We start from the raw sequence: 72,089 nt of genomic DNA, 5'->3' as shown, positions 1-72,089 counted from the left end.
TCACAAGAAGATGGTGTGGTTGTGAAGCTAGACTCTCAGGCCATACAGAAGAGGGAGAGTTTCAAGTATCCGGGGTCTATAATTCAGGGTAATGGTGAGATTGACGAGGATGTCATGCATCGTATTGGGGCAGGGTGGTTGAAGTGGAGGCTCGCTTCGGGATTCCTTTGTGAGAAGAAGATGCCCCCAAAGCTTAAAGGTAAGTTCTACAGAGTGGTAGTCTGGACAGCTATGTTTTATGGAGCGAAGTGTTAGCCAGTTAAGAACTCCCACATCCAAAAAGTGAAGGTGGCGGAGATGTGAATGTTGCGATGGATGTGTGGATATACCAGGAAAGATAGGGTGAGGAATGAGATTATTCAGGAGAAGGTGAAAGTTATCTCGGTGGAGGTGGAAGTTGCCTCGGTAGAGGATAAGTTACAAGAAGTGAGTCTATGTTGGTTCGGACATGTGATGAGGAGGGTCCCTGATGCTCCAGTGCAAAGGTGTGAGACTCTGGCTAGGGATGATTTTAGGTGGGGTAGAGGTAAACCGAAGAAATATTGAAAGGAGGTAATTAGGCATGATATAGAGCAATTACAACTTACAGAGGACATGACCCTTGATAGGAAGGTGTGAAGGACGCGAATTAGGGTAGAGGGTTCGGGGGTGGCAGCGCGGAGGTTGTAATAGGGGAGTGCTCTTTTGGGTCTGGAGTTTCTGGTTCATAGTGTTGTGGCTGTAGTTTGAGGCTAGTGGTCTTGGCTTTTTTGCATCCCGTACTAGTTTATTATACACTTATTTTTTGTGTTTGTTATACTGTTAGTTTGTTTTGTGTACCATACTAGTTTATATGCTCTTACTTTTTGTATTTGTTATATTGTTATTGGTCCTAAGACGGAGTCTATCGGAAACAACCTCTCTACTTCTCTTGAGGTAGTGGTATGGTCTGCGTACACTCTACCCTCCCCAGACCCCACTAGGTGGGAATACACTGGGTATGTTTTTGTTGTTGTTGTTGTTGGATATTTCAAGATTACCAGTTTTATGTATTAAGTATTAAGTATTTTTGTGGTTAATGTCATGACATTTTAGCTTATGAAATTAAGTGTTCCCATGTTGTTTGACCATATTATTCTATATTTATGTTATGACTGTATTTGTCATTGTTTATTATGTGTTTGATACATATGTTTGATTCATATTGACTATACAATTTTGTGAATGGAACCTTAGTGAAATACATATATAGTTGATTAGTTCTTTTACAAATTAGTTAAGGAGTTTAAACCATATCACACTTATGAATCACTTTTTTCAACTATGAAAATGTATCACTGACATACCAGATGTGTTAAAATGTCTTAACATTGAATCAAGCATTACTAATATGAATCACATAACTTTTATGAATTCTTAATGTGAATCATATAACATTCATAAATATTTTAATATGTATCACTTGCAAATAATTTATTGAAAATACAAATAATTTGTTGAAAATGTATCACTAACATTCCAGATGTGTTAAAATTTCGTAACACTAAAACATGCATTATTAATATGAATCACATAAACTTTCATAAACGTTTTATATGAATCATATAATATTTATAAATGTTTTAATATATATCAATTGCAAAAAATTATTTGAAACGTATTTTTCATAAATTAACTCAAATTATTGAATTAAAAACATTGATCTTAATAAATATTTCTGCTTCGATTGTAAATAAAATATCTCATGAAATAAATTTTTGAGAATTTAACACTAATTATTGAATTCAAAACATTGAACTTAATAAATAATTCAGATTCCAGTTCAAAAAAAATATCACATCTCCTTTGGAAAGTAGTTGAAAGTGCGTTTGTTATGACCTTCATGCCCACACTTTCCACAACAATTTGAGGTTGATAAAAAAATTTCGCTACTTTTCTTTCATCTTCCTTTCTTAGGTCTTTCTAGTGGTATTTTATATTTTGGAGATAAAACCACATCTTCCATCACCTCCGTTGGTACATGCCAATCTCGTTTATCAGGCATTGGACAAAGTGACATTTCATACGTCTTAACTAGTGTCTCCTTTATGTAGTAATCAGAACAGTATGACTTCATTTCCTTTACATATTTGCTTTTCAAAACAACAATAGCATGCACGCATAGTATCTTGTCAAGCTGAAATCTACCACAGTTGCATGTTCTATTATCCAACCGAACTATGTATTTTCTTCCTTCTTCATACACACTGTATATGTAGTTCGTTGATTTCTTAACCTGAGAAATATTTTTTAATGTATAGTTACGTTAATCATCATAAAATAGGAATCATAAAGATTACAGAATAATTTTGTATAATGAATGAATTTTCAAGTTATGACATATTTTTCTAGATGTATCATAATGATACATTTGATTTTTAGATGTATCATCATGATACATCCGGTATCAGAGAAGATACAATTCACTACAAAGCAACTTTGTGACTGTAACATAAATAGTAAATAACTTACCATCATACGTGATGAATTTGCCTCGTTCAATTGAAGAATTTGTTGAAACTTACCTCACAATGAGCTTTTAGCGAGAAAGTTAGACTTGTCTTTATTTTTGCGGTTCTAAGTATCAAATAAGATTCTGACTTGTTCAAGAAAATCTAAAATCGGCAGTTCACATGCCTCAACAAGATGAGAGTTGATATATTCTGCAATCCTGGAAGTTATCATCCTTCACCTATTTATTGGAGCATGAACTCGTGACCACTTTTCGTATCCAGCATTTGTCAGATATTTCTTTACTCTATTTTTAATCTTTTCCACTTTACACATAAGCTCATCAAAATCATCTAACTTGTACGATTTAGCCATGGAAAAAAAATTGTTGGTCAGCTTGTCCTTACTCTTTATATTATTCGTGCAGACATTATTTCAAAGATGCCAAACACATGTAAAATATGGTATACATGGATAGACTAAACTAACAAACTTGATTATGCTTTTATGTCTATTAGAGACAACACACATATTATCGCTCTCACTGTAAGTACACTTAAATTGCTGGAAAAATCATGTCCACAAGGAATCATTCTCAAAATCTACAACCCCATATGCAAAAGGCAATATATGACCTGATACATAACATCAAACCATCATTATGTCAAATTTATATAACACTTAGCATCATTTTGAAGAAAAAATATACAAGAATGACTACATCTAATACCTGTTCCATCAAGTGTGCTAGCTGAATGAATGTTCCCTTATATGGTTCACTCATATGACTACCATCTACTACCATAACTGGCCTACAATACTCAAATCCCCTAATAAATGGATGTAGTGCTATGAATAGATACATGAACTCATTATCGGGAGAGTTATACTTCCTTATATGTGAATTGGGGTAAACATAATTCAACATGTATATGTAGGTAAGTATTTTCTTATATCCGTCTGCTAGTCACCCTCTTTTTTATTTAATTTGATCTTTTATTAATAATTAAATCATAATAATAGACCAACCCATTATACAATTAAACATTGTAGTCCAATTTATCTGATTCGGCCTAACCCGGATCTAATATTGGCAACAAATATAATCAGTGAATTCCCTAAATTAGATAACTTTCCTAATCCCTAAATCATTCACGCCGCCTTTTACTATTTTTCTCTCTTTCTTCGAATCTGGTTCAATTGTTACTCTGGAGCTTCTTTTCGACGCTTCTTCTTCAGATTCACCTTTCGCTAGTAAGTAATTCCTCTCTTATTTTGATGTCTCGGCTTAGTATAACTAGGAAATGATGTTGCTTCTTTTGTGTCTGCTTCCTCTTATGTATGAGACTCAAAACAATATTTTTAGCATCTCTGATGGCTCTATTCAACAAGGTTAAGCTATTACTTCCAGGTATGACTCTTTTCCTAGCTTTGTTGTTCGTTTGAAGTATTTTTCGCTTCTTGCCTTAACGCTTTCTGCTTGTGCTGCTCAGATCTGGATACTCTGACGATAAGGAAAGCTTGGATCTCGAAGAATGTATGTTCTGCTTTACAATCAGGTTTATGAAGTTGACATCTCCCTCTAAATCCTCCGATGACAGTGAAGTACTTTAGGGTATTTAAAGCATAGTTTGTTTTTTCTGTGTTCTTAACTTGTTCAACATGTGCTCCACCTAGCCTAACTTCCCTGATACCCTTTATCCCTTTAGAGGAGTGATTCTTAAATAGGGGTACTGCCATTTATCACTATAAAGAATAGTTTTTCCTTTCTTGTGAAGTTTTTAAAAACTGATGATTGTGATTGCTTCTGAATCTATTGCTAAATTAGCAAGATAATCAGCAAACTGATTTCCTTCCCTATGAATGTGTTGATATATGACTTGCTTATCTTCCAAACATTGCTCTATCTCCTTGACTATGCCTGTAATACTCTATGGACACTTTCACTTTCCTGTTAATACCTTATGCATAACTAGAGAATCCATCTGAATGATTATCTTATCAAATTGTGTCTGTTTACAATGCTTAGCTACATGTAAAATAGCATTTGCTTCTACCTGCATACTATCTGTATATTACTGAGGTCTTGCATTGGCATTTAGCACATCACCATTCTCATCCCTTAGGCAAAAAGCATATGAACTGCCACCCTCTTCTGTTCTCTTCTAACTGCCCCATTAGTATTAGTTTGCTAGTCACCCTCTCAATATCTTTAAAGTACATTCTTTAGCATGTCATGCCTTCATGTAATCTATGTCCAAACCAAATTCCCATTTTATATCTTCAATAATGTCACTTTGTGTGAATTATTTTATGGTTCAACAACTTTAGAGCCGTTATTTTAGCTACAAAAGCAATTGTTCCATGCCGATGATCAAAAACTCTGTCTTTTAATGGAAAGGTATATTTATCATTGAAATAGCTTACTATGAAAGTATCAGAACCAAGCCTACATGAGGCCTTGAATAACCAACTACAATTTAGAGATTTGTATATCAAAACATAACTGAAAGAAAATAAAATAAAATGTTTCCAAAATTTGAATCTCTATTAATCTGTTATTAAATGTATCACATAAGGTATATATGTATCTCTCTACTTTTACACTAAGTCGCACTCTTTAACTATTAATCAGAAATTTTAAAATTAATCATGTTTTCATGTATGCTACTGATTTCATATATATATATATATATTGAATATTTTGATATCGATATGAAATATAACCAAACATATTACATGGGAGTTACATATATAACATACTGTAACAAAATATATCACCCATTGATTGAAATAAATACTTTATCTACCATATGAATCACCATTATACACATATAATGATAAAATATGTATCATTCATATGAATCACCATTATTCTATAAAATCTCAAATTTTGTTATACTTTATCAAGAAAACACAATGCACAATAAGTAAATAAATATATGAATCACAAATTACAACACACAATATATAGATCTACGATGAAAAAAGTATCATAGAAATTAACTTACAAAAACTGAAAACAGTGATGTTGGATAATTTAGGAAAATGTATCAATAAAATATAATATCAAAAATTGACATTGAACAACTAAAACAAAATCAAAACTCTGTTTGTCAGATCTCTCATCTCTGAAATTGAACCTCTTCTTGATTGCATAGTTATGCATTACTGATACAAGAGTATCTTTGTTTTTATACTTTTGTTTCACCTTGACAACACTATTATTGCAATCCGTTATTAGTTCTTCACTACTCATATCAACAACAAACAAAGATTCAACATTATCAACTACAACTATTGCAAGTCCAGACTACTCAATAATATCATGACACTCAATTGCAATAGCATCTGCGTCGAAAGTATCACTATCAATTACAATATCAGTTGTTGTAATACACAGTGGAAGCATTCCAAATCCAGGTGCACGTATCAAAATCTCAAGAAAAAGTTTCACAGCCATATTATTATGAATCAACAATATTGATGAATTACGTTGAACAACGTATTTGGCATGAATTTTTTCAGAGATACATCAATTTTCAATTGTGTTGATATTACATTCATTAAATCGCAGTACGAAGGTTTTTCATGAAGGAAAATACCGTCAACCTGATAGTTATCATACCTAGTCTCTGAAAACCAAACACCAAAATAACGCAATAAGACAAACATGATCTCCATTAAAATTAATCAAAAAATTGGAGAAGGAAGAACGAATAATTTTTTTGATATAATTCAAAACGATACATATGGTTTGCTTCAAATTTGAAAGTTAATCAAGGGGAATTGATGATTTTGTGTTTATCAGTAATCCAGCTTATAACCAATTGAGCGTGATTTGCTCCGCAGAATAAAACATAATCCGTTACTTCCTAAAATAAATATCTATTCTGTTTTAAATGTATCACGTTATAACACATGAATCACAATTTTAAAAAGTCGGGATATGATGTAATTAAACAAATTGTTGAAAAAAATGTTATAATCCTTAAACATTTTGGGATTTATGTAAATTACCCAATTTACAATCATGGCATTAAAAAACCCAAAGATAAGCACTAGGGACCACCAAATATGAATTTGAAATTCTATAATTTGAACAAACAATTACATGATTAATTCAAAGAAGAAGAGAATTGAACTCATACATGAATAATCTTACCAAAAGATATTCAGGAGAGATCCAATGTAGAGACAAAGCGATTCAACCCATAAACTCACAAAGAGTATTCACCTCAAAATATAGTCTAGCTCAAATAATTCTCATTTTATTCTATTTATAGTGCTAGGATTCACTAAAATTAGAAAAGGCATAAATGCCCCTTAATCACATATACATTATATTATGATCAAAAGAAAATAGAATATAATATTAATTTTTCTTGTATTGATTCTTTGACTTCCACAATTTCTTGAAACACTCCAAGCTTTTGATGTCAAATTGAAGTTCTTTCATGCAATTAATCTTTCCGAACTTGTATCACGTTGTGAAACTCTGAATTCTCTTTAACTTGACCCTTTTACTACAAAAGCTAATCCTTCATTAATTTCAGTTTCAAGCATAACACTCCTTCGTTCTTTTTATGTCTGTGTAATGGCCATTATTTTGTTTAATGATGTAAGATCTTTTTTTTTTTAAGATTTACACTCGCACTATATTAAATTTTGTATTTAGCTCTCAAGAAAATCATAATTTTTTTCAGTGAATCTTTACAAAATCACAGCATCATCTTTACAACTCATTTAAATGCAATAACTAATAATGGTTCATATATTGCCATAACTCTTGTAAAAAGTTCGAATATTCATAATTGGCCGAGTCTTTATTTTGCTACAAAAAGTTTTTTTTTTATTTCATATATCTTGCCAGCATCATGTACTTTAGAATATGTCTCCTTCACTGCATTCAAAATTTTTTCAGCAATATTTAAAAATATAACTCTATCATTGATCTCCGAAGGTATGAAATTTCATAACCAAGACATCACCATTGCATTCTGTTCATTCCATACATCGAACATGGAGTCTTCTTTAAATGGTCCTGAACCATGAAATAATTTTTCTTTATCCTTTAAAAAGGTGCGAACTAGTTGAGCCTATTTTAGGTCAAATTTTTCATTCAATCATTAAAAATCTTAAATATTTTACAAACTTTCAGTTGAAATTGTAGAGTTATTCTCTACGATTGTAGAAACATTTTCTGAGGTTGGGATATTTGCATTAGTACTCTTTTCAGACATGATTTTTGAATGGTTTCAATCTTTGGGAAAATAAAGATTAAAAATGAACTTTTTAACAATAGGATAAATAAAATAAAATTGGTCAGGAATTAACCTAAAACTCTGATATCATGTGGAATAATATAATTGAATAATTTTATGAGAAAAAACATAAAATCTCCCCAAACTTGTCCATCAAATTCACTTTAACACTTTAACTTAATTAATATTTAAATACCACCTTATTTAGTTTGAAATGTATTAAACATCCTCCTAACACTCTGTTTGGATGGTGGTTTATCATGGTTTCATAATGTACGGTACAATATGGTATGATATGGTACTGTATAGTTTAGTACAATACCATGTTTGAATAAACTGTATCGTTCACTGCTGTTTAATGATAGTTTTTTTGTTTGGTTTGATGGTATGGTACTGTATCGTAACGGATAAATTTACTAAAATATCCTTAATTATTATAAATTTTAAATTTATCGATAATTATTAATAAAATAATTTTCTTTCTACAAATTTATCACAAATCATGTATTGTAAATATATTACATTGTGAAATTCATAAAACTTCTAACAAAATTAAAAATTTACATTCATGAGATAATCAAGAACTAGAACCGCAACAACTTATTTCAACCAGAAGCAAAGAGGACATACGAGGGAGAGGAGCTTCTGGTGGAGTTGATTATTTATTGTTGTTGGCATCTTGTTTTAGCTGAGGCCTCATGAATGATTTTCTTTTAGTTGAATTCTTATGAATCTCTTGCTCAATTTTGTGCATGTTCTGGTGATTAGTTCAGAACACATTTTTTCCATTCTCCCATGCATTGGTACTTTGTTTTCTCTCTCAAAAACACAAGTTTCCCTCTTACAAAGGAGAAATTGTGAGCAGAAAAGCGTTAAAAGAAAAATATATTAGGGTTATAAGTTATATAGGATAAAGGATAAAAAAGATTAGATAATATTATATAAGGGTATAATTGAAAAAAAAAATAACAGATCCATGGGATACCACCAAATTGGTGGTTCTGAAAATTGGAGGATTTCATAGTTATCAAACTATGAAAACATACCATACCTTTGAAAAAATAATCAAAACAAACATGGTTACCTTGCTAACCATACCATACCATACCATGAAAAATCATCATCCAAACAGGCACTAAAGGGTGAAATGACAAAGACATCCAATGGTGTTGAAAACTAAGGTTTTAGGTTCAAATCCCATCAGAGAAAAATATATTAGGTGATTCTTCCCATATGTCCTAACCTTGATGGATTGAGTTATCTAAGAGGGTGATATGACAAAGAGAGTGTACTCCCCTTCCTAAAAGCGCGTGAAAAGAGAGAAAAAATATGAATTGACAATATGTGTTGCACATGACATTTCTTAATGTCCAAACCCATCGATAGCCCCTCAAATTTGTTCCGAAAATTCACTTAAACCCGTCAATTAAAGTTTGTACCTATCAGGCCCCTAAACCCCCCAAATTTTGATCCTATCAGGCTTTTTTTGCCTAATCAGCAACAAATATAGAGTATGTGTAATACACTCGCCTGACATGGAAAAAATGACCAATAAAAAAGAGACACATGGCCAACGAATTTTAAAAAAAAATTATAAGTTAAAAATCCAATTAAATAATGACACTTGTGAGAATCAAAAAATTATTTTAAAACAAAAATAGAAAAAAGAAAATTATTTTATATTAAAAAAAAAATAACTTAACCCTCCCCACCCCCCACCCCCAGTAGACTAATTCTTCTTCACCCTCCTCTGTTTTCATTTTTCAAAATCTGCTCCTAATTTTTTTAATTCTTTGCTTCTATTTCATTTGATAAGGTTTCGTTGGATTTTGGGATGGGTGGAGATAATTGGTGCTTCCGGTGAAAGGGGGGTCGATTTTAGTTGATGAATCGCCGAAATAGAACTGGGTTCATTGTTTTTGTCTCGCCGGAGCTCTGATGAGCTTAGACAGTGATGAAAAATGGGGAAAAGCTAGTGGCAACAACGTCTTCGGTGAGAACTCGCCGAAAAAAAGGCTCTCTCGATCCTCTCTGAAGTCGCCATCCTTACCTCCTCGGTCAATTTGTTTCTCTGTTCACCCTCACTCTCTCGATTCTCTTTGTCACAGTGTGCGTGTGTCTATATGGAAAATGGAGTGTGTGTGCAGAGCTGCTGTATGAAGCTATGAACTACATGTTTTTTTCTCCTTTCACTTGTCGTCTATTAGTGCATTTTTCTTACTGTGAATGAGAATTAGAGAACATGAATGTGGGTGTGGTTGGGTGTGGGGTGAAGAAGATGATGCGGGGTAGGGGAGGGATGATGAAGACAATGAAACTGGGGGGGGGGGGGAAGGGGTTGGGTGGTTTTCTTTTTTATTTTTAAATTAAAACTTATGTTAATTAAAAATTATATTAATAAAATAATTGAAATATAAAATTTTTAATTAAAAAAAAGTAAAATATTATTTTTTTTCTCCAAGGAGGGTGTGTTACACTCTCCTTGCCAAATCAACATTTTGTGTCTGATAGGTACCAATTTTAGCATTTGAAGTGTCTGATAGGTACATGCCTTAGTTGAGAAGTCTAAGTGAATTTTCGAGATAAATTTAGATGACTGGCAATGACTTAAGCCTTTCTTAATTCGACAATATGTAATTAAATTCTTTATATTCTCTTTTATACATATACTAGTTATAAAAGCCCCGTATTAAGCCCGGGCTCAAATTCAAAAGATAAGTTCCCAATATTAATCAACTGGTTCATCTCATTGCATTGCTATCCTACGAGCAAAAAGTTACCATATTTTTCAATCATCATTTTTTGAGGTCATTAGTCAATAATTCACTTGATTAAAGTAATTTTAACCCCTTCTCCATTTTCACATTTTCACCACCTAATGTAACCGTAAAAAATAGGCTTTTTAAAGGTTCTACCGTTCTTGTCTACTTTTTCTCTGTTCAAAAGATATTACTCACTTGTTCTATTTGTTTGTTTTACTTTTTTTATAATTAATCTCTTTAAAAAAAACGCATTTTTTCTAATTAGTTTGACAACTCTTTAATTTTAACATTTTCATGTTCTATGTTTAAAATCACAAGCTACATTATGTATTTTTTTAATAGAAGGCCACAAATTTAAAAAGTTTTATCTGATTACTTAAACTCAGAGTATATTTTTCTTTTTCATTCTCATCACCATAAGTTATGATTCATAATTGGAAAAGGGTAAAAGTGACCTTAGACAAAAATGCTTCTGCCATCAATAATTTGATCAAAAGGCTCCCATATTATTATTTATTGGTCAAAATGCCCCTTTTCCAAATAAATATATTATTTCTTTCCTTTTAAACCAAAAAATTTATAATTTATTTTTTAGCAAATGCTTATCCTACTTGAATTTGAAAAAATTACGAAATAATAATATTTCTCACTTTATAAGGAACTTTTTTTATCATTAGCTAAATGAAAATTAATGATGAGATTTTAATTATCCATTAAAAATGTACATAAAGTTTGTAACGACCTAAACATTTGATGAAATATGTAAAATTTGTGATTTTGTGTGATTTGACTACTCTACCCCTTCCTATAGTTGCAGTATGGTATTTCTGGCGTGTGGGGGTGATTGACACGGTTTTCGATGCATTTTGGTATCATTTATGCGATATTGTGTTTTTTCATGGCTTCGAGAGCCTTATTTTGGACTTATGTGGATATCTTTTGATCCGTGTGATGGATGACTGAATGGACTATGCCAACAGCTCCGAAATATCGATTTTAAGCTAGGTATACCTTTGGTTCGGGTCCCAATGCACCCGAGCTCATTTCGACCTATTGGTCGAAAAGTTGGAAAATTATAAATATGAGTGTGGGACCGACACTTGATCGAAAAGACCTCAGATGGAAAATATGACTTTACCAGCAGATTCGGAATGTCGATTTTGGGGTGGTAACATGTTTGGTGTGAATTTACGGCTTTTAAATCTCATTTCGATCATCGGTTTGGAAAATCGCAATTTCGAGTTTCGGGGATCAACTTTGTGAAAACGATTTTTTTTTTTAAAATACGACTTCTCCAATGCGTTCAGAATATCAAATTTAGTATGGTTGCATAATTTGTTTGTGCATATCTAACTCTGAATGAATTCCGAACATCCCGTCGAATTTCGGGTTGGACTTTAGAAAAAACTGCACCAGTTTATTTTTTAAAAAAACTACTTTTTATGGTCCATTTTGTCCATTCTTTCACCTTACCTCTTGAGAGTTAAATCCTAAAATAGTGTGGGGGCTTAAAAGTGAAGCTTGTAGGAGTTTGGGAAGCTAGATTAACATCTATTTCGTGATTGTATTACGGATTTTATGGTAAAAATTCACCCTTTTCTCAGTATTTTTTGATTAATTTCTCAAAATTCCAAAAATCTTAGGTCTTGATTTTAAATCACGAATTTTACTCCTTTTCACTTGAATAATATTTTTATCTTATAATTACTAGTTTTTCATCATTTTTAGTAGGGGTGTTCATGGGTCAGTTTGGGTCGGTTATTGATCAAAACGATAACCAAACCAACTTAATCGATTTTTAAATTTATAAAATCAAACCAAGTCAAACAAAAAAATAATTGCCGGTTTGGTTCTTGTCAGTTTAGTTCGATTTGGTTCGATTTTTTCGATTTATAACTTTAGCTAATGATAAAAGTTGAAAATATAAAAAAACAAATCCAATCTAATATATGAGATGTCACCCGAGTGTTGTATCTCAACCTTGAAACTAAGATGTCAACTGAGTCACGAACAACACCGTATGAATGCTTCTAAAAAAGTATTTAAAAACTACATTTAAAGAATGATATGTTAAATCCCCCAAGAGGTGAACACATAAACGTCTTGCTCAACAAGGTTCAAAAAGAAAGTTAAAATTAGTGATTGTCTATAGTCTAATGAATCTTAGCTATAAATTTCAATATACAAAGATATTATTTTCACAATTAGTATCATTTGTCATTTAAAGAGCGAAATTCATTTAGAATCTCATAAGGTACTGCCAACTGGATGATGACATATGACTGAATGTGTTACGACTAAAGTTAAATCACGATTAAAATATAAAATGTAATAAATATTTATATTGTATTTATGAATAATATATAAATAATTATAATATGTATATGTATGTATGTATGTATATATATATATATATATATATATATATATATATGTATGTATGTATGTATGTATGTATATATGTAAATCGGTTTGGTTTAGTTCTTTTAGAGTAAAACCAAACAAAACCAAATTAGTATCATTTTTTTTAAAATTCAAAAACAAACCAAACCAAACCTAACCAAATATCATTTTTGTTAATCGGTTTGAGCTGAATAGTGGTTCGGTTTGGTTAAAAACCAAATCGTGAACACCCATAATTTTAAGCTTCAAAACAACTTCGATTCTTAATTTTAATTCGGTTTTCAAAGATTTTATCTGGTAAAGCTTAAAAATAGTTTTTCTTCGATTTGAACCTCACTTTTTTACTCGATTTGACTTGAGTTTTCAACTGTAGGTTCCTAAAAATATGAGAAATACATTGAAGTTACTACTTTGCCCTTCTTTTTTGAAAATCCATTTCGAAGCTTCATTTTGACCCCAAACCAAAATTAGTCAATATGAGTATCGTTGGTTTTATTTTGACTCATAGATTCCATATTTGATGTTTTTAGAGAAGTTCGAGATTAATCGTAGAAAGTAAGGTCATGGATTCGAAGTGTAGCGGGCCGGTTTCGGCTTTTGAGGTAGGTTATGGCTTAACTTTTTCAGACTGGGTTGGGTAGTAAATGATGGTACAAAAAGCATGTTAAGAGTGGGAACTAATCATGAAAAATGACTATCTATGTGTTATACCCGTGTGGGAGCCTATATGTGATGTAATTATCGAAATTAAGATATTATGTGATATGTGTAACCGTGTGGGATTCTATGTGATATTGATAGTCTTGAATACATGTGAATAATTGTATTGTATTGTTAAAATGATTAATGTGGTACCATTGTTGTATTGTGATTATATTCATACTTTATTGGCATATGAGATATGTGGAAATTCATGGATGAAACAAAAATAATGAGTGGATATTGGCTCATGTGGTTGTGGAAATATATCATTGTGATTGGTTGTTAAAATATACCATTCTGATTGGTTTTAAAAATATATCGTTGTGATTGGTTGTGAGCATTATATCCTTATATCATACCCATTCATAAAATTTGGTACCACCATGGCAACATCTGAAAAATACTGGCAACACTTTTTATAAAACCCTTCTCGAGGGAAGTGTCGGAGAGAATATATTGTAACACTTTATAAAATCCTCCTCGAGGGATATGTCGGGGAGGATATATGATATATGTGAATTGTATATGAGTTGACAAATCCCCCATGGGTCCTGCGTTGGAAGGCTTGCCTCCGTAGGTGTATGTGAGGATTGTGGGATGATCCCGGAGGTTATGCGACGACCTCGTGCATCATCATCATATACATTGCATTTACTTTATTATGTTTATATTGTGTTGTACTTGCCATATTGACTTGCAATTTATGTAATCCTCTTATTTTCTTTTACTTGTATTTGATGATCTTGTATATGCATATTCCCACTTGTGCTACTTATATGTGATATAATGCATATTTGTGTTCTATCTTGTTGTGATATTACAATATATGTGTGACGTTGTAATACGCAGGATTTTTGTTTAAGTCGAGTTTCATCTTTAAGAAGAGTAAGGCCTAACTTCTCAAGTGAGAAATATTTTAAACCATATAGAATTTTCCTAATATCAATTTTTTATCATATAGAGAATTGAATTAGCTTTACAACGATACCAATTTTGTTCAAATCCAGTATCGGGGTGAGAAGTTATGACCGTTTTACTGAGAGTTGTCGGAACCGCCCAAGTGCAACGGACAGGCTGATGGACCGTCTAGTTTGCGACGGACCCTCGCCCAGACCATCGCAACCAAGGCAGTGACTCTATCTTCTGGCCCAAGTGTGATGGCCAAGGCGACAGACCGTCAAGCTAGCGACGAACCGTCGCTAGGACCGTCGCAACTAAGGCTTTGTGGCCTTTTTCTGACCAACGTGCGACAGACGATTTGACGAACTGTCAGACTGGCGATGGACCGTTACTCCGACCATCGCAAATCCCGTTCATTATTTTAAGTCCTTTTAAAAGGACTTTTTGGCCTTTTTCCCCTTTTAACACTTAGATATATGCAAAACGAAGCATATGACTTCATTATCTCCCAAAACATCCAAAGGCTAGGGTTTCTTCCTCAAGAATACACCCAAAACCCTTCTTCAAGAAATTTAAGAATTCACCATAGATTCTACAAATTGAGTTGAGATTCGAATTCCCCAAGTCCAAGGCTTCAAGAACCCTCTCTCAAAGAGTAAGAAGAAGAGCTTCAAGCAAGCTTGTTCATCTAGCTTCACAATCTAAGGTATGTGGGGTTTGAACAAGGACAATTCTTTCGTCCTTGTTCCCAAAACTTGTTTTAAATTACAAAGATATATGACTTTATGAGTTCTCCTATGAATTTGAAGTGTGGGTTCATACCCAATATTACTATGCGTGAGATTTTGACATTTGCCAATGTTCTATAAATTGAAGTACATGAGCATGTTGAGATTTTAAGACAAATTGCTGAACATTCCAGATTTTTATATGATTTGTGTATCCTTATGACATCTACTATGCATTTTAATGAGTCTTAACTTGAGATTTGATTATGGGTCATTAAACCTTACTTGAGATTTCAGTTTTTATGAACTTTTGTGCTATAAGCAGCCATGATTTGAGTATTTTGAGATCATTGAGAAAGTTTTGACCTTAATGGTCATAGTAGCTTTGAAATCCACTTTACCAAATGAGATTACAGATTTTATAGTTGGGTTCTTATGAACCATGAGATTATTTTAAAGTTGATTTCCCTGAGATAAGCGTAGCTAACTAAAGGGAGCAGTATTTAGCACCGAGTTGGGTAAGTTACTACGGTTTTATACCCCAGAACTACGTGCCACCATAGGATTGAGATTTATGGGACCGAGGCCGAGATAAGTGATCACTGAGTTGAGGTTATACTCCCTGGCAAGAGTATGTCGCCTCTCCCCAACGTAAGGTTTCTTTCTTAGAAGGACAAGATGTTGCACTCCATGTAGCTCGCATGGTTTATGTCAATTAAACGAACCTCCCTTGAGATAGAATATTTTTCCTAAAGCTTTGGGATAAGTGATTTTCCCTAATAGTAAGATTTTTAAAATAGTTTCTTGAAGTAAAATTTTACCAAGAAGAAAGTAGTTTCCTCTACTAGTAAGAGTTATAGAATTCTGAGTTCCAAATTTCTTGAGTTTAAAAGAGTTTAAGTTCTTGAGTATTAAAGAAGGTTTATTCTCCATGAGATATATGCATGAGTTGGAAAGTATTGTTTAAATCTTTTTTTAGTCTTCGAGTAACGAGATTAAGATGAGAGTACAGATTTTAAAGCTAAAGTATAATGACTCACGAGATTTGTGTTATATGCTTCATTCTACATAATTTATGAGCTTATTATATTAGACTTATTCAAGCTATGTGAGTCATTTATATTTTCATGCATGAATTGATTAAGGAGCATGGATATTGTTTTTTGTACATGCATACACCCCCATATACTCAGTACATTCCCAAGTGCTGATCCACAAATACGTCTATGTGCTACATTGTCTTATAATGTAGGTTCAGGTGCTCATTCCTAGCCTCGTCAGTAATTTTTGAGTACCTTTGTCTACATCTCCACAGTAATGAGTCCTCATGGTTTGAGGACCTATCTTCAGACATTTCTGTATTTTAGTGGATATTTTATTGCTTTCATTTTAGTTTGAGTCAGTTGGGGACCTATCCCAATGACTCTCAGTTCATAGAGTAGTAGAGACTTTGTCAGACTAGTTATCAGGTTGTTAGTATATTGAGATTTTCAATTTTGTGGTCCTTTGGACCAAGTATTTTCTTTATATTTTCTATCATTTGATACGACAGCGCCAGTGTTTTGTTTATTTCTTCTTGAAATGAGTTATTTTATGTAGTGACAGGCTCAAAGGGTTAGCTTAAGGCTACTTATAGCCTTAAGCACCGTGTGACATCCCAGGAGGAGACTTCGGATCATTGCAGACATATTAGAACTGTTAGTACAAGCGGTGTGGGCTACTGTTATGGGACATTTTCTGATTGTAGGTGACGTGCCCTTAGTGTATATTTTATATGCTTTATTTAATGCTTTACTTGATCGGTCTATGATACCTATCGAATGAGTTAGTAGATTAAGGCATAATCTGCTCCACTGATGAGCTGACAGATTTGATTACAATCTGCTCCATAAATTGTCATATATGATTACAATCTGTTGCTGTAAATATGGACATCATATATTGTTATTCTAGGAAAATACATTAGAGAGAATCCCTTGATTCATGTATCTCCTAGGAATTAGGGATTGATTAGATTATTTGATCTTCTTGTTCACCTATAAATATTGTACAACTCTAATAAATAAAGACATACTTTTGTAGTATCCAAACTTTCTTGGTATCAAAGCGGGATTCTTTTCCCTAACATCATATGGTTAAAACAACCTTTCATAGAGAATTCTTTCTGGAACATCAAAAGAAGACAAAATGTCTTCTCAGGAAGTTCCGACAGAAAATATGATGACTCGAGGCAATGTTTCTCACATGCCCTTCCAGCTAACTTCTTATCGACTAAATGGGAAGAACTATCTAGAATAGGCACAATCCATTAAGCTTACAATTGATGGTCATGGAAAGTTGGGACATCTGATCAGAGAGATAAAAAATCCAAAAGTGGAAAACCCAAAGATGAAAACCTGGAGATCAAAGAATTCACTCATGATTGCCTAGTTAATAAATTTCATGGAGCCAGTCATAGGTAAGCCTTATCTTTTTTTACCCAATGCTAAGGATGTATGGAAAGCTGTTAAAGAGACATATTCTGATGTAGAAAATGCCTCTCAAATTTTTGAGTTAAAAATTAAACTATGGCAAGCTAAGCAGGGTGAGAAAAAAGTCACTGCTTATTATAATGAAATGGTATCTCTGTGGAAAAAGTTAGACCAGTGTTATAATGATGAATGAGAGTGTTCTGTGGTAGTGTTAGAGCAAATAAAAAGAAAGAAAATGAGAGAGTTTACCTTTTCTTAGCGGGATTAAATCGGGAGTTTGATGAGGTCATGTCACGAATCCTAAGAAAAAAAATCCTTTACCCTCACTTCGTGAAACCTTTTCTGAAGTTAGAAGAGAGGAAACTAGGAGAAAGGTTATGTTAAACCCCAATTTAAGCATTGAACTTAAACCTGCTATAGAATTTTTAGCTCCTGCAACAGTGAAAAATAAAGATGACAAAAAGAAAAGGCCATGGTGCGATCATTGCAAGAAACACCGGCACACTCGTGAAACATGTTGGAAGATTCATGGGAAACCACCAAACTGGAAGAAGAAGGGAGTTAATAATTATGGCTCTCAGTATCAACATGATCAAGCCCTCCAAGCAACTTATTTTGATCGAGGGCAGCAACATTTTCCAGAATCGTCTTCATTTACAAAGGAACAATTGGAAATTTTGCACAAACTCCTGCAATCTCCATAATTTCATCCAAATGCACCAAATACTTATACTCCTTCTTGTTCCTTTACTAAAATAGGTATTGTACCATCCATTTTTCTTAGTGCCAACTCCAAATAAATAGATTTTTTTGGATCATAGATTCAGGAGCTACTGATCACATGACTGAAAGTTCTCATTTTTTTCTACTTATACTCCTTGTGCATGGAATCATAAATTCAAGTTAGCTGATGGTTCCTTCTCTACAATTACTGAAAAAGGAACTGTTAAAGTATCACCTTCCCTCACACTTCATGATATTCTTCATGTTCCATAACTCTTTTGTAATCTGGTTTCTGTCAGCAAATTAACTCGTTCACTTAATTGTAATGCTATTTTTTACTCTGATTTATCTGAATTTTAAGAAAAGGTCTTGAGGAAGATGATTGGCAATGCTACAGAATCTGGAGGTCTTTATTTTCTTGAAAACGGGAACAACTCTCTACAACTAAATCCTATTTACTTGAACTCTACTTCTATTTTGAATAAAACCATGCTTTGGCACTATAGGCTTGGTCATCCAAGATTTTATTATTTAAGATATTTTTTACCTTATTTATTTAGAAATAAAAATCCATCCTTGTTTCAATGTTAATTCTGTGAAATGCCTAAGCATCACTAATCTTTTTTTCTTCTTAAAAGTATTAGGCTGCAAAGCCTTTTATGATGATTCATAGTGATGTTTGGGGACCGTCTAAAATTTCAACAATGTCTGGAAAATGATGGTTTGTAACTTTTATTGACGACTATACTAGACTGAGTTGGGTTTTTTATTAAAGGACAAATCTGAGGTTAAAAATGTATTTGAGACTTTCTATGTCATGGTGGAAACACAAGTTAATGAGAAAATCAAGATTTTTTGAAGTGACAATGGTCGTGAATTCTTTAATGAACAATTAGGAAGTTTTTTTAGAAAAACAGGGGTAGTATATCAAAGTTGTTGTCCTGATACACCTCAACAAAATGGCATTGTAGAAAGAAAGAATAGGTACCTTTTAGAGGTAACGTGGGCTTTAATGTTTACTAGTAAAGTTTCACAGTACCTTTAGGGAGAGGCTCTCTTGACTCCTACTTACCTTATTAATAGGATGTCATCCTATCCTCTCAAATTTGATAAACCTTTTAATGTTTTCAGAGAGAGTTTTCCTAACTCTAGGTTAACTGCAGATTTGTCACTGAAAGTTTTTGGGTGTACAGTATTTGTTCATGTTCATAATCGTAGTAAACGTGAACCGCGGGATAAGAAGTGTGTTTTTGTAAGATATGCTCCAAGTCAAAAAGGATATAGGTGTTATGAACCACATGCTAAGAGAATTATTGTCAAAATGGATCTAACTTTCTTTGAGTCTCAACTCTATTTTACTACTCACCTTTAGGGGGAGCATCACGTAGAAGATTCATTTTTTTGTGATATTAAGGAAAATAGACGTCAGACAAATGAGGAACTAGATATTACAATAAATATTGATGTGAGGGATCTAGGAGGAGATATGAATAAGCATGATCCAAATGATGAAAAAGGCAGCAATTTGAGAGATGTTATGGACCTAAATGACTTAAATGATAAAAACTCTGATATTGAACCTATAGATCCTTTAAATGACAAAAATAAAAATAAAAATGGAGAACAAACAAAAGAAATACAGGTGTACTCGAGAAGGAACCGAACTCAAGACAAAAGGACCAAAGATTCTCAACAATGCCAAAAGTCAATTCCGCAAGACCTTAATGGAATTCAAGGTAATCTTCCAACTGATTCTATTTTTAATTCTTTCTCTGAACTGGACCTACCTATTGCAAAATGCAAAGGTGTTAGAAATGCTCCTAAATATCTTATTTCTATGCTTGTGTCTTATAAAAAGTTGTCTCCTAGTTATTCAGCCTTCACTTCACAGATTCCAAAACCAGTGCAGGATGCTCTACAAGTTCCCGAGTGGAAGAAGGCTATTTTGGAGGAATTGCGAGCTCTTGAAAAAAATGAGACATAGGAATTGGTGGATCTACCCAAGGAAAAAAACCAGTGGCCTGCAAATGGGTGTTCACCATCAAATTCAAATCAGATGGATCCTTGGAGAGGTATAAGGCCCGCCTAGTAGCTAAGGTATTCACACAAAAATATGGCATTAACCATCTTAAGACGTTTGCTCCAGTGGTAAAGTTAAACTCAATTAGAGTTCTGTTGACAATTGCGGTAAATCTTGACTAGTCGCTTCAACAATTGGATGTGAAGAATACTTTCTGGAATGGACAACTAGAGGAAGAAGTCTATATGGAGCCTCCACCAGTTTTTGAAGAGAAATACAAGTCAAAAATATGCAGACTTAAAAAATCTCTTTATGGCCTAAAACAGTATCCAAGGGCTTGGTTCGAAAGATTTACTCAATTTATGAAGAAGCAAGGGAATGTTCAAGGACAAGCAGATCACACAATATTTACTCGATATTCACTAGAAGGAAAAATTATAGTTCTTATAGTGTATGTCGATGATATCATCCTCATAGGAGATGATGTGGCTGAAATAGAAAAACTAAAAGAGCGTCTCACCTCAGAATTTAAGATAAAGGACTTAGGCGCACTGAAATATTTTCTCAGCATGGAGGTTGCACGATCGAAGAAAGAAATTATAGTGTCACAAAGGAAGCATGTTTATGACCTATTAAAAGAAACAAGAATAAGTTATTGTAGACCAGCTGAAACTCCAATTGACTCAAATTTACAGTTTACAAAAGGAATGAAAATTGATTGATAGGGGCCAATATCAAAGACTGGTAGGCAAGTTGATTTACTTGTCACATACTAGACCATATATTTCATTTACTGTGAGCCTAGTTAGTCAGTTCATGCATTCTCCACAAGAAGAACACCAAGAAGTTGTGTATCAATCCATGACACAGAGAATTTGTGAAATGTTGCGGCTTAAGAGACTTTTGGAAGAACTAAGAAGACCAATGAGTTTGCCAATGAAGTTGTATTGTGAAAATAAGGCCTCCATAAGCATTGCTCATAATCCAGTTCAACATGACAGAACAAAACATATTGAAGTGGACAGACACTTCATTAAAGATAATATTGAAAATGAAAGTGTGTGCATCCCTTTTGTTCCAACAACTGAACAATTTGTAGATATTTTCACAAAAGGTCTTTTTTAGAACTACTTTTTCTTCCTTTCTGAGCAAGTTAGGCATGTTCGATATTTACATGCCAACTTGAGGGGGAGTGTTGAATGAGTTGGCAGATTAAGGCATAATCTGCTCTACTGATGAGTTGGCAGATTTGATTACAAACTGCTCCACAAATTGTCAGATATGATTGCAATCTATTGCTGTAAATATGGACATCATATATTGTTATTCTAGAAAAATAAATTAGAGAGAATTCCTTGATTCATGTATCTCCTAGGAATTAGGGATTGATTAGATTATTTGATCTTCTTGTTCACCTATAAATATTGTACAACTCTAATGAATAAAGACATACTTTTGTAGTATCTAAACTTTCAATACCTACTTAGTACAAGTAGACCGAATTCATACCTACTGCGCCCTTTCGGTGCAGGTCCTAGCTCGAGTGCACCCCAACTTGCTTAACTCGGACGATTGTTGGAGCTTCCAAGATAGCGGTTGGACATTCATGCTTCCGGAGTTCACCTTTATCTTTCTATAGTACTTATGTATTTATTAGTATTGAGAGACATATATTATTCCTTTGTGGTTATTTTTTTTATGTATTTAACTTCTGGATTGTATTAATATTCTTACACTATTGACACCTGATTTTGGGCATGATTGGTATTTTGGATAAGTTTTTTCCGCATTGTTGTGATTACTTGTATGGTTCGACTTCGTTCTACAAGCCTTACTTTGAGGTATTTTTGTCCTTTCCTCGTTTTGTATCAGTTTGGGGGATAGGCTTACTTGTCAAGGTACGTTGCGACAATTGTCATTATGATCCTCATTTTTGGATCGTGACAGAATTATTCTATATTAATTGATAAATGAGATTGAGAAGAAAATGATCATGTCCTACTTATTTATTAGTTAAAGTGGTTTTAAAAGACAAGAAACAATAATATAGTTCGTTAAAAGTGATGGAGTGAGTTTTATCAGGAATAGAGTGCTTTTAAAAGAAAAGAAATAATATCTTTAATAGGCAAAAGACATTTTGACCCATTAAGTAGTAACTACGTATTTTTAGATCACACTATTAATATTAGGGGTGTTTTTTTGGACTAAACTATTAATTAAAGTTTTTAATTTAATTTTGCATAACTTAACGACATTTTTAATCTTTCCTTCATAAAAAGTTAACATTCTTTACATATTCATATTAGCCTTCTCTTTAATTAAAAAGAAAATGTAATGAACTAATTTCTATAATTCCTTAATTTGCCCCTAAAATTGACTAAGCTTACCAATGCGTATAAGGCAAATAATATAATCCGCAACCTAAAAAGAGACAAGATATCCACAAAAAGTCACACTACAAATCAATTATTAAGCTTCAGGTGGGATTGGTCTTTTAAGTCTTAACTCTTACCAAATGACCAACATGGATTGTGATACAGTGGATTGGGTTGTTTCACTCTTAATCAGAGGTTTAGGGTTCGACCTTGGGTACGGAGAATACTCTATTGGGAGCGCTGCCACCTTAATGGGCCCTACAATGCGCGATCCAAATTAATCGAGGCTCCAATATGAACACTAAACACCAGATGAAAAACCAAAAAAAAACAAAAACTCTTACCAAATGAATGTAGACCAAAAAAAAAACAAAGAAATGCAAGGAAAAGGCAATAACTCCACGTATAGCAGTTTTGCAGCTTCACCTCATGATACCCCTGTAGCTGTGAGGACGATGAAAATTAAGGACTCTCACTTATATTAAATGCTAGTTCCACTCACGTTTGTGCTAAGTCAGGATCCAAATTCAAGATGCAAAGATAGAATATTAATTTATATTAGATTTTTTATCTTACACTTCCTCTATTTAAAAAAGAATGATTTACTTTGACTTGACACAAAATTTAAAAAAATAAAAAAGACTTTTGAGTCTTGTGGCATTAAATTAAAGTTGTATCAAATGTACCAAAATGCCCTTTAATCTTGTGGTTCTAAACATGCCATGTGGAAAATTGAAATTAAAGTATTGTAAAAAAGGGAAAGGAATCATTCTTTTTTAAACGGACTAAAAAGAAAAATAAGTTATTCTTTTTTAAACGGAGGGAGTAATTAATATTATTTAATGAAATATTAAACATATCTTTCTAATAAGTATTCATAATTATTTAAGTTCATAATCATATAATTGAATAATTTAAATTAGAATATTATTTTTGAGAAATAAAGTATTGTTGGAGAATTAGATATTTTATAACATAACATGATTTAAAGTATATAAATAATTACGAATTGCCGAAAATATAAATAAAAAAATATCGATACTTTTATGAATTAGTTAATATAGATAAAATAAATTTATTTTAATATTTATTAAGTTTTAGTTTTACTCATAATTTCACATGAATTTTTTTTTTGAAAAATTCTTTTTTTTTATTCGTATAGAATTATTTAACATAATAAATATTTCTATGACTTTAAATTTGTTAAAATAATTATAAAATTAATTTAGAGCCTTAACACAAATTAACTTAACAATAATAACTAAGGATATTAAATAATAATTGAATTGTAGCAATACAATACTTATTTAATTGTCATATTTATTATCTTACATTCCCCTTAAAGAACAAATTTTTCATCCCATTTTAATTATTGACTTATTTTTTTCTGTCCACTAAGAAAAATAATAAATACAAGATATTATTTATTAAGTTTTCTATTTAATATTTATATATTTTTTTAAAAAAATTTAGACAATATTTTAACAAAAATTATTGCAAACTTTAATTTTGTATTAAAGGTTATTTTGACATAATTTTTTTGACCTAAAGAGATTTTTTTTTAATAAATAAAAGAAGTTTTAATTAAAAGATAATTTAATAAATAACAAAAATAAATCAATTATAAAAGACCAAGTGGAGATGGTGTTAACAAAAAAAAAGGAGGAGGGAGGGGGGAGGGGGGGGGGGGGTTAAAAATGAAAATATATAAGAAAAAAACGTCATTAATATATTATAAATTTAACATGTGTAGCAACTTTGCTTTATCAAAAAAGTGAAATATCTAAAAAGTCCTTTTGAGGACTATCAAAATGTGTGATTTTTCTTGCATATAAGTATAATATATATAATATTAACTTTCTTTAATTAAGTAAATTCATATAGTGAAATATCTAAAAAGTTCTTGTAACGACTATCAATAAGTGTGATTTTTCTTATATATAAGTATAATATATATAATATTCACTTTTTTTAATTCAGTGAATTCATATATTTTGTGACAAATACTCCCACTTTTTTTTAAACTTATATATAATTTTAACTTTTAACATGTGTAGCAACTTTGTTTTATCAAAGAAGTGAAATATCTAAAAAGTCCTTATAAGGACTATTAAAATGTGTGATTTTTCTTGTATATAAGTATAATATATATAATATTAACTTTCTTTAATGACTTAAGTCATCAATAGCCCCCTAAAGTTCTCCACAAAATTTACTTAGACACCTCAACTTAACCTTAAATCTATTGAACACTCAAACCACTCAAAATGTGTACAAATTAGACATATTTTTTATAATCAGCCACAAGTATAAAATATGTGTATCACACTCACCTAACGTCTCAAAAAAAGATCAATTAAAAAAGGACATGTGGCGGATGAATTAAAAAAATATTAAAAAATTTATGAGTCAAAAAAGAAAAATATTTATAATTTAAATCCAAACCTAACTAACCCCCCGCCCCCCAAATACCACCACCTTAATTCATTGGCTCTCCGCCCGCCAGTGAAACACCTTGACTTTTGCCCCTTAAAAAAATTCTCTAAGTTTGAGTCTTTGGATAACATACAGTTAGAGCATACTAGTCGTATGCTTGGGTACGACTTAGGGCCCCCCTTCTCGTATGTTTATCAGTGAGTTTGATTTGGTTTATGTCCAAGGTACGACTAGGATCATACAAGTTGTATGATAGTATACACGTCATATGTGGTTGGGTCGTATGATGCTCTACACTTAGCTTAGTGGATTCTCCTTGGGGTACTAGTTATAGGATATCACTCGTATGTTAAGATATGAGTTGGTCATGTAGGGTCGTATGTTGACCAGTCTAGGGGTCTAAGGTGAGGCCTAGGGTACGAGATTGGGTATCATTCGTACCTTGGGATATGGATTGAGTAGGATAGGTTGTATCCTCCTGCAAGTAAATTTTCAGTTTTAAGCTAGGGATATTTCAGACATTTTCTACCCCATAAAACCTTATGATCCACGACTTATAAAATTGTTTAGCCCTTAATTTTTCACTTGGACGAGAACAAAACATTCCAAAATCCTCTCTAAACTTCTCTAACAAGATTGGGGCTAGGGTTCATCAAAGAAGCCATCTAGAGTCTTAAAGACTAAGAATTCCTCCGTGAATTATTGAGTATAAGGCATGTGACTCTTTCCTCATTTTTAGTTCATAAACTTCATGTGTTTTAAAGCTTGATTATAATTCATAAATGGTAGTTTTGAAAATCAATGTTGAGGATTTTGATGCATATTGTTGAGTATTGTTTACTTTTAGTTTAAATTGTGTTTATGCATGATTTTGATAATGGTTTGCACATGTGGTGCTTTGTAATTGTGATATAGTAATTGAGTCATGGATTATCCTAAATTGAATATCTTTTACTTTGGTTTTGGTCTTGATAAATGCAATCCCTCAATGTGTTTGTGAAAATGTCTAAGAGAATGATTAGTCACATGATAATGTTATTTTTAACCAAGGCTTGGCTTAATGAATATGAATGGTTGGTAAATGATTTGTAAAAACCTTGTTGGCCATGTAAAGAACTAAATGGTAACCTTGGTAGTTCAATTTGTCAAATAATTTTGAGTCCCTAAACATTAACATGAATTATGTCTTTATTAGGCAATTGGTTCGAGTCCCTAAATTATGAATTGAATAAGTGTCTTCGTTAGACGATGGGTTCGAGTCCCAAGTCAATTGAACGAATAATTGATTAATAATGATCACGGCATATGGTATACTTGCAAGTAGTATTGGTATGACGATACCAGCAAAATGCCTTTGTTAAGTAATTAACTTAATAATTATGTATGTGGAATGATGATTTTAATTGGGCTTAATGGTGGGATGTGTAGCCAGACCGTAAAAGTAGAGTCCGAAGAACTAACACTGAAAAATGTGCTAGTCGGTGCGGATGTATTATGACCGGATGATTTGAGTCCCCAGAATGAATATATGAATGGGAGGTTCGAGTCCCCCTCACTACATATATTGGTGCTTGAGTCACCTTGATTATGCCGGAAGGTTCGAGTCCCCTATTTAGGCATGTACGATTTTGGATTATCTAGTTCATTCAGTTACACGTATTGGGTCCTTCCAGCTAAGAAAGAGTTGGGCCCATATAGCTCGTGGGTGCCTTATTCTAGGACAGTCATGCTACACAACGCAGATTAATGATTTTAAAGTTCATGCTAATCTTGTTCCCTATCTCGACATGGTGTGTATGTATATATATATATATATATATATGTATGTATGTATTGCAATAGTTACATGCATTGATTGACTGGTATTGAACTGTTGACATTATTTTATCCTTATACTGAGTTATATGCTAGCGCTCCAACCGCTAACCGTCTTCGATGTTGTATCCCCTTGCGATGCAAGTGTTGGTCATACTACACCTTTGACTTAGAGATTTGGACTTCAGATACAGCTTGTGTTGACTTGAAGTGGTGAGCTTCCATACTTCAGAAGACTCTATTTCTTGTTTTGAATTCTTATGTTTTTCATTGGTTCATTTTTGAACATCGGTCTTGGCCATGATCGGGGGCATGTCCCGATCGAATATTATTTTACATTCGAATAAAGACTTTGTGGAACTGCTATGGACTGGTATGGATCGGTATTGGTGTTAGCCTTAGTATTGGCATTGGTGTTGGGGCTGATACTATATTACTACAGTTATGATTGTTCTATCCTATCATATTATGTTATGGAATGATTTGGTTATGGACTTGGTTATTATTTCGATTTTGGTTATGGATGTTTGGTTGGTACCGAACGGTCGGACTCGATTGGATTGGTCACGATTGTGAACCTACCCTAGGTTTTAGTGTTGTTAAACACGCTATCTTGCTATATGTTCGAAATTCATCGACTCAGGGTACATGCTTGGTTGGTTGACTTGGGAAACGGGGTGATCTCCGATCCTTGTTCGGCGTGAGATGCCCATTACGACAAGACTCTGATTTGGGTCGTGTCATCCTGCCTCTATTGCCACCTTCATTCATCACCCCCACCCCTATCACTGTCACCTTTTTTTCATCGATCGGAGCTATCTTTTCCATTTCAAGCTCAACAATAGCATAAAATTTCAACACAAAAATCACTAAAAAATTCATTGAGCAAGCCCACAAAAAGTACCAATCTTTAACATAAAAAATGACAAATTATCTATTGTCAATTGACAAAATTGACAAATTATGAAAATTAAAGAATTGGTGTTTTCATCTAATAATCAAGAAACAAATTGAGTTGGAAAAAGTAAAGCTTTTAACAATACCTAAGTGTGAATCCTCCATCTTTCTTTCCTTATCTCTTTTTTTCTTTCCCCTTTAAAATTGTGGTCTTTTTAAGAATATGTTCCTTTTTTCATTTTGTTTTAGATTTATTCTTTATCTTCTTTTTCTTTCTTTTTTAGTTTTTGTTTAGTTGGAAGAAGATTTTTTAAAATAATGGGACATGTGGGGGGTGGGAATATAAGATTTGGATAGTGATCTTTATTTTTTCCGACAAAGATGGTGGCATATGATTGTTCTTCATCTTGAAGAAGATAACGAAAAAAAAAAAAGAAAATGGTGGCATTAAAATGAAGAAGATAACGAAAAAAAAAGGAGAAAATTTGTTCATCTTCTATTTCTTTCTTTTTTAGTTTTTGTTTATTTGGGAAGAAATTGTTTTAGAATAATGGAAGGAGTAGGTGTGGGGATATAAGATTTGGATAGTGATCTCTATTTTTTTCGGTAAAGATGATTTTTCAGCTTGAAAAGAAATAAAATGGAGAAAACAGCGAAAAAAAAGAAAATTTGGTAAAAAAACATCTCTCACGCGCCACTTTGCAGTGTATTGCATTCATTGAGTCATGTCAGCAAAAAGTGTTCAAGTAATTCCCATTTGAAGTTATTGAGGTGCTTAATAGATATAAAGTTGAGTTGATGTATCTAAGTAAATTTTATGGACAATTTTAAGATGCTATTGATAACTTAAACCCTCATTTAATTAGGTAAATTCATATATTTTGTGATAGATACTCCCACTTTTCTTTTAATTTATTATTATTTTTTTTAATTATTTTGTTTTCTTCCCCAATGCAGTTATTCACCATTGCAGCCCATAACTTCCTCCATTTTTGGGTTACGATTTCAGAAATTTAAAGAAACAAAATTCAGAAATTAGTACACCTTACATTAAATTGACTATTTAGCAAATCAATTTCCTTTCATGTTTATTTAATGAACAGGGTTGATCGAGCAGTCACTGAAAAATAAAATTCCAATCAATAATGAAAATCACAATTATGAAATCCGTCCAAAAATACGAAATCTTCTGTTGTTGCATATCGTATCTCATCTTCGTTGGTGAATCAAATTGTCAAAGTTTCAGAGAAAATTCACATTGAAGTTTGTGCAAGTTTTAAGTGAAATTGTGGAAGATGATATGACGAGTGACGAACAAATTGTCACAGTCGATGTAGATCGTGATGAATAATTGGTTTTACAAAAAAGAATGAAAAAAATAAAAAGAACAGTTGAAAAAACAACAAAAAGAATGAAAAATAATTATTTAAAGCTTGATCAATTGCTAATATGCTGCTGATATGGTGGAAAGTGTAAAACACAGCCTATAAAATTGGTTTTATATTTTTGAGCAGGTATTAATTTCACTTAAAATTGTTGAAGGAGATATTTAAATATCCATTGAGTCTTTTCTCTAATTTTATTTATATATTTCTACTGTCATATACATGATTTTATATACATAGGTGATTGTGGAGTATAATTATCTAAATTTCATGAAAAATCTGGTATTATACATTATACAAAATCATATATTTTACATAAAGGGTGTTTTTGCTATGAAGGAAAATGTTTTTATGAAAAATAAGTTATTTTTTCACTTATTCTAATGTTTGATTGATGAATAATTTTATTTTTTAAAATATATTTTAGTGTTTAGCTAAAGAAAAGAAAATACTTTTTAGAAAAATAAGTTTTGATCTCAGAAAATAATTTTCTTAGGGTGTGTTCGATATGGAGTACGGAGAACATTTTCTAGAAAAATAAGTTGTTTTGTTACTTATATTCTTGTGTTCATTATGCAAGTAAGAAATTTTTTCTAGAAGTATTTATATATATTTTACAAAAAAACAATGAAAATGAATAGGACAAGAAGGGTGGAGTGGGGAAGGAAGGGGGAGGGTGGGGCAGTAAAAAAATTTTAAAAAATAAATTTAAAAAATTTAATCTTCGGTGGTAGAGTTAGGGGTTGGGGTAACAAAAAAGTTTAAATTTTTTTTTTTTTAAAATAAATAATTTTTTGGAGGTGGTAGGGGGTGGGGGTCGAAGTAGGAATGAGCTAAGAAAAAAATTGAAATATTTTTTTTTTTGAGCGATGGGGATGAGTGATTTTGAGATTTGTATAAATATTTCAACTTGAGAGAAGGGTTGAAAAAGATTTTTAAAAAATATTTTTCTCTCGTTTTCCTTAAATTTGAGGAAAATAAATTAATTTAAAAAATATTTCCAAAATATTTAAGGCAACCAAACATTAAAAAATTAAAAAACAAACACACCCATGGAGAAAGAATCATAGACATAATATTGTAAATTACAATAATTATTCTAAGATCTTGGTAGATTAGATTTCAATATGATAAATATCTTTTTGAAATCCTCTCACTCTCAGCCAACATTCTCTTTCACTGTTTTTCACACTCACTATTGCCTTGGTATTTCACTTTTCAATTGTAATTTGAATTCACTAAATATAATATACATTAAAGTTGTGTTGAAAAATTTCTGTGGTTAACATGTTAATCCGCATCAATAATCAAATATTGTACTACAAAAAGGGCGCTGTCTATGCGTTTAGTAAACTAGTTTAGGTGTACGCGCTTCACGTGTACTTCATTTTATTGAGTTCAAACGTTACACTAAATAAGATATTTGATTAAATAATAAAGATGAATATAATAATTAAATTCAACATCTTTTGGAGAATTTATTTAATTAAACCTAACTTTTATCAAAAAAATTTGTGAAAGTCAATCGACATTCATTTACCACCTGTAAACTGCAACAAAACAATACGATGATAGAAACATCAAAACAATATAATTAAATCTAATCTTTACACAAAAAAATTCTCAAAGACGTCTGACACTCATCTATCACTTGTAAACTATAACAAAATAATATGATAATAGAAATATCAAAATATTACAACTAAACTCTACCTTTACACCAAAAAAAAATTCAAAACAGAGATATAAAAATAATACAATTAACCTAACCTTTACCTAAAAAAATTCCTCAAAGTCGACTGATATTCATCTACCACCTCTAAATAAACTATAACAAAATAATGCAATAGTGATAACAAAACTTTAATTTTGATAAAAATAATTCTTGTCTGAGCGAAAATTTTTACCCTAAAGAATGACTTGAATAAAAACAAAGAAGATATATATATACACACACCTTAAATTCTATTATGTTGACAAAAATAGTGAAGAATTTGAAGGTTAGAAATTAAGCATCCACCAATCTACACATGCAGTCGAATCAAGTTAGATAAGAATCAATCGTATTTTTCCAATAAGTAAACCGATTTCTTCGATAGCTTAACGTGCATCTTAATATTTATATAAGTATTTTTTTTAATAGAATCCTATTTTAGGAGTATTTTTTTCAAATTACTTTTCTATGGTCTTCATACTTTTAATTATAGATAAATTAGCCTTTGTGATTTTTTTTTTTCTATGTTTTGTTTTGTTTTTCTTTTTTCTTTTTTTCTTTTTTTCTTTCTTTTTTTTTTTCCTTTTTTTCCTCCACACGTTTTCTTTCTTCCTTTTCAATTCAATTTAGTTTTCTTTCCATTTATGTATTTTCCTTTTTTGTTCTCTTTTTTGCTTTGGATGTTTTTTTATTTGTTTTTTTCAATTCAAATCAACATTATTTTTCATTTATTTAATTTATTAATAAATTACATATAAGGTGAGATTTAGAACTTTTTTCCTAACTCAAATAAAGATTTTAATTAATTTCAAAGTTTTAATATTAATAATAACTAAATAATAATTTGAGGAAAATAGTGAAAAGATGATTTTATCTACAGAAAAGACTTTTAAGAAAGGACAAAAAATTTAAATCATTTTTTTTAAGGATCTTCACACTTTCAATGTATTATAAATAATTGTTGAAACATTTGTAATGTATCCGGTTGGCTGTGAATTCTAGCCAAGATCTTAAGATATGAAGAAAATTTAGAGAATTGAAGGAAATTGTACTTCTGTTTTCTTTACTTTTGTATTCTGTACATATATTTATACAGCTGAAAAAGAGTCCAATTATAATTAAACTATACATCTACCTATTTTCCTATTAGTTGACAACAACTCATATATATCTAATTAAATAAAAAATAAAATAAAAGAAGAAAAATATATTTACAAAAAAGAATTGTGCAACTTTTCTTTACGTGGGATCTTCTACACGTGACTTTTTAATTTGTATCATGTTCCTCAATTTATTTTCTCTGCTCAACATATTCATTTCTTCTTCTGTTCTTCTTCACTGTAGTCTTCTTTGAGCTTTGAAATTTCAACACCATCCTTCAAGTTGGAGGAAAAACCAGAGACACCCAACTTGCGAAGGATGAAAAAATGTGAAGGCCCTGACAAGAGTTTGGTGGAGAGATCTGCAAATTGAGCGGATGAAGGAACAAATGATAAAGAAATTAGTCCAACAAGGTATTGTTGTCGAACAAAGTGACAATTGATCTCCACATGTTTGGTCCGTTCATGAAAGATCGGATTTTTTACGATGTGGATGACAAATTGACTGTCCGAGTGAAAAGTAATTGGGAGAGATGGAGTAATAGAAAGATCAAGATGAAATCTTACTAACCAGGTTAGTTCACCAACAACACGCCTCATAGATCAATATTCTTCCTCGGTAGAAGAGAAAGAAATAGAATATTGCTTCTTAAATTTTCATGAAATAGGTGATCCCCCAAGAGTAATGAAATAGCCAGAAACAGAGCGTCGGAAATTGAGACAGGATACTCAATCGAAATTGCAGAAAGCCAGGAGCTCAATCGAAGGTGAAATTGAGAAAAATAAACCTTGGCCAGGAGCTAATTTGAGGCACCGAATAACTCTTGAGTGTTGTCAAAAGATGAGGAAGTCTTGGCTGCTGCATATACTGGCTCAAATGTTTCACAACAAAAGATAAATATGGCCTGGTATGAGTGAGAATATTTAATTTACCTAATAGTCGTCGATAAATTGTTGGGTCGGCTAATAACTTACCTTCTTCCGTCTTTAATTTTTATGAAGGATCCAAAGGAGAAGAAACATGAGCTGATTTTTGAGAATCAAATTCATCCAGCAATTCTAAGGTAAATTTTCTTTGACTAAGAATAAGTCCATGATTTTCCCTGATAACCTCTATTCCCAAAAAATAATACACCTCTCCGAGGTCGTTGATTTTAAATTCATCATTGAGAAATGACTTAAGAGCATTGAGTTCAACAGGATCATTGTCGGTTAATAAAATATCACCGACATAAACAACAAGTGAAATAGAATTCTCTGTATGTTTGAAAAATAAAGAATAGTCATTCAAAGAAGAACAATAACCTTTGAAGTTGAGCGCAGCTATGAGCCTAGCATACCACTGCCTCGAGGCTTGTTTTAAACTATAAAGCGATTTTCTAAGCCTGCAAATGAGATTAGGATTAGTAGGTTGCATTCTGGGGGGAAATTTCATGTAAAAATACTCTTGTAGTTCTCCATGTAAAAACGCATTGTTTACGTCTAATTGACAAATCCCCCAATTCATCTTAACGGCTACTGAAAACAAACATCTTATGGTAGTCATCTTAACAACAGGGGAATAAGTCTCAGTATAATTGATTCCTTCTCTTTGAATATCTTCTCTTATAACAAGTCTAGCCTTAAGTTTCTCAACGGATCCATTAGACTTATGCTTGACTTTGTAAACCCATTTTCAAAGAAGAGCTCTATGTCCCACTGGTAAGTCCATAACCTTCCAAGTGTGATTAGAAATCAATGCTTCAAACTCACTTTTCATAGCTTCCTGCCAACCGTGATGCGTAGAAGCTTCTACATAACTAAAAGGTTCCTTAATAGTAGAAATTGAGTTTAACATTTGTTGATTAGTAATGGATAGGGCAGAGGAGGGAAAAATAGGAGTTTGAATAGGAGCTTCAAAACAAGTATCAGTAAGTACAGTAAAATATACTGCATTACAGATAAAATCTTTTAGATAAGCAGGCTTATGTTGAGTCCTTCCTGATCTAGTGACTTTAGAAGCTGAATGATGGAGTAAAGAAGTAGGTGTTAGCCCATATGTTATTGGGCCTTTAGTTTATGGACCTTTAGGTTATTGGCTATGTATATATATAGCCTATTTTTGTTTTAGTTAGTTTTTATGCTTTTCAGATTATATTGTAAACCTTAGCCTTTCTTTCTTTCAATAAAGTTCTATTAATATGGTATCAGAGCTAGTTTGATCCATGTCCTTTGATTTGTTGGTTGAAGATTTTGTAGCAGGCACCTACTGCGCGGATCGAACTCCGCGGTGAGTTCGTTGGGGGGTACGGGGGGCAGCGCGCCCCCGTCCGGGGTTCGGGGCGGAGCCCCGAATTTTTGAGGTGCTGCTGTATTCGTTTGCTGTCTGGTATTGTTCGTCTTTCGTTCTTTTGCTTGCTGCCATTGTTGTTCGTTCGGAATTGTTCAACCTAGGGTTTTGCATCTTTTTGTTTTTTTGAATTGTTTGTGTGTTGCTGTGTTTACAATGACTGGAAAGGATGATTCTCTCCAGTCCATTAGTACTCAATTAGATGGTAAGAACTATGCCTATTGGAGTTATGTCATGAAGAATTTTCTTCGTGGGAAGAATATGTGGGGTTATATCACTGGAGTAAAACTAAGACCTATCGATGATAAAACTGAAAATTTTGATTTGTTGGTGGACTTATGGGAAACTAATAACTCCAAGATTATCACTTGGATCAACAATTCTGTAACTCAGTCAATTGGTATGCAATTGGCTAAGTATGACACAGCAAAGGAGGTCTGGGATCATTTGGAAAGACTGTACACTCAGTCTAATTTTGCTAAGCAGTACCAGTTGGAGTATGATATCCGTGCTCTTCAACAGCATGATCTCAGTATTCAAGATTTTTATGCTGCCATGTCGGATTTGTGGGATCAATTGGCACTTACTGAATCTGCAGAGTTAAAAGGTTTTGGGCCGTACATTGCTAGACGAGAAGAGCAACGCTTGGTTCAGTTTTTGATGGCACTACGTTCTGACTTTGAGGGCCTACGTGGAACAATCCTTCATCGATCTCCCCTCCCTACTGTTGATTCTGTGGTTCATGAACTGATTGCAGAGGAGACTCGTATCAAGTCTCAAGTGGATAAAGGGTCTAAAGTAACTACTACTCCTGTCGTGTTTGCTGCTTCAACTGATCAGTCTAGGCCACCACGTACTCAGACTCGACAATCTCCTAACGTTGCATTTGATGAGTGTGCATTCTGCAAACAGAAAAATCATTGGAAGGCTCAGTGTCCGTTGTTACTTAACAAGGTCAAACAGCCTCAATCTGGGCAGCAACAGAAATATGGGCAGCAAAAGTCTCCGTCACGCTCCTCTGGTGCTCCTCCATGGTCATCTCGTCCTCCACAGTTCGCTGCTGCTGCACCATCTGTAGATGTTGAGTCTGTTAGCACTATGCCACCTTCTGCGTTGGATCCCCAGGTTTTCGAACAGTTCAGACAGTTCTTCGTTTCTAATCCTACGGCCATGTCAGCATCTATGTCTCATTCGGGTTCAGTTTCTTCTAGTACCTCAGGTATTCCTTCCTCCTTGTGGATATTGGATTCTGGTGCGTCTCATCACATGTCCCCTCATTTGTCATCGTTTGGTTCTTTGTCACCCATTTCACCAATCTCTGTTATGTCCGCGAGTGCTGTACCTATGTCAGTCGAGGGTGTTGGTTCTGTTACTACCCCTCACATTGTCCTCTCTGATGTTTATTACATTCCCAAACTTGCTTTAAATCTTGTTTCGGTCAGTCAGTTGTGTAAGGCTGGTAATTGGGTGTTTTTTTCTGATTCTGTTTGTGTTATACAGGACCAACACACTCAGAGGGTGATTGGGACCGGCCATAGGTTGGGGGAACTCTATGTCTTGGAGAATCTCAAAGTGTCTGCAGTTGCTGCCTCTAGCATAGATTTATTTTCTTTTCGTTTGAGTCCTTTGTCTTCTCAGTTTTATCTTTGGCATTCCAGATTAGGACATGTGTCAGTTTCACGTTTACGTTTTTTGGTCTCTAGTGGTGCTTTGGGTCATGTGAACACTAGTGATATTTCAGATTGTAGTGGTTGTAAACTGGCAAAATTTTCTGCCTTACCGTTTAATAAAAGTGTGTCTTATTCTGTTGCTCCTTTTGATATTATTCATTCTGATGTATGGGGACCAGCGCCAGTATCCACTAAGGGTGGATCGACCTATTATGTTTCGTTTATAGATGACTATACTCGTTATACCTGGGTGTATCTTATGAAACGCAGATCTGATTTCTTTGGCATTTACAACAACTTTAGAGCCCTTGTTAAAACACAACATTCGGCTGTGATAAAGTGTTTCAGGTGTGACTTAGGGGGTGAATATACCTCTAATGACTTCACTCAGTTACTTGCCTCTGATGGTACCATACACCAGTCATCGTGTACCGACACTCCTGAGCAGAACGGTCTGGCAGAAAGAAAACATCGTCATATTGTTGAGACAACACGCTCTTTACTTTTGTCTGCAGAGGTTCCTAGTATTTTTTGGGGAGAAGCAGTCCTAACTGCTGTATATGTGATTAATCGTATTCCTACTGCATTGACTTCAGGGATGTCTCCGTTTGAGAAACTATATGGTCAACCGCCGAATTATTCTGCATTACGAGTTTTTGGATGTACTTGCTTTGTTCTTCGTCCTCATGTTGAACGAAATAAGTTAGGGTCAAAATCAGCTATATGTGTGTTTCTGGGGTATGGTATTGGACAAAAAGGATATCGTTGCTATGATCCTGTAAGTCAGAAATTATATGTTTCACGACATGTCACTTTTTTGGAACATATTCCTTTTTATTCCATTCCAGCTAAAACCCATGATGTGACAAAGTCAGATATTCGGCTTATTGATCCCTTTGGGATTGACATAGAGGTTCCAGTTCCGGATCCATCCATGCCTTCTGGTGTGCCACCTGATAGTGCTTCAGCCTCGCCTGTGCCTGAGTCTGCTCCTTCGACTGTTGAGACTGGAGACCCACCACCTCTGAGGAGGTCTACTCGACCTTGTAAGTCCACCAAACTGCCAGATTTTTCCTATTCTACATATTCAGCCTCATTTGCTTCCTTTATTGCAAACATACATCATTTGTCTGAACCTGAGTCGTATAGAGAGACTGTGTCTGATCCTCTTTGGCAGAATGCTATGGCTGAGGAACTTGCTGCTCTTCATCATACACATACATGGGATTTGGTTACTCTCCCACCTGGTAAGCATGCGATTGGTTGTCGATGGGTGTATAAGATAAAAACAAAATCTGATGGGTCTGTTGAGCGATACAAGGCAAGACTTGTGGCAAAAGGGTACTCACAACAATATGGTATGGATTATGAGGAGACTTTTTCCCCCGTAGCAAAGATGACGACTGTTCGCACTATGATTGCTGTTGCATCCGTTCGACAGTGGAAGATATTTCAGATGGATGTCAAGAATGCTTTTCTGAATGGTGATCTCCACGAGGAAGTTTATATGACTCCTCCCCCAGGTATTGACCACCAGCCAGGTGAAGTTTGTCGGCTTCGAAAAGCTTTATACGGTCTCAAACAAGCCCCTCGTGCTTGGTTTGAGAAATTCTCCACTGTTATTACTTCCCTTGGATTTGTCCCGAGTAACCATGATTCAGCATTGTTTGTTAGATGTACAAGTGCAGGGCGAATTCTATTGTCCTTATATGTAGATGATATGATTATTACTGGTGATGATCATAGTGGTATTGAGTTATTGAAGCATGATTTGGCTCATCGATTTGCAATGAAGGACTTGGGCTTGCTGCGTTATTTTCTGGGTATTGAGGTGGCTCAGTCTAAGAAAGGGTATCTTCTTTCTCAGACTAAGTATATATCTGACTTGTTTACACGGGCGCGTCTTTCTGACAACAGGACTGTAGATACTCCCCTTGAAACCAATGCACGTTACTCTCCTAGTGATGGTGTTCCATTATCAGATCCGAGTCTTTATCGGACTATTGTGGGTAGTTTGGTTTATCTTACGGTTACTCGTCCAGATATAGCACATGCAGTTCATGTTGTTAGCCAGTTTGTTACTGCTCCTACTTCTGTTCACTGGGGAGCTGTACTTCGTATTCTAAGGTATCTTCGTGGCACTCAGTTTCAGAATCTCTTGTTTCCCTCGACGTCATCTCTCGAGTTGCGAGCCTATAGTGATGCTGATTGGGATGGAGATCGCAATGATCGTAAATCCACCACTGGTTTTTGTGTGTTTCTTGGAGACTCTTTAATCTCGTGGAAGAGCAAGAAACAAGATGTTGTCTCTAGATCTTCCACGGAGGCTGAGTATCGTGCTATGGCTGTGACTACATGTGAGATTATTTGGTTACGTTGGCTTCTTGCAGATATGGGGGTTCACATTTCTATGCCTACTCCCCTGCATTGTGATAACAAAAGTGCGGTACAAATTGCAAAGAATTCTGTCTTCCATGAGCGTACGAAGCACATTGAGATTGATTGTCACTTCACCCGTCATCATTTACAGCTCGGGACCATATCGCTTCCTTTTGTTCCATCGTCTTTGCAGATTGCTGACCTTTTTACGAAGGCTCAGTCGGCGTCTCGATTTCGTTTTTTGTGTGACAAACTCTCAATGCTTATTGCTGTTGCATTGTGAGTTTGAGGGGGGATGTTAGCCCATATGTTATTGGGCCTTTAGTTTATGGACCTTTAGGTTATTGGCTATGTATATATATAGCCTACTTTTGTTTTAGTTAGTTTTTATGCTTTTCAGATTATATTGTAAACCTTAGCCTTTCTTTCTTTCAATAAAGTTCTATTAACAGTAGGAATAGTATCGGTGTGTGAACTAGGAAGAAGTGGAGTTGTAGGAGAAAGAGAACTAGGAGTTGCATTCCCCAGCGACGATAGAGTAGGACTAGAAGATGAAGTATGAACAAGAGATGAATTCAGTGGTTCAAGGCCCTTTGCAGGAGGTTTTAAAGGAGAAATTGGCGTGGTAATAGGATCGCTAGTATAGTGAAAATAATTAGAATTTTGTGGGAAAATAGGAATAGAAGAAGATGGAGAAGAATAGGGAAATATATTCTCATGAAAAACTACATCCCTTGAATAAATAATTTTTCTTGTAAGAAGACTCATGACTTTATATATCCCATTTTTCCAGTAGGGTATCTCAAAAATATACCTTTGACAGCTCTAGGTTCCAATTTTTCCCTATGAGCGGAAAAAGTTGAAACATAATATAAACATCCAAAAGTTCTTAAAAAATTAAAGGATGGTTTAGTTTTGTGAAGCACTTCGTAAGGAGTGGTGGATTTTAGTACTCTTGATGGAAATCTGTTTATTAAAATAGTAGAAGTAAGAAGACAATTTTTCCAGCAAGAAGTAGGGACTTGTGATTGATGCATAAGAGCCCTACATGTTTCCAATAGGTGTCTATGCTTTCTTCCTACTATTCCATTTGTTGGGGAGTTACGACACAAGAAGTTTGATGTAAAATTCCTTGAGTTTTGAAGAAGTCTGAAATGATGGAACTAGTACCTAATTCTAAAGCATTATCAAATATGATTATTTTAACTTTAGTATTGAACTATTTTTCTACCATACTAAAAAAGTGTTTTAGAATGGGAAAAACATTACTCTTGGAAGTCAAAAGAAATGTCCAAGTTCCTTTACGAAAATCATCAACTATAGTAAGAAAATATTTGAAACCATCGTATGTGCTAGTTTTATATGAACCCCATATATCTATGTGAATTAATTCAAAGATTTTGATAGAAATAACGCTTGAAGGAAAAAGTATTTTAGTTTGTCTGGCTATTAGACAAATATCACAAGGTAAATTAGCATGAGATTGAAAATTTCAAATAACTGACTTTATTCTTTTCATTGATGAATAAGATAAGTGGTCTAATCTCTTATGCCACAAATTTAGATCTACCTTAGATCCTAAAACATTACTAGAAAAAGAAGAAACTATTAAATTAGGAAAGATTGTTGAACTTTGTAAAGCTGGAATATTGAAGATGTCTTGAATGCAAGACTTAGGAGTTGTGGAGTTGGACTTGAGCAGATAGAGATCATTATGACTTTCACCAAGAATCAGTGGCCTCTTCATTGAAGGAGCTTGTAAGAAACAACCAGTGGAAGAGAAAAATAGTATGCATTTATATTGAAGGCATAATTTCTCAACATAAAGAAGAATATAATTGAATTTTGAAACAAAAAGAACATTATGTAAAATCAAATTTGGCAAGATTTGAACATTTTCTTTACGAGTAACCTTTACCTTTTGTGAGTCAGGTAGATTTACTGTTAAAGGTGTGACAAAAGGAGTGAGATTAGAAAAAAAAAGAAACATCAAAAGCCTTATGTTCTGATGCCCTGAATCTATGATCCAGGAGTTGAATTTGATATGACTAAAACAAGAAAGAAATTGATAAGCAGGATTAGTTATACCAGAACACGCAACATTGTTGGCAGTAACATCTGAGGGTGTATCCTCTGATTGGCAAATTTTCACTTGTTGGAGAATATGTAGAAGTTGAGTGAACTGTTCTGGTGAGAGCTGCTGATTTTCATTTGTTCCATGTGCATAAAAACCTTGTGAAGGAGGGGGGCTCTGTTATGACTGCATTGCTATGAGTTGCTCCTTGAATTTTCTTGGACCTGGTGAACTTGAAATCTGATAAGCCCACAATCCTGTAGCACTTGTCTATAGTATGTCCCAACTTCTTACAATAAGGACAAACAAGGTTATTCTTCTTTAAATCAACTTTTCCTTTTCCTGTATAATCATGATTTTCATATTTTTGATTCCCTGCAGCCTTATTAACAACCCAAAAAGAGAAAGACTCTAAGATATTGATTATTAACATAACTTTCTCTTTGTTTTTCATCTTGGATTAAAAGTGAGTAAGCCATGCTAACATTAGGAAGAGGATTGGCCATCAATATATTTCCTCTAATGTGAGAATAAGGGTCAATTTTAAACCCATTAAAAATGGATCAATCTTTCATTTTGCATAGACTTAATAATTTTAACTTTTCCTTCACAAGTACAGACACAATCACAACATACATTAGTATTTAAAGTGTCTAGTTCATCCGAAAGTCTTTTGATCTTTGTGAAATAACCTGCTACATCACTAGAACCTTGAACCAAGTCACTTAGTTCTTTTTGCAGGTGGTATAATTTTGCCCCATTTGACTGACCAAATTTGTCTTTCAAGTCTGTCCAAAGGTCTTTGGCAGTCTTGGAATAGATCACACTGTCAGAAATCTCTTTTGAGAGAGAGTTGAGAAGCCAAGATAGGACCATGTCGTTGCATCTACTCCAAAGTTTAAACTCTGGAGCATCAACAGAAGGTGCGACATAAGATCCATCAATGAAACTTAGCTTATTTTTGGTGGATAAGGCAATGAGGACAGACCTACGTCAGCCTCCGTACCTTTTGCCATCAAAAGTAGAATTAACCAAGTTCATGACTGAATAATCTGAAGAATGTAGGTAGTAAAGATTACTGGAATCCATTATTGTGGATTTAGTACTCTTACTTCCAGATGATTCATCAATTTTCATTGGAAAAACAGAAGCGAAAAGACAAAATTAAAAGAAGAACAAGAAATGAAGAGAAACTAAACAACTTCCTCTGATACCATGAAGAAAATAAAGAGAATTGAAGGAAATTATACTTCCATTTTCCTTACTTTTGTATTCTGTACATGTACTTATACAGCTGAAAAAGAGTCCAAGTGTAATCAAACTATACATCTACCTATTTTTCTATTGGTTGATAACAACTCATGTATATCTAATTAAATACAAAATAAAATAAAAGAAGAAAAATATATTTACAAAAAGGAATTGTGAAACTTTTCTTTACGTGGGTTCTTCTACATGTGACTTTAATTTGTATCATGTTCCTCAATTTCTTTTCTTTGCTCAGCATATCCATTTATTCTTCTTCTTCGCTGTAGTCTTCTTTGAGCTTTGAAATTCCAACAAGACATTAGTTGGAGTAGTTGAGATCTTGAGAACCATTATAAAACCCTTTGGAAGCTCTAATGCAATCATCGAGGAATATCATAAGATCGTATATAATAGACTCTTATTATTCAGTTTTTTTCAGACCTCGTATATAACAAGAGCTTTAATGCATCAGGCTACTCTATTACCGTGGATGTATTTGCTATGAAGAAAAATATTTTCTCCACAATATTATTCTAAAAATTATTTTTTAAAAAGCAAGTGACTTAATTTTTTAGTGTTTGAATAAGCCAAAAAAATAAAAAAATTCTCAAGAGTGGGGTGGGAAGTAGGAGTTTGGCGGTGGCGGGGGCTCAGATCAAGGCTGGCTGAAGCATAAACCAGTTAAAACTTATTGCTTTAGGCCCCTTAATTTTGGGGGTCTCAAAATTTTCTAACACTTGAATTGCTTAAGTAAGACGGTCGCTTGTTTTTTTGGTATACTGCTCAGCTCGCAGAGAACACGAGTAGCGCGAATGAACATAAATCTTTTTGATTCATGAATATTCTTCGTTCCTTATCTCCTCATCTTTGTATTTATAATATAAGTCTCAATGAATTCGACGTTTTCAGTTTCTGAGCTTTTCTAGCCACTATAGTTTTCTTTTTTATCTTTTTTGTCTGAAAATAGGTTTGATTTGCTTCACTATGAGAATTTCTACCAATTCTTCTTTTATTTATCAAAGGTCATCCTAATCTATGTCGAGATTACTGCCTTAGCCATGTCTTATCATTTGTATAATGGAGTTCGTCATTTATTTCATGGATTTTTTGCAAATTTTCTTTCTTAGAATGTTTATATTATACTAACTCGTCTCAATTGAATTATGTTATTGTGTTCGAATTTCAATAGTCAAACGAGTTATCCTTTGATCATAATTTTTCATATGTTCTTATAGATATTTTAAATTATTAATTATTGCAACTTATAGTACTTTTAATGTAATTTTCAAATATGTAAATTTTATATGAAAAAAATATGGAGATTTTATATTTAAGCACACAATCAAAGTTTAGAAGTTTGAATTCCAAAAAAAAGAAAAAAGTATCACATAAATTGATTCTTCAATATAGGAGTTTGGGCACACTCTTCGTAGAAGGTGATCTAGACATTTTAGTGCTCTTTAGGTATATTAAACTTTTATTTTACACCAACATAACTTGTGGTGGGATTTACGATCCTTCTTCCTTTAACAAGAGGTCTTGGATATGAGTCATTGAGAATAAAAAATATCTTGTTGACAGAAACGGACCCTACAATGTGTGAGCACCGGGTCCCAACTCAAATATTGGGACATTGTTTGGAAACCAAAAAAAGAAAAGTTTGATTCTGATACCAGACATGGGGTGGAAACCAAACTTCTTTGTTCTTGTTTTTTATGGTAATATTTCACGGTTATTACCAACAACAAAAATAAGATTACAGCATAAAAACATTTTAGGTTTAATTGTTTGGAACCATCCTTTGGGTGTCTTAGTTTTTTTTGATATTAGAGTGTCATGACCCTGCCAATATTTTCAACTTCAGAAGCACACTACCAAAACCTACAACTGAATCAACGTGTATATAAAAGAAACATATTGCATAGCCATATTATTTATATGAACCTCGAGCAATACATTTACAACAAAATGGATAAGAAAATAACACAATACTGGATTTTATGATAAGTTTGCTCTTTCTTTCTTCCTCTTTTGCTTTCTAGTTTACCAAGAGCTCTTAACCATATATTATGAAGCTTTTCTTGAAAAAAATGACTTCATTTGAATCATGTTTTTCTAGTTTCCTTTCACTGCCTGAGTTGTGAGTCCGAATCCGATGGGGAACAAAGGATCATAGTGTGGATCTCCAACGTTCATTGGTAGCTGATCGACTCTCTTGAACCAATTACGTGCGAGTTTGCCAGTGAATCCATAGTCACCAAACAGAACATCAGCAACACCTTGCCCTTCAGTACCAGGAAGCCAAGCAGCCACAAGCGCGTCCATTTTTTCGACATATGGTTCGATCACAACAGGACGACCAGAGATGACAACTACAACACACTTCACTGACCCACAAATGTTTTGTATATTGCTAGGACCAGGATCAAGTATTGTGAGATTTGAGCTATCGCCGTACATCTCAGCATATGTAGGTTCACCAACAACTACAATAGCATAGTCGAAGTTGTTTGACTTCACAAAGTTAGTGTCCGGCTCCTCATTGTATACTACTTGAGTTGTAGGATCAACAGTATTCTTGATAGCCTTTAAGATGGTTGTTCCTGTAAGATTTAGAGATGTGTCAGTTTGACTTCACACATGATGCAGAACAACTTTTTCAGTACTACTTGATCTTAATAATGGTTACTTATCTCGTACAAGACACGTTATGCTACGATCTTGAATCAAAAGAGAGATTTCAAGAAATGGTAGGTCTATTATTCTATCAATAACCGAGAAGGATCTGGTGTATCTTAAGGAAATTGTCTTTTCTTATTGGTTCCTATCAATTATCCACGAAAACAACACACCTACTGTAATCCCACTAGTGAGGTCTGGGAGGGTGGGGTCTATGCAGACCTTACCCCTACCTTTGTGGGGTAGAGAAGTTGTTTCTTGTAGACCCTATTCTATTGGTTCCAATCGACTGGATCAAAAGTAATTATTGAATGAGGTGAGGGATGAGTAGGAAAAGAAATCAATATCGGTTCTACTTCATATAGTTTTATGAAGAGAAACAATCTTTCTTTAGTAGGATTGGCAAAAAGAATGGATTAGATATAGACCCATCCAGTACTGGAACACGTTTGACAAGGTACGTCAAGGCAAATGAAGGATTCATGTAATGTAGTATCTTATTGATGCAGAAAAGTCTTAGTCGAAATGACAGAATAGGAACAAAACATACCAATTGTGAGATTATTGCGAGGAACACCCTGCCATGTAATTGTCCAGCCTCCACACTGGTAACCCAAATTGTCTCCATGAGCTCCAGCAACAAGTATTTTTCGCGCTTTCTTCGGAAGGGGAAGTAATGGTTGCTCAGGTTTCTTTCCATTCTTCAAAAGCACAAGTGATTTCCTTACTGCTTCCCTTGCCAATTCTCTATGTTCCTGTAGAAACATGTTCAAGCATATTAACTCTAATGCGAAAACAAAAAATTGTAACTAAATGAAACATTCTTGTGAGATAGCATATCAGCATTTTGTACCTGACTACCCAAATGTTGTGCCAAGCTAAGATCAGCCAATGGTTCCTCAAAGAGTCCCATGACAAACTTAACCCTTAGTATACGCTTTACAGCATCATCAATTCTGCTCATGGGAATGGCGTTTTTATTCACGAGGTAAGTCAGATTGCCAATAAAATCTGTATAGTTCTCCGGTACCATAATCTATTCATGGACAAAACAGACATAAATGAGCAACTAAAAATTGTACTTAATTAACATATCAACAATCATCAACATACTAACCATGTCAACTCCTGCCATAACACTTGCTTCAACTGAATATGTGTAATTAGCGTTCGGCGGGCTAGTAATCCTGTTAACACCTTCCCAATCTGAAATGACAAAGCCCTGAAATATACAGGCCAAAAGAGCTATATATTTGGATACATCCGTCATTCACCTTAACCTACTGAATGTCAAACCAAATATGCAGAGACAGTTTAAAGATTTTTTACTCTATCAGGTCATCCAAAAGACAGTTACAAGTGATCGTCCACAAAATGTGAGACTATTAACTTGGAAAAAGCTACTAGAAAGGGTAAATAACTCTGATAGTGTAATTTTTTTACATTATCACTGTATTAAGTTAAATCTGTGAGCTAATCATTCTTACCCTGAAGTTGAGTCTCTTCTTAAGGAAACCAGTGAGCAGATGTGTGTTGGCATGCATCCTCACACCGTTCAAGCTCGAGTAAGATGCCATCACTGTTGCGACACCCTTAATGATTGAATCGTAATATGCAGGCATGTGGATGCTAAATAATCCTTTTGAGTCGATTACTGTATTATTTTCATCGATTCCATTCACAGTGCCACCATCTGCCACAAAGTGCTTAGCACAGGCTGCAACCTTTGTCCTTTACCAATTGAATTTACCAATTGAATAGTTCAATTGACCAAAATATGGGAAACAAATACAAACGTCAGTATAGGTTGATTTGGCAGAAATTTCTTAGAAATAAAGCAGATAATCGAAAGAATCTTGAATAGATCATTTGATGAAAAGGAAATAACAAAGATTCATACTTTCCACCGACGAAGGGTGTTCCCTTTCTCATGTTAGCCGGCAAATCTCCCTGTAAACCAGGAATGATCTCTGTCATGCTTCGCACAATGTTAAGATCTTCGCTGTAGCTTTCGTAACAACGACCCCATCTCGGGTTTCTACATATCTACCATAAAAAAAATTATTAGTAAATCAAATATGTAAAAACAACGCACCTTTATGTGCTAGAAGTGTCAGCTATATTAACTTACTGCAATGCATGGAGAAAAAGCATATGGTATTCCAGTTGCTCTAACTTCAAGTGCTGTTGCAGCCCCGATCCGCTTCACAAGATCAGGATCCCTGTGTCAAAATGACCAAAAGTTTGAACTCAGATGGATGAAAACGAAAGGATTCTAGGATTGAACCAAAGCTTCATAGTCCTTCGAAGTCAATTATCATAAAGAAATAAACTAACGTAATTCATTTTTGCAATTATAAGAGATACAACAGAGCATTCAGATATCGATATAGATGAGACTACAAGCCCCATAGAACGTTTTCTCAGGCGTTAACTATTAATGGACAATGGAGGAACATAGGCTACAAGAAGAACATTATGGCATATACTTCCGTTTTTCGGAATTTAGCTAATCTTAATGCCTAGAACAGTTTCTTGATCATAAGTTTTCCAAAGATTGACAAGGAATCAGCTATATTCAAGCATCTTTATACTCTAATCCGAACACAGATTTCCTGTGACACGCTTAATACCTTGTGCGCAGATAGTAATGAAAGCATGAATAACAAAGAAAGCGTCTGAATTTCAAATAACGGCTTATTATTTATATATATATATCGAGAGAGAGTGTCGATCGAGAGAGAGACTTGCCTGGTAACACCAAGCCCAACATTGTGAGGAAAGATTGTAGCTTTGTAGACATTATTATGGCCATGAACTGCATCAATGCCATAAATCATAGGAATACCAAGGCGAGAAGACAGAGCAGCCTTTTGGAACTCATTTACCATATTCACCCAATCCTCAGCTGTGGCATTAGGTTTTGGTACGCTCCCCCCACCACTTAATAAACTCCCTGCCAAAAACATATAGTTGAAGATAAAAAAGATCTTTACACCAATAGCAGGCTGGATTCACTGTTTATCTTTACAAGCCGGTATACATGAATTATATAATATAATCAAAGACTAACCTCCAAATACAAGAAAAGGCCTAAAATAGAAGATTTTTCTAGAAAAATGTTTTACATGAAAATGTCATTTCTGGTATTTGGTTACTAGAAAATGTTTTCCACGTTCATCAAGAGGGAAAAAATGACTCCCCTCACTTCTGAATGAAAGTTATTTTCCTTACAACCATCTTAATTCTTAACTTTGTGACTTGCTTCAACTAATTAAGAGTAATTTTCAAGAAAACATTTTCCGCGGGAAAATGATTTCTGTCACCCTTTCACTTGTTCCCTCTAATTGCAAATGTTGTTAAAAAGAGATCATTTTTTCTTCTGGACATTCTGTGATAAATAAACACAATTTTGAAGAAATATATCTTTTCAAACTATGTTGCTTGGACCCTCAGAAATGTTGCCACACCCGTGTCACATCCTCCAAAAGTGCACTATTTTTCGAGGATTTGGCACGCACCTGTGGTACATTTTTGAAGAGTGCAAGAGACATAGTTTTCAAACACCAAATGAGCAAAAATTTCAAGAATGGTTAATTCATCAATGCACTACTTTAGAGGATCCGACACGTATTTGTTAACATTTTTGAAGAGTTCAAGAGATAGTTTTCAAACATCAAATGGTTACAAATTTCAATAATGACCTCTAAAATTGTACTATTTCAGAGAATCTAATAAGCATCCGTTGACATTTTTGAAGAGTCCGAATGACACAGTTTTCAAAAATCAAATGGGCAAAAATTTCAAGAATGGCCAATTTATAAATCAAAAGGGTAAAAAAAATTTCAAACATACCAATGAAATATTTCTTCATAACTTCAGCAGAGGCAACTTTCCTTTCAATTTGTGTCATCTGACCAATTTTCTCTTCAAGTGTCATTCTTTTCATCAAATCTTTAATTCTAACACCCAATTTCTGTTTTGGATCTTTATATTTCATGTACTCTGCCTCTGTAACCACAGTCAATAATAACATAAACCCCATAATAATTGCAAATCTCCCCATTTTTCCTTTTTTCTTGATACAACCGCAATAATCTTTTTTTCAGGACAATATGATATGAACAAACAAACAATAAAGTTAGTTAAAAAGTAGGATAGGAAACATAAAACAGATGATATTTCAAGAAGTCAATACAACAAAATTGTTGAGATTTTTAATTTTTTTCGAAAAATATTTTTAAAATTTTTTTTGAAAATGGGATAAAATTTGATAGGAAAAAAAAACGTAGAGCTCTTAGTGATGGTTCACATATTATGTGTATGAATTATATGCACATACACGCATATATATATACAGATACAAAATTTGCATGGTAGTGGTTCAACAAAATTTTAGACTAGGGAGTGATTATGAATGGATTATTTGTAACAAACTTAATTTGTATCATGAATGTGTGACACATTTTTATGTCTGCGCCCCTCTCCCCCCCCCCCCGCCCAAAAAAAAAAAAAAGCAAGTTTGTGTTAGTTGACATTTTTCCTGATAAAATTGAAGCAATATAGGCAAAACTATTTGACTATTAATAGGTTCGTTTGGTATGGACAAATAATGCGGCGATCGATAGTGCATATTAGTAATGTGTGGATTGTTATGTATTATAATGAAGGAAATCTGAAAATGCTATGCTGAAATTAATAATGTTTTGTTTGATTCGAGATGACCTTAAAAAGCCTTTAAGTGTTACACTCACGCTCGTAATGACATCCACTTCACTGCATAGCCTCGCACGTCTTGGCCCTTGGACGCTTGCCATGCTCGCGTTATGAGTGTCGTGGACAAGCACCACTGCCAACACTTTCGTAAAACGTAAATAACTTTCTGTACAGGGTTTGAATTGATAAGCAGTTTGATTCTTTTAAAATTGAACTCGAGTACCTTTATTTGGATGAGTAATTCACCACACAATACTTTTATTAGATTGTAGATATGATTGTTTAAAGTTGAATGTTATGCGAGCTCAATTTTATATTAGTCCGTAGCATAGCTTCCAACTCGACCTTATGCAGGGGCAGGCCTAAGTAGATTGTTGGGGTATCACGGCACCCGCAATGCTTGGATAAAACTTAATATACATAGTGATATTTTATACTGAAAATACAACATATAGGAGCACTGTGGTTGCTGCGGTTGAGGTGCCAAATTTAATGTTGCTAATCTTGAGGTCGAGACTCCATAAGAGTTCTGACTCGCTGATCTTGAGATCGAGACTCCACTTGAGTTCTGACCCCGACTCTTCTTTTTTCCATTTCTTTTTAAGGGCCCAGTTACCCCCCCCCCCCCCCCCCCCCCCCGCCCCAATTTTCAGCTCTTCTTCTTAATTTATTTTTCATTTTCTTTTATCTTTCACAAAACTATTTATTATTTTATTTAAATTATATGTTTGATTTATTTTATTTTCTGTATCTTGAAATCTTTAGTAAAAATAATTCAAATAATTTTTTTTCTAATCATCCGTTTTATGTTATTCTTTTCTAAACTTTCAAGAATAACATAGATTGAAGTGGTGTACCTGCTTGTCGAAAGTTTTATTTTATTTTATATTGAATCACATAATTCAACAGACTTGAATTGAGAAAACTAGTTTATTTGGACAAAACTAATTAGTTTCTGTGACCACATTTTTATCTATGCAGGGTCAAAAATATCCTTGAACTATCTAAAATGGAACAAAAATATCTTTTGTTGTTTTTTCGACTTAAAAATTATCCTCTATTAAATATTTGCTCAAAAGTGTCCTTCTCTATCGAAATGCCATCAACCATGCCACATGACCCATCCACGTCAACGTCTATATGAAAAATCACCTTTTTAAATACATGAACAGAATGAATTTAAGGAATTGAAGGCAATGAGAAAACAGAGCCTTCATTTTTTAGAAGACTCTGTTTTGGCAGTGTCTCTCCAAAAGTTGATTTTCCATTTTCATTCTGGCGGGAAACAAAGGCTCTGTTTTGGTAGTGTCTCTCCAAAGAGAAGACTGTTAACAAACACTATAAATATCACCTTTTTCTTCACTGCTAGGAATTCGGGTTCATAAATTCGCTATCAGTACATCTCTTTCGATTCTAAACACAAAACGAATCCTTAGAAAATTGCACGCATTACGTATTGGCGAACAAAATTCGAACCACATATATGAATTTTGACGAATGAAAGGCTAAGTAATACTATTCGATTGAAAGATTTTTCATTTTTATGCGATTGTGACCAGTGATTACAGAAGAATTTTAAGAAACGAAAATGGTAGGGAATTTTTGTCTGGTAACAGTAATGATAGCTTCTAAGTTCATTCCTTCGACGACGATGTTTCACGGATCATAGGCCGAGGCCGTTTCTGAGCAGAGGAAGCAGAAGCAATTCCAGCTGCGGCGTTTCTCATTCGTCGTTAGCTTAGACTGAGAACATTGAGATTTCGCCGATGTTCAGAACTCCGGTGAAAGTCGACGACGATGTGGTAGTTATGGATGGGATTCTCGTTGAGCCAAAACATGGTTTGAGAGTTAAATTGTCGCCGTCGACATTGGGTAAAGCTAAAATTTTGATGTATTTAAAAAGGTGATTTTCCATGCATGCACACACTGACATGGACTAATCATATGATAATTTTTTTTCATGTGGCGTGCTTGGTGACATTCTGTTAGAAAGGGAATATTTTTGAGCTAAATATTTAATGGATGAGTATTTTTAAGCCAAATAAACTAATGAGGAATATTTTTTCTCCATTTCAAATAGTTTTAAGATATTTTTTACCCTTTTCCGTTATTTATGCACTAAAAGCTTTAAACCATACTAAATTAATTCAAAATGAATTGAATTGAATCGAATTAATTCAAAATAGACTTAATCAACTTAATGTAGTTTTTTTTTTTTTTTGGTTTAATATAACTTTTTATTAATATTGAAGAAACAAATTGTTTTAACATCACATGACCCGGTCCAACCCGGGTCTCTTAACGCAATACAAAAAACAAAAACCTACAACTAAACACTTAGTGTAAGTAGGGTTTCTAAAAAGAAATCATCTTTTCCCTTTAAGCTGATGCTCCTCTTCCTTTTTAGCTCAATTTTCTTCCTTGCTCTTCCCTCACTTGTCTTCCTTTTTTGATGATTCAGCTTCCTATCTTCACGTTCTTGGACGGTATTGAGCTGATTAATCCAAATTATCTCCATATACATGTAATAATTTAGAGTAATCTGTATCTTTCTGTACTTGCTGCTCTTGTACTGTAACATCATCTCCAATTCTAAGTAGATCTGCGGTGAAAGAGTCTAGATTTACCCGTAGAGGCTCGACCCCTTTCTGAAGGCTTTGATGGACCCAACTATTTGGGTTATTATTCTCTTTTTGTTCTTTCTTTGTGCTATTATGACGTGTGAACTTTCTACCTTATCTTGGCCTTTGTTTGCCGTTTATCCTCTATCTGGTTTAATTCTTAAATAGGAACTTTGACACTTATCACTCTTTACAATTGCTTTACCTCTTTGATGTAACTGATGAGCATTAGTGTAACTGACTAGCCCTGAATCTATAGCTAAATTAGCAAGAAAATCTGCTAGCTTATTACCTTCTCTGTATACATGCTGATAAATTACTTTCTTTTCCTATAAATGCTATTTAATTTCAGAAATTATACTTGATATGCTCCAAGGACTTTGCCATCTTCCTGTTAGACTCTTCTGCATTAGGAGTGAATCCATTTGAAAAATGATTTTGTCAAATTGAGTATTCCTGTAATGTTTAGCTGCTTGAAGTATTGCATTTGCTTTTGCTTGCAAGCTATCTACATGTGTATGTGTATCTGCATGAGCATATATCAGCCCCCTGTATGATCTCTCAGACAGTATGCATAAGAACTCTTTTCCTTTGCTTCTCTGAAGGCTCCATCTATATTGTATTTAACCCACCCCTGTTCTGGCATTTCCCATTGCACTATTTTGACTCTCATTTTGCACTTAATTCTGTCCAATTCCTCTAATATCTGAGGCCATTCCATAGAAAAATCATAGTTTGGTTTCCTGACCTTTAGTAACAATATGATATTCCTTGTTATGTTGTGAATGAGTTTCAGAGCAGATGTGTTTTTGTTATCATGCTTCTTCTTATTTCTCCTTTTCCAAATCTCCCAGAGTATAAAACTAGGTAGAGCCTAAAAATATGGTTGTTCTCTCCTTTTGTCTCTTACTTTCCACCATACAATTACAGTGTTTCTGAAGGTTAATCCTTGAACGTTTATTCCTACAAAAGAAGAAAAACAGGACCATGTCCTGTTAGCATAAGAAGACCTCCTGAAAACATGGGTTATTGTCTCCACTGCAGGATCATCACAACACCAACATTTTGATGGTCCTTGCATGCCCCACCTTCTGTATGATCATCCACTGGAATTCTGCTCTTCTACAACCTCCACATAAAGAAAGCAATCTTAAATGGTACTCTTTTTTACCCATATACACTTATATGTATCATTGATTTGCCCTTTATCTCTAATGTAGTGCCAAGCTGATCTTACTGTAAATCTTTCTTGAGCTTCCAAAGTCCAAACTGGTACATCATTTCCTACTGATGTTGGAGGTCTAACTTTATCCATGATATGTTCAACCATGTTAGGTTTGAACAATCTTATAAGTGTTTGCTCATCCCATCCTCCATCCTTTACCAACTGTTTAACCTGTTTATATTGATCACTAAACTCACTGCTGCCTTCTATCAATGAATATAATTCACCTTGACCAGTCCAATTATCTAGCAAAATATCTGCATTACCACTCCTCATCTTTCATAAGATAAGATGCTCCACTAAATCTCTTGCTAACAATATTTTCTTCCACACTTGTGACCCACTAGTTCCTGTACTCCACATAACCGTTGAAGGATGGTCCCTTCTACAATATTTATTATATATGTACTCACTCTATATGGACTTTGTAGTCCTGAAGTTCCACTATAATTTGCAGAAAAGTGCCATGAAAATATCTGTCAGCTTTCTAAACCCTAGTCCCCCTTCATCCTTAGGTAAACACACTTCCTGCCATCTCACCTAATATCTACCTTTTTCACCTATTCTACTGCTCCAGAAAAACTGAGCTAAAACCTTTTGTAACGTGTTAAAAACATTAAGGGGGGATTCATTACAGAAAGGCAATGAATTGGTATACTTTGTAGTACATGTTGAATCAACACTGCTCTCCTACCATAAGATAACAATTTTCCTTTCCAACCCTGTAATTTATTTGCTATCTTATTCATCAATTGTTGATAGTAATCCTTCTTCTTCCTCATGTAGAAAATTGGGCAACCCAAGTAATTAAAAGGAAATTCTCTTCTTAGAATACCTGTAGTTACTTCTGCCATCACCATGGTTCTATTTGACACTCCTTTATGCATATATAATGCACTTTTACCTTTTTTGATTTTCTATCCTGAAATAGCTTTATATCCTTCTAAAGTTGAGGATATCATCTTTAATGTTCTCATTTCAGCTTTGCATAAGATGATCATATCATCAGAAAAAGCTAAATGATTCACTTTAAGAGTTCCTCTTGGCATTCCAAACAATCTGAAATCCTTAGTTAGCATAAGCTTCTTTAAGTTTACTGATAAAACTTCAGCAGCAATAATGAACAGAGTAGGTGATAAAGGATCACCTTGCTTTAATCCTCTTGAGAACTTGAAAAAATCGTAGGCTGCCCATTTAATAGTATGGAATACCAATTATTTTCCAATAACCTGAACACCATACCAATTAACCTTTCAGAAAAGCCCATCTTCCTCAATACCTTTGTCAAGAATAACCATCCAACCCTATCATAATCCTTCATCATACCAGTTTCAAGACCATATTAGGAGGCTTTCCTCTTTTTCTAATTTCTGAGATAATTTCTTGTACAATCAGCACATTCTCAGCAATACTTCTATTTTGTACAAAACCTACCTGTTCTGGTAAGATTAGTTGAGGAAGTAGATTCTTTATCCTCTTATGAACTATTCTTGACAAAATCTTATTAACAAAAATGCTCAATGAAATGGGTCTCAAATCTGAAAAGGATTTCACCACTAATTTTTTTGGTAATAATACCAAATTGGTATGTGTGATAAATCTTGGCAGAGTATGACCACATAAGAATGCTACCACCATATTCTGAATATCCATTTTAATGATTTCCCATGAATCTTGATAAAAAGCACCAGTCATTCCATTCGGTCCCCTAACATTGTTCCTATTTAGGCCAATTATAGCATGTTTGACCTCCTCTTCCGATGGAATTTTCATTATTTCATTATTCTGCTCTTCAGTTACCACAGTAGGCACTTCTTCAATCATTGAAAATTCTTCTGTATCTCATTTTTTGGTGAACTATTTTTGAAAAAAAGTTACAGTTGATTCTGCAATCTCACTTACTTTTTCCACCCAATCTCCTTTTTCATTTTGTATTCTTTTAATCTTGAACCTGTTTCTTCTTCCTTGTACTATAGTGTGAAAAAATTTAGTATTACTTTCACCATCTTTAAACCACTCATAACCAGCCTTCTGTCTCCAATACTCTTCCTCCCTTTTCAAATGAATATTTAACTCTGTATGAGCTTTAAACAACTGCTCTCTATTAACACCACTTAGAATTTCTTCAGATTGCTTCTCCTTTACCTTGATAATATCTTCCAGAGTTGCAATTTTCTGAAATATATTACCAAAAGTGTTCTTGCTCCACCTTGTTAATGTAGACTTAGTGTTTTTAAGTTTCTGCGGAAACATTAAGAAAGGATCTCCTGTCATATCTGTTTTCCAGCTATCCCTGATTATATTCAGACAAGACTCATCCTTTAACCATAGATTTAGGAATCTAAAAGACTTGATTATCTGCTTTTTTTTCCAATCTGCATTGTAAGAATAAATGAGAATGATCAGACCCACTCCTTGAAAGATGTTCAACCTTCATTATCTGAAATATACTCTGTAACCTGTCATTAACCAAAATTCTTTCAAGCCTTTTAAATATGCAACCCTCATCAGTTCTCCCATTCTACCAGGTGAATTTATTCCCTTTAAATTGAGGCTCTTCCATATTACACATACTGATACACTGATTAATCTATTGAGTTTCATTAATTATAACTGGTAGGCCCTCAATTTTTCCTCTTCATATCTTATCACATTGAAATCTCCCCCTATTAGCCATGGACTTTGATAAGTATCAACTATATCTATTAAATAATCCCATAATACTTGTCTTTTATTAGCATTACACTTAGCATATACCAGAGTCACTATCACTGACAGATCATCACTTTGTAAGTTTACTGATGACTGTTTCTCTTCATCCTTTAAAACTGTCACTACTACATCTTCATGAATGAATGCCTAAATTTTCCCTGAAACATTCACTAAAGCATGTTTCAATCCTAATCTCCTCCCGTAATCTTCTATTTGAATTCTATCCTGAAAGGGTTCCATGATTCCTATGAAATAGAATTTAAATCTTTTGTGCATTGTGATTAATCTAGTGAAGGACTATTGAGTATTTACAGATCTTATGTTCCATATGAGTGCATTCATAATGATTTAGACTTGGCTGACTGACTCCTTGTATTCATTGCTGCTGAACTTGTACTGTTATTCCATTTCTTTGACCTCTTTTGTTTAGTCTTCAAGGCTACAACTTTCTTTGGAGATAAATCAACATCTTTAGCTATTTGATCTATATTATCATCCAGTACATTCTCATCCAAGTCTTCTTTATCCTTGTTACATGCTTCAACTAGACTTTGTGATTTTATCGCCAAGGGTGAAATCCCTTGCATTATATAGATGCATCTGCATACCATCTACACCTTATTGTTCCTCCTGATTGCAACTCTGGTGATTTACTACACTTGTGTTGTCCTTCTGCACTACTTTTGTTATGACCTGTTCCTTTTATTCCCTTATGTTATGTGTTATTTTCTTTGTTTGATGCTTCTCTGTTACTTGTTGCCCATCTTTTTTTTCTTCTGTGCTACTACTAAATATTTGATTGACCCATTCTTTTATGCTGAGTTTGTCCTTATCTACATTGTCTTTAGTCTTGTCTGCCTGAATTCCTCAGTAGAATGATAACCATATCAGCGTGCTCCTCCAAAGCTCCAAATGAATTGGATACATTCACCTCCTTATGTTGGATTTCCTCTACTTCACCAAGTATATGTTCATGTTTATCTCTTCTATACTTATTTTTCCTCCTCATCCAGTGATGATTATTAGTGTTTCCCTTGGCTGTATCTTGGTTATGCTGATTATTATCAATGACATTTGCTTTTTCTTCCATCTTCTTCTTATCCTCTTTTTGCTTCTCAAATAATCCTGGATAGCAGTCCAGCAAGTATCAACACCATGACCTTGTAAACAACACTCTTTACAATATTTGGGCATATAGTCATACTGAATCTGGACCCATTTTGACTTGATCTCCCCTGTTGCATCATTCTCCTCATTTATTTTAATTCTTTGTGGTAACTCTACAACTAAATCTACCTCCACTTTAACTCTTGCACAACTTGGTCTTGTGTGATTCTTTGTTGCCAGGTCTACAGTGAGTGGATTCCCAACTACTGAAGCAATGTAAAAAAGTGCATCATTTGCAAAAAAATTTGGAGGCAAATCTGGAAAGGAAATCCATGCTACTGCAATTATAGTTTCACGTCAGGCTCAAACCATGGATCCCACTTTAGCGTCCTCATCTGCCAATATCTCCCATTTGTACTGATATAGAAAGCTACTATAGATAACAGTTGAATGTAATCCTCCAATGCTTCTAACCTTATCAATACATGTCTCTCATCCAACACCCCAATATTGCATTGTCCCTTGATTCCACATTGGTTTGGAATTGACTTTCGTAAACTATCAATATGAGGTTTTCCATATGAGAATTTTCCAATAATAGCAAATTGAAGTTTCTTCTGTATAATAAGATTCTGAACTTCTGATGATTTCCACGTAATTGATGGCTCACCATGCAACATTATTACTGGCTTTCGTGAAACCCTAATATTAGTATTATCTACTATTTTTGGCTTTAGCATGTCCACATACTTAACATTACTACATTCTTTCTGCAATTGCTGAGACGTATCCGCCGGTGGGATAGTCCCACCAGAAAGGGTGGCCATGTTAGCCGGATAATCAAGATTTTTAGGCTATGTGGCTAGGGTACGTAAAATGGCTTTTTCTTTGCAGTAACATATGATTCTTGCAAGCAAGTTAGCACCTCATGCTTGGTCTCCACAACGTACAAGGCTTCCATAACCCTAATCGACTTAATGTAGATCTCTTAACCTAATCATATTAACTAGTGGTAAGTTTGTATTTAAAGATAATGCACTACTAAGAATCAGAGGGGCGGATCTAGGATTTAACGTTTGTGGGTTCCCTATATTAGATAAAAATGAAATCAAATAGTAACTAAGGGGATTTGAATTATAAGGCCCAAAAAGCTTTTACAAGTCTCTTTACTCCACTAGACCAACAATACACTTTGTTTATGAGTTCCCAACTTATACTTTCTCTAGCGAGCCCCTACCCGAACTTCTAGATCCACCCCTGCTAAGAATACACCTTGTCTTTCAGGGATTATATTCGATATATAGTTATTTACTGAGAATTATCATCCCAAAATAAAAAACAATCAATTCCCTTAATTTTTTTCCGATATCCTCCATTGATTGAGTTAAATTAAAAACACGATAGTATTAGAGAAAAAAATATAATTTTGTTATGCATGTTTGAGCAAATTTAATCAAGGGACTTTCGTCTCTTCGATCAGTTGATTTAATTAAGAAAAGCAACAATTTTATTTATTCTTCTATAAGACTAATAGTTACATTAGAAAAAAAATAATAGACCAGGACATATATAAATTTTAGTATAAACAACAGAAATTCTAGAGTTAATGAACTTAATTACATTGTATCCTGAGTTCCTTTTCTCTCTTGGAATTGAAAAAATACATATACATGTCGTCCATACATTATAGATTAATGGAATGTATAAGGTAAACCATTTTACCTATATTTAAGGAAATTAAATCAGCCACCATTATTCTCCAACTTAATTATCGACAATCATTAATTTACTGATTTAGTGGAACCTTAAAATCAGTAACAAAATACAAAATGAAGATTTTTTGAAAATTCACAACAATTGAGTTCATCGATCTTGAAATTTCTCCACCAACAATTCTTGCCGAATTATTTCAAGATCTGTTTTCCAGCAACCTCTCTCATCAATATGAGCATAGCGATTTTGTTGAGGCATTATGATATTAGGAAGTTAGAAATTGTATATGAACAATACAAAAGTGATGGTATTGTTGTTTTAAAAAGTATGACTTTTTGGAGGTTGATCTCGATGATTGCTTCAGAACTAGTATTGTGAATGTCAAAAAAAAAAAATTAAATAGAAGTCAAGTATATCATGGAAGGTAATTCTTCACCAATAATTATAAAAAATGATAATGGAGTGAGAGTGTATGTTGAGTTGAAGAAATTTTTTTTAGGATTTGTCAATTATCCTCTGTGCAATTCGACTTCTGATAAGTCAAATTAAGAGGTAGAGTTTGATCGCGAAACTGGAGCTGTCCTTTGTGTTGAAGGAACTGAATCTGACGCTCTTGCATTAACAGTAGTTGAAACTCATAATCAGTATTCGTTATACGTTCCTTAATTTGAAGTGAAAAACTTCATTACTGATTACAAGAATACAAAAATAAAGGTTGATCAGTTTTATAAGGATAAATCTACTTTGATTGCTGTAATGGTGAAATATGCACTAGCGAATGAATTTAATACTAAAGCTAAACATTCTGACAAACAAAGTATGAAACGGGAATGTTAACATAGGAAAATTGATTCAAACATAGAATTCTTAACTACAAAATAAACACAGTATGCTTAATAACATATTAGCTCATTTGTGAATCTTATACATATTTGTATGTGCTCATTTGTGAATCCTATACATGTTTGTTTTTTGTTTTCAATTTTCATACACATATATTTAAAAAATTAATGATATTAATAAACTATTCAGTTATACGTATTAGTTTTTTTGTTACAACTTTCCTATACGTTAATAGTTTTTATAAGTTATTACATAAGTAGAAAGTAGTAATGTATTAAAAATTCTTATACAGAGATATGTTATGTATGGGAAAGCTGTTAGTTATCTTTCCACAATTTTCTTATACATATCTTATTTTGAAGTAATAAATACCTTTATGTATTGTATCTTCTTATATATGGGAATGTTATGTATAGGCGAACTGGTAACACGAATATTTTTTTTGTAAATCAAACATGAATTTTATATATATGCTTTCATACTTTGTGCTTTGATTATATTTGCTATAGCTATTCCCTTCATTGTCATAACGAAGATTGAAAATGGATCCTCAAAACATCTTGTATGAATGAATTAGAAGTTTTTATGATTCAACAATTTGATTTTGAATATACTTACCGAGTTAGTGATAGAATTTTGAAAAATTTAATTGCTACAACTTTTGTGAGTGAATTTACAATACGAAAGTTAGTAAATCACAAGAGAATACACACATCGATTGACATAATTGAAGAAATGAAGACCGTTTATGAAGTTGATATTAAGTACATGAAGAAATGACGAGCTAAAGAGAGGGCAATAACGATGCTTAGAGGTGGTCCATTTAATGAATATAGAAAAATGCCATGATATATTTATACGCTACACATAGTGTATCATGACCCTCACATTAGGATGCATAAGGCACCATATAATGAATTTAAATTCTTATTTATTGCATTAAATCTCATGATAAGGGATTTTCAGTGTTGCAGACCTGTTATATTGGTTGATGGTGCTCATTTAAGCAGACCATACAAAGAAACTTTCCTTTCAACAAGCACACTTAATGTTATAAGTATTAATTATACCTTTTTCCCTTTTGATATGGTGTTGTTTAAATTATTCAATAGTTTTGTAGTTTGTATGCTTTTATTTTAAAATACATATTATATCTTCAAATATTTGTTGGGTTATGATGTACTTTTTAAATTAGGCTATATTTTGTCATTAGCTTACGGGGTTGTAGATTATGAGAATGACAGTTTGTGGACTTATTTTTTTTATCAGTTTAAGGATGCATTTGGCAAACGAAACAACATGTATGTTGTATCAGATTGCAATGAAAGCATCTTAAAAAGTTTGAGCATTGTGTATCCTAATGTCCCGCATCTAGCATGTATTTGACACTTATGTAAAAACGTTTGCACTTATTTTAGGAAAAACAAAGACAGACACAGTGACCTGTATTATTCTATGGCTAAAGCTTATAGAAAATAAGATTTTGATTACATTATGTCAAAGGTTGCTAAAGTTGATCATAGGGTTAGGGATTATCTATAAGAAGCTGCTTAAGATAAATGGTCATGAAGTCACACACCTGTAAATAGATGTAGGATGATGACTTTTAATATAGCTGATGTATTAATGGTTGCTTGGTAGAGGCGCGTGAACTGCCTATTTTAGAATTTTTCGAGGAAGTAAGGATTTTGTTTGGGGCATGAAGTTGTAAAAATAAAGAAATTGCATCATATACCAAGACAATCTTAGATAGGAGGTTTGAAGATATTCTGACTCTTAATGGTGAAAAAGCTTCTCGAATGATGGTATGTCTTTGAATATATATATATATGCAAGTATATTATTTTTCTCATGAATAATTTTTATTTTATCATAAGCATTGATGCATGTGTGTCTAACAGGTTAAGGCTGCCGCAAGCTATCTTTACTGTATATATGAATCTGGTAGGAGGTACATTGTCAATATTGAACATGGCACGACAACTGTGGTCGATATCAAATTGATGAAATTTCTTGCCCTCACGCAATTGCAGTTTTAAAGAGTAAAAATGTAGATGATTTTGATCCTTACTGCTCGAATTTCTGCATGTCAAATACTATTGTTAAGACGTATGAAATTCTGATAATTTTGATGTCAGACATGAAGAATTGGAATGTGCCTAAATATATTGAAAATGAAGAAGTATTACTGCCAAGATACAGAAGACCCCAGGAAGGCCCAAAAAAGGTAGACATATGAAATCAAGTGAATCACTTGCATGAAGTTCAAACTGTTGTGGTAAATGCGATCGTGCAGGTCATAACCGACGTATGTGCGATTTTTTTTCTAAGGATACATAAAAAGAAATTTTTTTTATACCTATGATGACCCAATTATGTTGGCTCATTCCTTCCGCATTCATCTGGTAGAATCTTCTATAACTTTCAATAACCAACTTTCATTATCGTGTAATGAATCTGGAAAATGTATGAACTGATTTATTAATGTTAAGTCAAGTTCACTTATTAATATATTTTATTTTATATTCTAATAATATTAGTCAGTTTTACAGTCATTTATGATCGTTAATTTGAGTTTGTTTTAGATGATTGCATTGTTCCAGATGTGTATTTTATGGTACATCTATTTAGTGATGCATATCTATTTTATATGTTACAGATTGTATGTAAATTTTGATTGATAAGAAGATGTTGGCAAATAATGTATAAGGTTATTATTATGACAATGTATAATTATCAAGCTAATGTATAAGATTTTCGTTATGGCAAGTAATGTATAATGTTATTATTGTTGACAAAGTATAATTACCCTATTAATGAATAAGGTTATCATATTAAATTCTAAATAAGGTGTTACATTTGACTAAAGTATGGGATCTGACTATCTAATGTCTAAGTAGAAAGTTTCATTAATGTTACAATCTAATGTAAAAGGGTTCATTATAGATTAGACTAACGTCAGTATATAACAGACTTATGTTTAAGGTTTTATCTTTAAAAAATGTAAGTACATAACAAATTTATGTGTAAGGTATAATTAAACAGTTGAATAAAAGTATGTGATTTTACTATAGTAGTATAAAAAGACATTGTTAAAATGATTTTTATGTATAAGGCAACAAATTTAAGGTACATTGTTAAAATAACGTGGGTACATATGTATTATTTATTTATTATACATAAATTTCTTTGTATAGGTGACCATGCTAATGTATAAGGTTAAGAAATACTTACAAACCAAGAAGAATAACAAAATTACTTATTAACAGATTCAAGAAGAAGATAGTTAAGCATCCTTAAGATGTTCAAATAACAAAATAATCAAATCCAAAAAAAACATTAGAAATCTAACAAGTGCTACAAGTCTTTAACATTTATTACTTAAACAAGTTAATAACGGTGTTCATGTAGAAGGTTAAAATTCTGCACTATTCTAAACTAACTATTGTTGTTTTGTCAACTGGTTGAACATATCTTGGCCTTGGTCGTGGAGGATCATCATTGTTGCTTGTGTATCCTTCCGATGCCTTGATGACTCTGTAATTCCAAAGTAATGTTGCATAGCGTAATCATTGAGTTTGTGCGTCAAATCCACTTAAAGGTACTGTCAGCCCTTCACTTAAGATCTCCACATATCCGGCTACAAAAACACCACAGTCTCTGAAATGAAAAAAAATATTATTTAAGAATACGTAAAAAAAAATCGTAAGTGCTTATACTTAGAAAAGTAAAAACAACCGCACTTATAGACTAGCACACGTCTGCTGGGCTATGTTTTGAACATACTCAACATCAAATGGGTGTTGGTTGACAATCTGAGTGTGCTGACCCAATTTATCTTTGTACGCATTCAAGTTTGTCCAGTCAGTACGTTCTATTTTTTCAAAGAACACACTATCAAACAAGTAAGTAGGCAACGTCACTGATAACTTGTATATTTCAGTGGATGGGTCCCTATTTCTGGTTCCTAATAATGAGTCATACATCCGTATGACTCTTTTCTTTAGTACAATAACTGCCAACACCCAATGAAATTTTTTACCGCAATTAATAGGAATGTACACCTCATCAACTATATGCCAAGGCAATCCCACAGAAATACTGAGTCTGTTAATTGTGTTGGTTATTGATTCCTCATTTCTAGCAACAACACATAATTTCGTGTAGTCTTCTTGCATAGAAGTCTGCATATTTGAAGTGTCCTAATAATACCTATGATATGTCTTCTCAATATATGATTTGAAGAAGCAACTTGTGATTTTATATCTCTATTATTGACCTAACTTCTACTTCAACTTATTTTACAAATGGTAGAAGATCAAATATAAATGATACACATAATAACAAAAATACAAAAAAAATATCAAGAAGTACGAGGATAAAACAGACTAAAACACGAACCTAAAACAAAAGCTGTACAGTTTGTTATCACTTCTTTATTTGATTTGTAGTACTTATAAAAAAATAACACAAAAACAGAGTAAATAATGTAACAATGCTTTTGTGTAAGATAAATTAAGTTTATATGTTGATTAATTACTTAAATTATGGTGTTTATAAATTAGTTTGGTCTTATATTATAACTACTTTAATCGCACGTATCTCACACGTGTAATTTTTAATTATTTAAAATTAAACGATTTTGTCAGTTGGAAAGATTTATGTAATGAAGTGAAAAAAGTTCAAATCACTTCTTAAGATCCTTCATACTTTAATATAATAATGTAAACATAACATATATTTTATTTTATTGTAAGCACATCTATATTTTACTATCAGAAATTTCAAGTAGTTAATGGATAGTCACTTTTGCGCTAAGAGATATGCATCGTATGATGTGGTGTCTTAGATCTATTATATTTTTCCATTAAATTTCTCTACTTTGTTATGAATAAAATTTGTTGGCTTTGAAAATTATCATCATAAACCCTACGAATGTATTCAAAAATTCTAAACTACCAATTCTGCTAAAATCAACTATTATTTTTGCTAAGTTAAATACTAACAAAATGTCCTCCTCCCTTTATGTTTCTAATTACAAACAAAACCATAAAATCTGAACCATAAGGGGAATTTGACCAGTAATTTTCTCAACCTACACAACGAAAAATATTACAGAAAAACAATACAACTCACCAATTTATACTGTAAAGAAGTACAAGGACCATACGATTTTTTGCATTTACATTGTGTTAACCTACACTAAAGTTGGTTTAGGCTTAGCATGGTAAATATGAATTCAAAACTCAGAAAAAGAAATTTTTCCACAATAGAAACACTAAGTGGTACACCACTACCATACACATTGGGGCATCAGAAAAGGATCTCTAACCTTAGTACAAGAATTTCTCAAAATTCAATCGAACGCTCATTTATAATCTATAAACACAAGAAAATAATATAATAATAGAGATTAGAATAGTGCGAATAAATCCAAACTTCACATAAAAATTCATCAAATCCCAACCGAATATTTATTTACCACTTATATTAGAGAACAAAAACTATAACAAAATAGATTTTAGAACTATATGATTAAATTTAACCTTATACAAAAAAGTTTTCACAGTCCGACTGAACATTCTTCTGTAATATAAACTTGAAATTTATGAAACTATTATAGATCACAACTTTAAAGTTCATAGAAAAAGTAGTTATAAGAATATCTCTGCAATCAAAATTTAGAAAGCTAACAAAAATATAGCAAAAGGATCATGAAAATTGAATTTAAGTTGTAGTAGCAATTTATTATACTAAAATTTACTGAACATCAAGGAACGAGGCCAAAAAAAAAATGGTTTTTTTCCTAAAAATAAGGAAAAGAAAGCAAAGCAAATTCAGAGGGGATTATGGTTTGTACAAATCGAACGCCAAAACTTTACTTAAATAGAATTAATTGAAGAGTTTTCTTTTATTTAAGGTAAAGTTCTAATTGATTTAGAAGTGTTGAATATAAGGAAAATTTTTATCATCAATATGTTTAATTAACTTTTAATAAAGGACAAAAAGTTCAAATAAAATTTCTAAAGCCTTCCCACTTTTAATATATTATAAATATAAATATAGATATAGATATAGATATAGATATAGATGTATAAGGTATGATTATACATTTGACTAAAACATTGAATTTTAACCTGTCATTCTAACGATTGAGTAAATGGCTAGATGAGGTATTATATTTACACAAACCTAATACATAAAAGTTTTATGTATTAGTTATTATTATAAAGTTGTCTAAAGGTATGAAATTTTACTCTTACAGTGAACTGTAAGACAAACCTAATACATAACAGTGGACTGTAACAATAACCTAATACATAACAGTTTTATACTAACAGTTTTATGTATAAGGTAAATAATTAATGATACATTGTTAAACTAACTTGATTAGATATGTAGTATGTTAAGTATTATACATACATTCATTTGTATAATTTTGAAAAATAAATTACATCAACTAACTTTCATAAGTCGTCCAAAATTAACTATGTTATGAGGATACATCATTCAAAACTTCACCCCCCCCCCAAAAAAATGTACATTTTGTTAACAAAGCTGGATTTGATTTTTAGTTTAAATAAAAAAATAACACACATACAGAAAAATAATATAACCATGCTTGTGTATAAGATATTCAAGTTTAGGTGCATATTAAGAACTTTAAATATGTAATTAGTAAGAAAGATTACAGATATGTAGTGTATTGTCTAAAGTGGTATTATACATTATGCACTATGTATGGGATTTACACAGCATGTATTGGATGTGCACAACATATATGGGTATTATACATAAACAGATGTATGCATAAGGTAACCAATTTAAAGTATACTGCTAACAAAAACTGTGTTACACATGTCTTATGTTGAATAATATACATACATAGATATATGTAATGTCAAAAAACTAATTGCATTAGGTAACTTTCAATTTTTACAAATTATCTATTTCATTTTATAAACTATATCATCTGACCATTTCCTAACAAAATAAAAACTAACATTTGCATTACGACTATTGTACAAAAAAATATGTACCTCATTGTTCCAGCACGTGTTAGTTTGCGAAATCATGTAGAATCAATTTTTGGACTGTGGATGAGAAACGATGAAATTCAAATTTGGAAAATAAAGATCGGAACAATTTTTCAGGTAGTGATTGTCATTCTGTTTCCTGTACACGATAACATTGTATAACTGTTACATAAGATTATGTTAACGTTCTAACGGTTAAAAAGAAAAAGTTTGAAATTTCTTACTTGTCAGCATGATATTTTAATAAACCTTCCACAATTCATTCAGAGTATATCAACATTAATTCACTAGGCAACTCTTCAAAAATGGTGAACCCCATCAAAGGCATACTTCTGCTTTTCTTCAATATCGGAACTGCTATTGACCTTTGAACTTGATCCAAATTTTGTTAGATAGGGTGACCTGAAAATTTTGAACTTCTTTTGTAACCTTTTAGCTGGTGCTTTCATGGCATCATGATCTCAAACTTGTGCATCTAAAAAATCGGGTGAAACTTGACTGTCGGAAAGAATCCATTGGCTTTCTACTTGGAGTACCAAAATTTAGTGGCTTTTAAGTTGTTGATGTTGTCATTCCAAATATAAGTGCATCTACAACGTCTTGTATTGATTCTGGTATTGTGCCACTGAAATCATCCTACATTATTAGTTCTTATTGTGTTATGTAATGCTAAAGGAAATGATAAGCAACATCAATATAAAAAATGCATGTATTGTTTTTCTATCATATACATAATGTGTAATGTATTAAATGATAAATCGAAGTATTTATATATTATTTTGTCATAGTAAAGTATTATAGCATAATTATTTTTCATCTTATGTTATGAAAAACACACAAACAAAACAAAGATTCTTAATTAGCCATATTTAGACAAATTATGGCATTCCTAATACATAAAAATGGTAATGTATGAAATGTATTACATGAACTATCTTTTAAAAAACTACCTGAAACTTCTCTATGACTGAACTATCCTTCTTTTTCGATTCTTCTGCGCCACCTTCTTCCATATAAGCATCTTTCTTATCCTAAATAAAACCGCATTAACAGTGTATCCATATGTGACTAACTTTTAAAATTCTGAATGTGCTAAAATTTTGTACCGCTGGTTGTTTATTTTCATTCAGCTTCGAAGCGTTCATAACTTCGGCATGTTGATTTGATATTAATGTTCGAACGTCTTCAATCTTTTTATCAACCTTATTACAACAAAAACAACAACATACCCAGTATATTCCCACCAAGTGGGGTCTGGAAAAGGTACGTGTACGCAGTCTATACCACTACCTTAATTGTGAGATAGAGAGGCTATTTTCAATAAACCCCCGACTTAATATATAACAATCTAATATAAGATAAGGAATAGTAATAGAACAAGATACAATTGAAATTAACATATACAATAATACCAAAAGCAAGATACTCTAAGTATATACCAAAAGATACATCAACCTAACTCAGACTAACCTTCTACCCTAATTTGCCTTCTCCATAACTTCCTATCTAGGGTCATGTCCTCGGTAAGCTAAAACTTCTCCATGTCATGTCTAATCACCTCTCTTTAATATTTCTTCAGTCTATCTCTATCTTGCTTGAAACCATCCCTAGCCAACCTCTCACACCTCTACACTGGGGCATCCGTGCTCCTCTGCATTACATGACTGAACCATATCAACCTCACTTCCCTCATCTTGGATTCCACCGAAGCCACTCACACCTTATCCCGAATAACCTCATTTCTAATCCTATATTTTCTAGTACACCCACTCATCCACTAAAGTATTCTCATTTTTGCCACCTTTATCTTCTAGATATGGGTCTTGTTAACAGGCCAACACTCCACCCCATACAACAAAGCCGGTTTAACCACCACTCTGCAGAACTTTTCTTTAAGTTTGGGAGTTACTTTTTTGTCAAACAAGATACCAGAGATGAGCCTCCATTTCATCCATCCTGCCCCGATCCGATGAGTGATATCCTCGTAAATTTCTCTATTCTTCTGAATCATCGACCCCAGATACTTGAAACTATCTCTTTTACTTATAGAATGAGTGTCAAGCTTAATAACCACATCGGGATGATACACCTTGCTGAACTTATGATACGGCTAAATTACAACTCTCTTCCAAGAGTGTAAGCAGTCGCTGGCAAATATAGAACCCAACTAGGTTGGGGTTGAATCCTATAGGGAATATGGTGCTTATTAAGTTGTATGCAGATTAGTTGAATTTTAATCATTCATTTCCATAAAACAAAAAGGGGGAATTTGATTCAGTTCACAAATCAATGGTTTCAGTTTAACAAGATGAGATATGTGTAGTAGTATTCGAATTAAGAGAAATAGAAAGCTAGGGTTATGTCTACCTTGTAGTTTTCAATACTTTCTAACTATGGGCTTTACGAATTCATACATGTATCATGCTTACAGAGAACCATATTGTATTTAATAACATAATCCTAGTGTTTCTCAACCATCAAGGACTAATTCACTTTAGTTCTCTCGAATCAAAAGTGCTTACAAAAATAATACAAAATCTCCAAGTAGTTAATCCTGTTAAGGCATTAACATATAAAATAGGGGTTGGAAATCCTATTTTCTTATCACTACTCTATTTTCCGAACCTCAACCTTTCTATAGAACAAGTTGAATTTTAAGGTATCCTTTATGTTTGTAACCACGAGAATTCAAGATAAACGAAGAGAGTATGATATAAGCAGATCAATACATGATGAATTCAAAAACTCAAAGTAATAGATTGTATGTTACAAGGCTTCCATAACCATAACTAATAAACTTAGCTACTCATGAATAAAACGGGAATCACAATAGAAATATTCATCCTACCAAAAAGTGAACACAATCTTGGTGAAGAAGATGAAGTTGCGTGTTTTTTCCCTCAGTGCTAAGCCACCACTCTCCAATCCAAAATAATATAGAATAATGAATAATGATAAATTTTCAGCATCAAGTCTTTTTAATAATCTTTTCTCTCATAATTTCCTTCTAAGTCCCAAAACTAATTATAAATGACAAATTAGTCTTGGACATAGTTTCTAGGAGCCATATTTGATCCAGACTGCTACTCTCTCTTGTGTCATATGTCATCCGCATTCCATAGTCCCATTATGTCTCCAGCTACCTCATTAATACTTGAAGTCATGCTAATCACATAGGTTAGCTCAATCACCTAGAAGTAGAGTAAAAACATAAGAAACTAGGTACTTTGTTCTCCAAACTTAGCTAAAATATGGGTAAGTTATGGTGCTTAGGCATATAAATACACCCAAGATCACCACCCCACACTTAAAGCTTTGTTCGTCCTCAAACAACTTATCTATTTATGCATACTACACAAGTCTTAACACCCACGAAGGAAAAAAAAATGCTCAATAGGCTCACACAATAATTATGAACAAGAAGTAGATTCATGAATCATTACTAGAGACAACCTACCCTCAAGAATAGACTCATTAAGTTGGCAAATTCATGCATACTGTTTAAGCAAAGAAATCATGTAAATTACCCAACCTTCATCAACCATGTGCCCTCACAACAAGAAAGTTACCCATAATCACTCACAATCATGCACTTTCTAAAAAAATGGGTACAAGAATCAAATTGCACTCACTCTTACAAAGAGTTCTCAAATTACAACTGATGACCATATGCTTTTCCTTAGTATAATGCTCCACTAATATCAGAATGCTAAGATTAGGATCAAATAGGTCTTTTACGAGTTGTACTGCACGCTAAAGGATAGGTAGGAACTATTTTATCCAGAAATAGTGACTATCTTCCCTAAGCGCTTTAATACACTACATTATACAACTAAGACCAATTTCTAACAACTAATTTACACCACTTTCATCTATCCATATCTTTTGTTTTCACCCCATCCCACTCAATTAATAACACTATGATAGGAGTATGCAACCTTTTCAAATATATTTTTTTTGCACCCATTTCACGTTACATACCCCTATGATAGCCACCCTCAACTTAAGCGATTTGCCTTAGTTAAGGTGCATAATATCCAAGAAGAACAAGGGCCAAAACAGGTTCATTGTAACATGTTCGGGGTAAAATTTGGAACTTTTTTTTAGCAATTTTTGCTACTCCCAACCACATCAATTGCACACACCAATAACTAGACTTTGGGGCATCAATTTCACCTTTTTCCTCTTATTGTCAAACTCCTAACTCAAATTGATTTTACATTAAAGCTCTTAGGAGCTTTTGGATTAAATTATGGTCTATTAAAGAACTGGTTCGGCTACATATGAGGCTAACAAAAGAACAAGCTAAAGGATCAACGAGGCTAGCTAAGATAATGCACAAAGGTAGGTCAAAAGAAGGTATGGACAATGGCTGCCAAAGAAATGCCTAAATCATCTCCTAAACTCACAATCTTTATTTTACTTTGCACACACACCAGGTAAGTGCTAACATCAATTGCAATAAGAAATTTACAACATTCTTACACACTCATGGCACATGGTCAACTCAATTAGGAGCATTATACATTCTCGATCCAAAAATTACATGAATTCAAATAAACCAACAATCACAACAAGAGTCACAACTAGAGCCTAGGTGTTTCAAACGTAATGATCCATCACATACTTGTGTTATAATGTCATGTGATGCACAAGAATAGTTACATGCAATTAAATGACTAATTCTCTCTTAAGACAGTCGTCATCCATCCATCATCGAGAAAAGCACCTAATTATGACTAAGTAACTAACAAAATAAACAAAATAACTAATCTTATCCAAAAGTATACTAAGGAGAAGGTCCTATTTTCTTACAAAATAAGTAGCAAAGTAACCAGCCACCCCACACCTAAGCTAAGAACTGTCCCTAGTGCACAAACAGGATAAAGAACCTGGCTAGTAGTACTCCTCATCCATATTAAGAGTCATGCCACCTACATGGAGATCATCATTGGAGCCATTTTTCCTGTATTCATCACATCACCCATGTCAACCACACATAATGAAACTAACTATAATTACGATGAAGGTGGTGAAGTCACCACCCCATAATTTGTTAGTATAAACCAATTAAGTGTTATTGTCGGGTACTCAGACTTTGCCGACATACACTTTGATATGGTGCACCAACATTAGTCATAATACAATTCACTCACTTCAACTCCACCAATTTTACTTCAATGAAATAATTTTTAAACAAAGTTATGCCTTAGAGCTTCAATATGTCAATATACACAAAACACCATCACTTTCACACGATTTAACCAACACCATATTCCATCAAGTAAGTTGTTAAATAATGGCCACACAACTAAACTACGTTAGTCATGAATTACTACGTTAGTCATGAATAATTCAATCACATGTAAAAGCTCAAAGTACTACAACAATGGTGTCTACTACACAATGATGTTTATCTTCCCAAGATGCTCAAAACCTCTCTTTGACATAGTGATGGCAAGAATTTAATCTATAAACCTCAAGAAATCAAGTAACTGTACATAAAGTCACAATAACAAAGGATTAAGAAAGTAAAGATTACTTTTGAAGATGGAAGATTTGGAAAAGAAAG

At 33.2% G+C, this 72,089-nt stretch overlaps 1 protein-coding gene across 1 annotated transcript; it reads right to left on the bottom strand.

Moving 5' to 3' along the window:
• Positions 1 to 43,768: 43,768 nt before the first annotated feature.
• LOC107875944 (beta-glucosidase BoGH3B) lies at positions 43,769 to 48,982 on the bottom strand. The gene is made up of 9 exons (XM_016722857.2): positions 48,399 to 48,982; positions 47,295 to 47,499; positions 46,675 to 46,765; positions 46,444 to 46,589; positions 46,031 to 46,274; positions 45,661 to 45,765; positions 45,397 to 45,579; positions 45,094 to 45,298; positions 43,769 to 44,467 (listed from the first exon to the last, which is right to left on the bottom strand). The coding sequence occupies exons 1-9, from the start codon at positions 48,607 to 48,609 to the stop codon at positions 43,980 to 43,982; spliced, it is 1,878 nt and encodes a 625-aa protein (XP_016578343.1). The 5' UTR covers positions 48,610 to 48,982; the 3' UTR covers positions 43,769 to 43,979.
• Positions 48,983 to 72,089: the final 23,107 nt, after the last annotated feature.

The sequence above is a fragment of the Capsicum annuum genome, unplaced genomic scaffold (genome assembly GCF_002878395.1).
Source record: "Capsicum annuum cultivar UCD-10X-F1 unplaced genomic scaffold, UCD10Xv1.1 ctg1489, whole genome shotgun sequence".
NCBI classification, from domain to species: domain Eukaryota; kingdom Viridiplantae; phylum Streptophyta; class Magnoliopsida; order Solanales; family Solanaceae; genus Capsicum; species Capsicum annuum.
Note: the sequence above shows the minus strand (reverse complement) of the source record. Positions and strands in the feature narration are given on the sequence as shown.

Bases quoted from the DNA above. Each gene is read 5' to 3' on its own strand.
- LOC107875944 (XM_016722857.2), bottom strand. From the start codon at position 48,609: ATGGGGAGATTTGCAATTATTATGGGGTTTATGTTATTATTGACTGTG. The intron at 47,500-48,398 runs GTATGTTTGAAA...TGTTTTTGGCAG, and splicing joins TATGAAGAAATATTTCATTG to GGAGTTTATTAAGTGGTGGG. The intron at 45,299-45,396 runs GTACAAAATGCT...ATGTTTCTACAG, and splicing joins CACAACATTTGGGTAGTCAG to GAACATAGAGAATTGGCAAG.